This window comes from Anas acuta, chromosome 1, assembly GCF_963932015.1.
Source record: "Anas acuta chromosome 1, bAnaAcu1.1, whole genome shotgun sequence".
Lineage (NCBI taxonomy): Eukaryota > Metazoa > Chordata > Aves > Anseriformes > Anatidae > Anas > Anas acuta.
In genome coordinates, this window is record NC_088979.1 from 171,918,549 (window position 1) to 171,990,637 (window position 72,089).

The 72,089-nt window shown below is 38.0% G+C and overlaps 2 protein-coding genes and 2 long non-coding RNA genes across 5 annotated transcripts; 2 read left to right on the top strand and 2 right to left on the bottom strand.

Annotated features, from left to right (window-relative positions):
- Window positions 1–7,989: 7,989 nt before the first annotated feature.
- On the bottom strand, window positions 7,990–13,640 carry ATP23 (ATP23 metallopeptidase and ATP synthase assembly factor homolog). Its single transcript, XM_068669342.1, has 6 exons — window positions 13,439–13,640; window positions 13,035–13,080; window positions 12,848–12,929; window positions 12,414–12,551; window positions 10,924–11,007; window positions 7,990–8,375 (listed from the first exon to the last, which is right to left on the bottom strand). Exons 1-6 carry the CDS (start codon window positions 13,608–13,610, stop codon window positions 8,172–8,174), a joined length of 726 nt encoding a protein of 241 aa, XP_068525443.1. The 5' UTR covers window positions 13,611–13,640; the 3' UTR covers window positions 7,990–8,171.
- A 12-nt stretch (window positions 13,641–13,652) lies between these two features.
- On the top strand, window positions 13,653–31,678 carry RPAP3 (RNA polymerase II associated protein 3). Its single transcript, XM_068669341.1, has 17 exons — window positions 13,653–13,810; window positions 14,771–14,929; window positions 15,943–16,083; window positions 16,518–16,640; window positions 18,824–18,951; window positions 19,538–19,659; window positions 20,026–20,096; window positions 21,024–21,155; window positions 22,407–22,534; window positions 23,908–24,029; window positions 24,477–24,547; window positions 24,690–24,812; window positions 26,701–26,912; window positions 27,719–27,914; window positions 28,580–28,677; window positions 29,889–29,989; window positions 31,167–31,678. The coding sequence occupies exons 2-17, from the start codon at window positions 14,777–14,779 to the stop codon at window positions 31,256–31,258; spliced, it is 2,013 nt and encodes a 670-aa protein (XP_068525442.1). The 5' UTR covers window positions 13,653–13,810; window positions 14,771–14,776; the 3' UTR covers window positions 31,259–31,678.
- LOC137849587 (uncharacterized) lies at window positions 22,541–23,748 on the top strand. Its single transcript, XR_011091968.1, has 2 exons — window positions 22,541–23,221; window positions 23,264–23,748. It is a non-coding gene; the product is annotated as an uncharacterized lncRNA (long non-coding RNA).
- An 11,526-nt stretch (window positions 31,679–43,204) lies between the features above and the next one.
- LOC137850301 (uncharacterized) lies at window positions 43,205–49,953 on the bottom strand. Of its 2 annotated transcripts, XR_011092450.1 has the most exons (5): window positions 49,757–49,953; window positions 46,943–46,988; window positions 46,432–46,521; window positions 46,128–46,192; window positions 43,205–44,304 (listed from the first exon to the last, which is right to left on the bottom strand). It is a non-coding gene; the product is annotated as an uncharacterized lncRNA (long non-coding RNA). The 2 variants fall into 2 exon arrangements; XR_011092449.1 differs by lacking the exon at window positions 46,128–46,192.
- Window positions 49,954–72,089: the final 22,136 nt, after the last annotated feature.

Genomic DNA, 72,089 nt, shown 5'->3' on the forward strand with positions numbered 1-72,089 from the left:
GCATAAAACCAGAGGTGAGGAGGAAGCTCCTTAAAAGTAACACCAGAAGGAAGTGGATTCACATCCTTCTTCACAGTCTGCTGTTCTGAATTGCCAGTTTAGTCCTACCAGTCCAGGTCTAAGTGATCAGAGATAAATCTGCTGTTGGGATTAGGAGATGGAAACCGACAGAGGTTATTGGGATGAAATATCCCTTATACTGACACATATAACATAGTGGATAGGTTCCCCAAATCTAATTTCCTTTGTATTCTCCTGTGTGAATTAGAGATGCACAGTGGTAGCAGAAGGAGGTAAGACATAGCAGGAAGAAAAGGAAAAACAACATCCACCTTGCACATACTCACACACACACAGAGGAGGAAGTTGAAGAGGAAAGTGGGCTGAGTGTAATGTGTTCATTGGGAAGCAACTTTCTCGAACAAAGAGAAAATAGGAGGACAAAACCAGAGATGAATGAAAACCAGTCAAATATGAAGTATTTTGGGAAGAGATAAAGGTGTCCCTCTTGCTGAGGCAGTTCCATTTTGCTCTGGGAGGGAGAGAGGGAAAACCAAACTTTTGAGTACCAGAGACCCCTGCTCCCCTTGCAGCCATCGCTCTGCCCAGCTTGTCACCTGTCATGGATTTGTTTACAGCCTTTTCCCCAGCAGATGCCTGCGAGTGGGGAACATGGTTATAAATCCAGCAAATGCTTCAATGTTTTTTACTTAACATTCAGTGGAGCAGGAGATGAAACCAAGATCTCTCTTCATTTATTTGTTCCTTAAACACTAGCATGCCCTTTGTGCATGCCCTTCCTTTTCCTTCTTGCCATCTTCTTTTCAAACAAAGTGAGAGTAACGGTTTCACTCTCCCAAACCTTTAATGGATTTCTCATGTCCCGTTTAAGAACTATGATACAGAAAACTATTGAATAAATAAAAAATAATAATAATAAAAAAAAAAAGATGATAGAAAGCTTAGTTTTCTAGTTTTGTTTTTGATCAGGCTTGCAGGCAAGGTAGAAAGGAATGCTTATTAGTGAATTGGGGTCGAGTTCTGCTGGATAATAAACTCAGTGCTGAACTCCTCAGCTCTAGCAAGAGCTTCCTGCTTGTGCCCTGAAAACTTATGAACACTTTAATAACATTTTTTATCGTGGTTGAATTTTCCTTCTTTCTTATAGTTTCTGTTTTCTTCCCTTGTAATTGCTAAAATTTTCCAAAGAAATTTTGCAAAACTATAATCAACACATGTGGGCTACAGTTCTAATTCTGGCAAATGTCCGTGAAACTGAGGAGCAGGTACTAAAAACTTTAAAAATACTTCTGCCCAAGGAAGTATTCAGTGAGATATGTTATGGTTAGCACTTCTTCTCCAGGAAAAAGAAAATAATTAAAACAGTTCTTAAATTACTATCCTTTGTAATTTTATGTCTCTTTACTAGTTGGACAATGTCACTTTTTATTTATTTTTTATTTTTATTCTTTCCCAGTTAGCATTGAAAAGCAGCTTCAGACAGAGACAGGGCATAAGCAGAAAGAACCAGCACTTCTAGAGATATTTATTATAAGACTTGGATGCTCAGCTGGCGTTTGATACTTCCACAAACAGAGGTAGCAGTATGGCACTGGAATTGTGGAATTAATGCAGAACCAGAAAAAAAAGAAAGTACAGTTTTGAGTCAAAACTTCCAAATCTTTCATAAATAAGGAACAAGATTAAATATGGTGGGAATTCAGGCATGAAAAGTAATGAATTGAGACAATGTGACTTGTATGATTCTGATTACTGATGATGGGTCTTCAAAGCTTGAAGCTTAGGTCTGCAACATGCACCACAGCATTTATCTAACTGCCCCTGCAAACATAGCCACAATCCAAAGCATCACAGATAGCAAAATTATTTCCATATGTCTTGAGGTGATCTTCTAAAGGAAGGATATATTCTGTAGAAGCAGAAAATGTGATTGAAATATGTATAATTTTTAATCTACTTTAACATTAGAGTTATGCAAATTTGATTAAAACAGAGATTTCCACAAAAACTGATCTGCACACTGAGCAACGGCTGTGTATAGTCGGCAGGTGGCTTTCTGCACGAACACGTTCTTCCACGCTCCTTTTGCTCCCTCTGCTGGCTAGTTCATCCCCCCATTTTTCATGATTGTTATGAGCTTTTACTCATTTTTTTAAAACCTCTGTTTAGATGAGAAAAAATGATGCAGATTAAAATTGCACCTAAAGCAATGAAATGATTGCTGAATTGATAAACAGCATGCAAAAAGTTTCTTATAATTACTGTCCCTCATTTTCTTGGGGAATGACAAGAAGCCCATCAGACTCTTCTGATTGCTTTCCGGCAACTCGGTGTAACTGTAATCTATCTGCTGCTTAAACTGACATATCCCGGTTATGCAATTTTATATCATACTGATCATTTATTTAAATAATTACGCCTTCATATAGCTAAGTGTACTCTTTATTACCAGTGTATCTTTCAGGCATTTCTGGAATACTTTTTTCCCCAGAATTTTATGGTGTTCATCTATCAAAAATGCTAAAGAAAATAAGCTGCAGTTTGTATTCTTGTATTCCCGTCTTTATTGCTGTTTTTTCATTTCTAGACAGACTTGACAGAGCTTGTGCCAGATAGCTTATATCAGATTTACAGATAACTGTAAATATTCAACAAGCGTGTTGGACAAAAAGCAATATAAATACAAAACACTCAAACACACACACACATTCAGTGAAGTAGACCTTTGCTTAATAAGGTATAATGAAGGGAAGGAATGATCTGGCAGAATATACGTTAGAAGTATTATGAAAAACTCAGTATCATACTGACAAAATGGGAATCTGAAAAACAGTAAAGGTTAGGGGAATATTAACATACAAGATTATGCTGTTCCAAGGCATCTCTGATCTGCAGGGGATTTTAGAAAACCCAGAAGGTCTAGCTCGATTATATCAAAGATGGGAAGCTTAGAATTCAATGTGCAATTTTCTCCATAGGTATGTAGGGTATTATACCCATTTTTTTTTCTGTTTGGATATTCAGCTGTGTGATTATGTCAGTCACTGATGGAATTACCTTGAGAAAATAAGATTATTAAATCTCCATGTGAAATTCTGCAAAACTATTGAAAACACAGGTTTGGGGAATCTTGGGCAAGACTTTACTTTCTCCAGGACAACTAGGATGACTTTCTGAAGGATATGCATTAATGCTTAGCCCTAGAAGCAATGCTACCTGTGGGTGTGTATTATGCTACGCCTGGGAATAGGTGTAATCCACACATAATTCACCACAAACAGAACAACTCAGGCAACTCAGGCTCAATCAAATCTCCCAGGCACTGTTTGGTGTGTTGCTTTGTCCTTTGTGAGGGCAGTGCTTACATATAAATTTTTCCACAGTGTTTTATTGCTGTTCAGGAAATGGTGGCAAATCACTGGCCCTGCTTAGGGGGCAGGGGAAGTGGCTGACTTTGCCATCATTTTCTTCATGCTGCTTGTTCTTGAGTGACAGATGAGGAGAGGGCCCACTAGGCTCGAGACTAATTACATGACCGAATCCTTTTTAGTAAGGAATTACATAATTACATTCAGATCCAAAGGTCTTGTGCCCCACAGCAGCCAGATCTAGCAGTTATGTATGCCTGAAAAAGTTTCATACTCTGACAATAGCCACAGCAGTGAAAGAGAAAACATGCCAATGAGTTTCAGCCCTGCAACAAGAAGCAACATCATTTAACATGGAATTCTCTGGCTGTTCTGTGATTACCGACTGCAGTTCCTTCTAGGTCTGCCTTTCCCACTACCGTGCTCTTCCAGTGGTTACTCCTTGCCCAGGAAACCTAACTCTTAGCTAAAATCCCAGTGTGCAGGGTAGCTCCTACTGCAGAGGCATAATTACCTGCTTCAGGGCCAATACCGGAGCTCATTTATGAGGGACAGACTCACCCAGCCTTGCCAGTCACAGCTCAGTTCAGCACTGGTTATATCACACAGGCATCTCGATTTAGAGCAGCGATAGCAGCCAGGAAACATAAAGCTGTGCGCTGGTGAATGAACAGCATGAAATAGCGTCCAGCTGCTCGTCTGCTTAAATCAAGGCAAGCAACAGCTCTATTATGTGCATTTAATTAGGTCCTTATATATTATATCACACTGTTTATCCTACTGTTTATGGTTGCCTCTCAAGCACTTCTGCTCTGCTCCCACACTAAGCATGCATGCAGATGCCAGCCATTAGCAGCACTGTTTGTTCTGCTTCTGCTACATATTGTTGTATATGAACATCTTCCCCAATTTAGTGTCATGGGTGCCTGGTGAAGACTTTAGCTGGTCTTTTAGTAGATTATAGGCAGTCTTGTTCCTAGTCCGGCATCTACCTATATCCCTTTCCACACTCTGTTCAGCATCTCATTCTCTCAGTAGAACAGCTACTGTAACTACAATACCTCTTTTTTAAAGCCTTTTAAGCCTTTTTAAGCCCTTTTTAAGCCTTCAGCCTCCATACTGTAGATTAAAGAAATAAAGTCATCCATATCAAATAAATCGAGGAAAAATTTCTTTCTGATCCCAGATTTGGTGATTACTTTAACCTTGACCATGTGAGTAAAATATGCTCAAGTGGCAATACAAGGATTTAACATCTCAAACCCATCAGCTTGTCCTAACTCACATACTTGTTAATATGAGTAATGAGTATTACTGCAGCCTCCCTGGTGCTGCAGGGGAGGACAATGAAGAACGGGAAACCAAAGTTATATATTTTGCGGTGTTGAGAGTAAAAAAAAGGTCAAAGGGTTGTTGTTTCCTTTACAAATTCTGGCAATGACAAACAGAAATACTAAAATATAGGATTGGTGCATCAGAAGTAAGATACAAATAAATGTGAAAACACAACAATCCAGTTTTACTTCAGCCTTTTTTGAATATTCAAGGACTTAATGTTTCTTATTCTGGGCTCAACCATTTCCCTAAATTTTCCATCCTTAGTATAAATAATGCATGTTCCTTGTCCTTTATCCTATTTAGAATACCTTTAATCTCCAGCTTCTAATTTCCTAATTAAATTTACACTGTCCATTTTATAATGATTTGACCTTCTACCATGACTTAAATTCCCTGCCCCAGTACATTTATGGAGTCATCACTTCCACTCTCATAGAGTTTTTCTTGCTTTCTTTCCAGATCTTTTTGGGAGAGAGAACTGAAGAAAACAAAATGCACGGGGCCAAGGAAATCATGAGTAGAGCCACAAAATTGTGACTCCCTGGTGGAGACGTTCTCCTGGGACTGGGTGAGTGAGAAACTGGGTTGTGGGACCAGGTCTCCCAGGACTGCTTTTACATCTTACATTAAACAGAAAACAAACAAAATGTCTGTATGTGTGCAGTTATTCTTTCAAGCAATGAAGGCTGAGCTCTGGGCTCAAGTTGCAAATTTGCATGGTGACGTTAATGTTGTCTGAGCACATCTGGAAAGCAGGTGGCATTCTACCACTATTTCCATATAGTTTTATCTCAACAAGCAGTGGGACAAAGAGTTGCTTTTCTTTTGCTTTGTTTTGTTTTGCCTGACTGAATTCAGTGTGAACAAAATATGATTGGTAAATTCTTGTGCTCAGGGCCCAAGTTCCAGGTACTTTATCTATCACTATACATGGAGAGGTAAATTAAACATGCCTTGAATGATTTTCTGACAGTTAAGGCAGTTCACATTGATATTTTACAACTTTTTAAATCTTCAGGGAGCACGCACACAAACTATCTATCAAAAATGTTCCCCAAACTGTGTTGTCTCTTTTACTGGGACTTATATGTAGAAGTGACTGCATTGCCTGTCATCAAAGGAATGCCTTAGTCTCTAAGACCATGGGTTAATTTCACACACTGAATGTCAGTCTAATCTCTACATCTTGGCTGGATTTCATATCTATCCCTTTCTGGTATATTTTGTAGGCTAATGTAGACCCCTCTTTCATGTATAGTTGATAGAACCATAGAATCATAGAATAGTTTGGGTTGGAAGGCACCTTAAGGAGCACCCAGTTCCAAACCCCCTGCCATAGGCAGGGATGCCACCCACCAGAACAGGTTGCCCAAAGCCCTGTCCAGTCTGGCCTTCAACACCTCCAGGGACAGGGCATCCACTGCTTCTCTGGGCAGCCTGTTCCAGTGCCTCACCACCCTCTGAGCAAAGAATATCCTCCTAAAATCTAATCTAAATCTCTCCTCTTTTATTTTACAACTGTTCCCCCTTGTTCTATCACTATCTGCTGTGTGAAACAGTTCTCAACATTTTTTTATAAACCCCATTTAAGTACCGAAAAGATGCAAACAGGTCTCCCTAGAGTCTTTGCTCTAGTCTGAACATCCCCAGCTCCCTCAATCTTTCTTCACAGGAGAGGTCCTTCAGCCTCTGACCATCTTTGTGGCCCTCCTCCAGACCCACTCTAACAGGTCCAATTGTTATGGAATATCCCTATGGTTGATTTAGGTCAGCTGCCCTATCGATGTCCCCTCCCTGCCTCTTGCCCACCCCCAGCCTGCTGGCTCTTGGCAGGGGGTTGGAAGGAGTCTTGATACTGTGCCAGCACAGTTCAGCAATACACAAAGCACTGGTGTGATAGCAGTGCTGTTCTAGCTACAGGTGCAGAGCACAGCACTGTATGGGCTGCTGCAGGGAAAGTTAACTCCATCCCAGGCAGACCCAGCACACAAGGAGAGATTGAGAGCTAGGACTGTTCAGTCTGGAGAAGAGAAAGTTCAGGCAGACTTTATCAACATGCATAAATATCTGATGGGGCAAGGGTGGAAGCAAAGACTGAGCCAGTCTTCTCACAGGTGCCTAAGGAAAGGACAAGAGGAAATGGGCACAAATACCAGAAATTCCATCTATTTCCATATACATAATTCCATATGTATCTGCATGTGTGATCAAATGCTGAACCAGATACTGAGAGGTTGTAGAATCTTCAATCTTGCAGACACCCAAACTCAGCTAGACTTGCTCCTGCAAAACCTGCTCTAGTTGACCCTATTCTGTGCAATGGGGTTGAAAGAAACAGTCTCCAGAGGTCCCTTCCAACCTCAGCAAATTCTGCACAGAACTGACACAACCAGTAACAAAAAGTCCTCTCAGACCTTGAAATCCCATTAAGTTTGTTTGGCAATCAGTACAAAACAATAAAAATCAGAGGACTATTTGCTCCTTTGTGGATCTAGGTTTCCCATTTGAGTCTTAATCCAGTAACTGTTAATAGTTATACCTACAAACCTTTTGACTGTGGAGCCACAAGTCCATTACGTCAGTGAACTGTACCTGTGGTAGAATCATACCTTCAACTTCAAGAAAGAGGAAAATGTGGCTTTCTTGTATACAAGACAATCATTATAATACTTTGTATTTGGGAATAACAGTTTCTCTAAGATTTATTATGAAGTTGGCAACCTTTCCCTTCCCTCAGAGGAAGAGATGAACCAGTCTTTTTCCTATACTGTCAAGCAGGTAAGTTCCATACACTATTCATGCAAAACTCAGTCTGATGGATAGACTCTGACAATGCTTATCCAGCCTGTAGGTTTGATCCTGTAAGCAGGAGAATTGTCAGTCAAATTTCTAATAAGCAAAAGGGCTTTATGTACCTGTACAGTTAACATTAGATGAGGTGGAATTAAGAGGTGCTCAAAAACCGACTTCAGAGACAAATGGGGCAGTTCACTACATTTGGGAAGCGCCAGTTGTTAAATACAGGTCCAGGAGCTTTTTAAATGGACTGAAGAAGATAATCAAATTTATGACTATGTATCAAAGATGGTGGAAATTTAAAGATTTTATGAAAAGATTTGTTCAATAACAACAACATTTTTAGAAACCAATTCCTACTCAAACCAAACAGAATTAAATATGCATTGAAATGTGCAGATCATTATCTACTAAATCATTTGGTGTACTAAACGAGCTTGTTGGAATAACAGGTAAAGAAACACAGTTTTTAGTCAAGTTCATTTACTTCATTTACCTTGATGTAAATTGGCTCCTTGAAAAAGTTTACAAAATTAATTGATGCACTTGAAAGAATTGCCCCTTTCCACCAGCATTGCAGGTGTAGATTGCAACTCCATATACTATAGAACAACCAGCTATTAACATAGTTTTTCACATTTTTTTCCTTTACAAATTAGCATTGTAGCGATCTCTGTTCAGAAAGTCTTTATAAGCACGTTTTGCATCTGTTTTATTGTGCGGGATTCTTCCAAATGGTTCCAGATCATTGAAGCAGGCATCAAACACTTCATCCACAGCTTTTTCCGCAGTCTCTCTGCTAACTTTTCGAACAGCCAGAATGGAACGAATTGCTCTATCTCGTACACAAGTCTAAAGTGGGAATTAGAAAATGTCATTATTACAAAAAATAAAAATAGAACAAACCCATTTTTTTCCCTTTTAAAAAAAAGATTTTGTCAAGTATCAACTCCTACTATATGTGCAATAATTTTGTGTCACAGAAGAGTAAAATAACGTCTGCAATAAGCATTAAAAGATGTTTCTGTTCAAATTTGTTTTAAGTATGTGTTTTAGTTTTCCATACCATTTCCATTTCCATAAACTTCCAGATAAGAAAAGGATATTCCTCTCAACAGGAAAAAAAAATAAAACTTGAGATTTGTTGTGGGTACCAAATATTTGTACAACTCGACTTGCACACAAGAGAAAATATGTAAAAAGAAACATACATAAATCCAAGTTAGTACTTCTAACCCCCTTTATGTTGTAAAACATAAAGGAATGACTCCTCTAATAGTGTTTATTTTGATACCTCTCTTTATGACTACTTTTGCTTACACAGTTTGTCTACTAAAAGATAAAAACAATGTAAGCATCTCCAGCTATAAGCTGACTACTGCTCTAGAATAAACAAAAACAATTATTTGGGATTCAACCTGTATTCTTCTCTACAAGTAGAAAGAAGCAGCTCCTCCAAGACATGCATTGTGTGACTGGTACCCTCTGTTCCTGACACATGGTAATATGGTTAGTATAACCAATGGTAAGGCACGCGTGCACAATATGCAACTGGGCTGGTCACAGATCACTCTTCCCTCCCTTTCTCCCTACCTCTCTGGTGCCAAGGTATGGGGGCATCCACTCACAGGGTTATTAAGGCCATTAGCATTATTAAGGCTCAGGTGCTGGGTCGTCAGGATGTGGTTACACCCATCACATAACTGTACAAGCACATGGAGCTTGGAACTGGGACACACAGAACTGGAAACTGTCTACAAGATCATGCAACAGCAAGCACTAGAAGCTAGACCAGCACTGCTGCTGGACAGCAAAACCCGTGAATCCTCTGGTGCCTCCACTGTCATCTTCCTGGAGGACTGAGTGAGTGGCTCATGTTCTTTTAGGTAAAGTCTGAGTCTGGCTTATGATTAATATACACTACTGACTAATCAGAATTTGACCTGATCTGCAGAAGGTCCAGGTGACTGAAAAGTCCATGGAACTAAGAATTCTAGAAATTCTATGTAACTGTCAGCTACACTAAGTGGCAGAAATTGTAGATAACAACCTATGCTGATTGCTAACATATTATGCAACAATAAAGTGTAAAAATAATATATAATTATAACACAAAAACCCCATGGCCAGTTGTCATTCCTTCAAGGATCTCTAAAACAACCTGCCTGTCCTCTGTAGTGTTGGGTGACAAATGGTTATTTAGACCCCTTGTAATCCAGTTTTCAAACACTTAAGAGTTTTATGGCCTTAGAGTATTGCTGCTACATTTCTTGCAAACCCCATTTTTGTTGGGTTCTTATTGACCATCCATTGTCAGTGGTAATGCTATAGGACATGACTAAGTACTCTGGCATTTCACTTCAACAAAAATAATAAAGGTCTTCAGAAAAAATAATAAAAAAACCACCATGAACCGTTAAAGGTTAATTAAGTAAAGGTTGATTGAGTAGCAGGTCCACAGCTTATTCACAAGCACTGGTCCTGTCACACTACTGCTCTGCAAAAACAGAATTGCTGGGGAGCACGGAAGAGATGAACAGTAACAAACTGACAATAATATCAAAACCTATGAAAAAGGAATGCTATTACAGACACACTTTGCAGATATAACTGATTATGCAAATTATGAAATTAAATTACAGACTACAGTTACAGGAGGGTCCTGTACCCTGAGTCTGTAAAATAGCAGAAGGAGCTAACAGTGTAAAGGAAACAGTAGGAGTAAGGAGGAGGAATAGGAAAAAATAATGCAGAAAACTGAATATTAGAAGGGTTCTACTTTTCATTGAAGTATTCAGTCAGCTGCTACAACTGCAAGACACAACAGGAAACTCAATACAGTTTCCCGGCCAAACCAGACAAGATCAGGCTCCCTATGCATACCCCCTCTTTCCGTCCCCCCACCGCCTGTTAAGAATATACTTCTGTCAGAGCAATGTGAGGAAGATGCAGATTACTCTGCAGCAATCAATGTTTCATGCAGCTACAGTTCTGTTCTTGTTAGTTGAGATTTAAGAAAGAATCCAGCAATGGGAAATACATACAGAAAAACTGAGTGACAGGAGCCAAGAATGAGGCAGTAGGGAAAAAGAAATAACAGCAAAGAAACAAAATGCGCAAACCGGACCTAGTACACATCCAAAGGAAAACATAAGAAAGGAAAGGCCTTGAGGAAGCTAAGACGTAAAACAAACAAGAACTAAGTAGGGCTCAGTAACATGAGAACAAAATAAAGTGGGAGAAATGCAGGGCAGATAAAAGCTGTACAACAGTATTATGGATTCTCAGACATTTACTTCTTTCTGCAATGGAAGTATCGCAGAAAGTGTAAAAGGCAGTGATCGAATATGTAAAGAAGGCTCATAACAAATCAGTAGACGTTAATATCCATGGTCTTTACCTGATGGTGTGCTTTTAATCCAAATTTAAACCTGGCTATTTCATTCATCAGTGTACAGTCTCCACTGAGATTAGCAGCTCGAATCTAATGAGGAAAAAAATACAGTGAAATAGAAGATCAGAGAAAGACGTGGAAATACAAAGTTAAAAAATAAATAAAGATAACTTTTTTTTTGGTATCTTTCTGTTGGCTGCTGATAGAGAATAATATTCCTTTCCCACTTGTACTTATTAATACCTTTTTTAACCACCCTCTCAACCCCAGTGAACGCAAAGTGTTACTGCTCAACATGTAGGCTTCTACAGGGCCAAAAGCTCGCATATTCTCAATGCTTAAATGATTGAGCAGAAAAGATAATACTTACATATACGGACTACTAAAAGAACATAGAAATTAAGATTCTCCTAAAACCATCTAGATTAAAAACTCATACAAGAGTCTGGAAGAAACACAGGAACTTTTCAAAGAGTACCACCTGCGATACCCAGAGGAGCAGGAATCCAGCAATTATACAGAATGGCTTTACTGATACCATAAGAATTTAAAAAGTGAGACAACTTTTTATCTACAAAAAATATAAAGACAATACATGATGATGTGAATCTTTTCCAGAGCAAATATGAATAAAATTAATTTTTATGAAATCTGATCACATCAATTCACATCAATTCTCTTAAATCCTATCTATAGATGAAACCAGGGCATATCTTAAGCCTGGAATCAAATATGTTCTCAAAAAAAAACACACCAACTCTGTAAAATACTGTTACATTATTTTATTTTTAAAAAGTATAGTTAAGCCATCTAATTCACTCAGTGACAGAAATGTAGTTTCACAATATTAATCATAAGGCAAAGCTTTTCGGTGGTCAAACAACAGGAATTACATCAGATATCAGCTACAAGCACATGAATACACAAGTTGTGTATATAAGAGAAATCCTTACTAGCCTGTGTTCACTGTTTAATTTCACCTACTAATGCATCAAATTTCTGAGGCCCTTCAATCTGCATATCCCCACGTCCTCTGAAATGGACATGGAGTCAAAACTAAAAGCATTATTAGCAACATCACAATCAAAAAAAGTGAGAAGACAAGATTACTGTTAACCAGAAAATATAAACCAACAAAAAATATACCCAACAAACAGATTTGAAGGAGAGAAAAGGAACACTATAAATATTCAATTAAGATGTGAATGTATGCTAATCTCCAACTATTCTCATTTAGTAATAACCACTTCTTGTTATGCTTGCACGCACAGGGACAACATTTTACTTAGTATGACACTGACATATTAATATTTGTGAAAACAAGATATTTGTTCTCTGATTGAAGCTGTTTAAGTTGATCAGACAGAAAGGACAAAATGTATTAAGAGAATCAATCAAATGAAGTTTGTATAACAGGATACCTAATTAAACATGAAGCATCCCTAATAACCAGCAGTAATGAATTCAATGGCAATGTTAGAAGCATTTTAACTTACCTCTGAACAGGCTAAGTGTTTGACGTTTTTAAACCAGTCAACATGTGCACGGCAGTGATCAAAAGCGTGTATCAATTCATGCGCAACCACACGGTTCATATGGGATTGCTGGCGAATGTTGTTCTGACACAGAACAATCTGTAGAAGGGATATAGGTAGTCTTTTCACCAAGTTTCTTAGAGACCCATGCAGAACACCTACAGCAATTAGACTCTTTAGATCAATGTTTTTTATCATCAGCAGCCCCACCATTCTTCAGTGTCCCAGTAGTGCCCGGTTCAATACGTCAAAACACCTTTCGCATATCTATTTTCAGGACTTTAACTCAGGTATCAGCATGAATAAATCCAGTTCTCTTTTTTTCATCAGGGAACAGGACACTAAAAAAACTGTGGCCTCTCCTGTAAGATGACAGTGTCTGATTCGGTGCCTACCTGAGATGTGGCAGAATCAAAACCTCCACTGACACAGCCATCACAGTTTTCGCAAGAAAAGTGCCGGTCATTGAAGACAGTGCTGAAAGGTCCAAATGAACAAAGTTTGGGACAAAGTCGAGGAACTCTGCTAAGTCTGTGTAATACGGACGGTACTACGCAAAAGGGGACGAATTAGTTTACGTACCAACCAGATTGCTTCATAGCCGCAAGAAGCAGTTGAGCGTATGGATCTAGAAAAACATTGCTGCAATCAATTTCTCTAGAGGAAAGCTTTGGAAGTCGTCTATAACCAAAATACGGAGACAGGCAAGGAAGGCAGCGCTGTGTATGCAAACTCTCGCTTGCTAGCTCTCAGCCTGGACATGACACAAACGGCCCAGCCACCCCCCCCCACGCCGGTCACCCCCTGAGCCACGTCCCCAAGCACCGCGCCCGCCCTTTCCTTGCACACCCCCGGGGACGGTGACCCCACCGCCCCCCCGGGGAGCCCGTCCCAGTGCCCGCTGCCCCCTCTGAGCAGGAGGAAAATCTCCTCACGCCCACCCCGCACCCCCCCCGCCGCACCCTGCGGCCGCTCCCGGCCCTTACTCGTCTCCAGGCTCATCCGCAGCATCAGCTGGCAGCGGTTGTGGAAGGTGAAGAGGCTGCGCACCAGGAAGCCCTGCGGCTTCTTCTTGCGGTCGGGGAACAGGCGGTACCCGAGGTCATCCTCCTCCTCCTCCCCCCCGCCCGGCGGCGGCGCGCCCGCCCCTGCCGCCATGGCCGCAACCCCCTCCCCCCTTCCCCCTGCCCGGCCTCTCCCGGCCACCGTCCCGGCGGCAGGGCGATGCCGCATGCGCCGCGTTCCCCGCCTCTTCCTCCTCCCCTCCCGCCGCGGGAGGCTGCGTGGTGGGAGGAGGCCGGGCCGGGCCGCGCGGCGGCGGCGACGGCAGCGGCCGCAAGAGGCGGGGTGCGGCGCAGGTGGGACGCGGCCGGGGCCGGGGCCGGGGGGTTGTTGGTGAGGGGCCCTGGGCGCCGGGTGGGGCGCAGGAGGCTCCCGCTGAGCCCCGGGCAGCCCCGCGGGGCCGGGCGGGGGCCGGAGCGTGGCGCAGGCTGCCCGGAGGGGCCGTGGGGTCTCCTCGTGGGCAGCCTCCGGAGCCGCCTGGGTACGGCCCTGGGCAGCCTGCTCCGGGTGTCCCGCCTGGGGCAGGGGCTGGGGCAGGGGCTGGGGGGCTCCTGGGGGCCTGCCAGCCTCAGCCGCTCCGGCCTTGCGTTGTCTGTTACTCGGAGACGCTTCAGAGCCCCCAGAAAATGGCAGGGTTTAACGTGCCTTTAGGCTTTTAGTTGTGGAGGAGTGTTATTTTAAGTATTAGTAACGAAGGAGTTACTAATAACTGAGTTGCCCTTCATCTATATTATGTATTACCGCCTCATGCATTTACTCTTTCCTGTCCTAAAAATGCGTGCATATCTAAACATACGCAGTTTCTAAGGGCAGAAAATGCTTTTGGGGTTGGTTTGTCAGAAGCCTTGTAAGTCTTAATCTGTAGTTAAGACTTAACATGGAGTATTCTTTATTCTGTCTTCTGGGAAATACTACAGAAATTGCTTTGAGCTATCATAGTTTATTATTATCCATTATCACCTTCAGGACTTTCATTGACTTGTTAAGTCTTATAACTTACACTAAATTGGAGCATGACTTATATATATTTATATAATCTAAATTATATCAGAACAAATAATGTCTTCTTTTTGTTCCCTCCCAAAGACATTTAAGTTGTGTTTCTTTATGGTTTCTTCCTATCTAATGTTTTTACTGGGTTATTTGGGAAGCCTGTCTTGTATGCAAGTCAGATTTCTTCATTTTGAAGGAGCTAGCTTCCTTCAATACTTACTTTGAAATTCTCTTTAGGAAGTTTTCTCCTTGAAATTTGGCAGGTTACGATGACTGCACCAAATAAAGCTCTGGAGCTACAGCTGCAGATAAAGCAAAATGCTGAAGAGCTGCAGGATTTTATGAGAGAACTGGAGAGTTGGGAAAAAGATATTAAGGAAGTAGATTCTGAATTAAGGAAACAGAGTGGTGTTCCAGAAGAGGTAAAAATTGATGGACTTACGATTTTTATTAACTCAGCTATTCATTACATGACAGTGTTTTTAGTAACTTCTTGTTCCATTCCTTTTCTTCCCTCCCATGTCTAATGAAGAGTCAAGCTACAGAAAGATAATCCTTTTTGCAGGTTTTTTATTTCAGAGAATCCAGTTAACTTCAGCAAAATTACACATGTTGGCATGTAATATTTGAGTAGATGGTACGAGCTAACCCAGCTGACTTGTTCCTCGTCTGAAGTAGATTGAGGATTCCTCTGTAAACTGTTCCACCAACAGAGCTGTGGGGTTGTAGCTTCTGGAGTTCATGAATGCTTTGTGACAATAAGTGTTTAATCGATTCCAGGTAGACCTAGGAGAATATTTCTATCTGTAGCATCACTGTTATTTATTTATTGTGGTCTTTTAATATATTAATGCTAGTTTTTCAGTGATACTCTGCAGAAAGTTGTTGTAAAACTTAACCTTGTATCACAAATCACAGAACTGTAGGGGTTGGAAGGGACCTCGAAAGATCATTGGGTCCAACCCCCCCCGCCAAAGCAGGTTCCTCAGAGCAGGCTGCCCAGGTAGGCGTCCAGACAGGCCTTGAATGTCTCCAGAGAGGGAGACTCCACAACCTCCCTAGGCAGCCTGTTCCAATGCTCTGTTACCCTCACCATGAAGTTCTTTTGCATGTCAGTGCAGAACTTCCTGTGCTCTAACTTGCAGCCATTGCTTGCATAAAATACTTGTTATTACCGTATACTGAAAGATTTATGCTTGTCTCTAGTGGTTTTGCAGAAATTCCTGAGAACAGCTTGCTTAATGGATTTCTAAAGTCAAACTAGCCAGCAGATACAGATATTATAGAAGTAGAAATATCTCTATATATTTATATTTCTAAATAGAAATAGAAATATTATTAGAAATAGATTTCTATGATATCTATACTGTAGACTATTCAGTACAAGTAAATAATAGTTATTCTGTTTGATAATAAATTACTTATTTCAATCTAGAATTTACCACCAATTCGAAACAAGGCTTTTAAGAAAAAGAAGAAAAGCAAAAGTAAAGTCCCATCAAAGACAACTACTGAGGAAAACAAGAAAAACAAAATCAAGTCTTATGATTATGAAGCATGGGGAAAACTTGATGTGGTGAGTCAGGATATTTTCTTGTTAATTTAGTTTTCTCCCTAGGCACTTCTGTTTTGAAATCAGATTTACTTACTGTGCTGAATACTGTATGACTGTAGAAAGTAGCTTTTTCCCCAAAAGGGGTTAACTTTAACATGTGGAATAATGAGAAATACTGCAGCTTCCTATTGATTGTGTTTTCATGCAGCAGATTTCTCTTCACTTAAAATCAAATGCAATCTTTTATCAATAGGCCTGTTAAAAGGTTATAGTTCTTGTAGAATATAAGACTAAACATGGCTGTCAGTATTAGAAGATAAGTCTTGTGAAATGTAGAATGCAGAATGAAGAGGACTTAAGGAGTAGAGATTTTTAATCAGACGACTCATTTTCTTAGTCTTACTTGATTTATTTTGTATTGATAAGTTATAATAAATTATTTTGTCCCTTTTCAGGATAAAATACTGGAAGAACTTGATAAAGATGACAGTACTCATGATTCTGTGTCTCCAGAATCAGACTCTGAAGAAGACGGAATTCGTATAGATGCAGAAAAGGCTCTTGCAGAGAAGGAAAAGGTAATAGCATTATAAATGTTTATTATCTACAAAATAGGGACTTGGACGTAGGTGCATTTGTAATTTGTTTTTAAAAGATTGTCTGCTGAGATGAGAGTTCTGCTGGAATGTGCCTGCTCTTCAGATTTTTTTTTTTAATGTCTGTGTTCCTGCCCATTATTCCAACGTACAGAATTCTGACTACATTTCTGTTTCTCCTCATCACTGATTGCAGCAAAGGCTGTCACTTTACTTAATGTACGCTTATAATGATCAATGTATTTGTGTATTTTTTTTTTTTTTTTTTCATTAAAAAGTTGGACTGCTCTGTAGAATTGCTGTATAGACCAAACATGCTTACTGGAGCCCAAGGTATAAGTGCCCCAAGTGAAATCCCCAAGAATTTCTCTGTGTCTCTGAATGATGGAGAAACTCATATGTCTCCACTGGCTTGGTAATGGCAAGTTGGTACCAGTTAAGATTTTTACCCTGTTTTGCAAACAAAATACAATGAGACCTATCTTATGCTTCACCTTCTTAATGGGCATAGCAAGGATTTCTTCGGATAAAAAGTACAAAATCTTTGGTTGCTTTCAACAAGATGTTGATCAAACTTTGCCTTTGGGCAAGTATACAAAACAACTCCTGTCATCATGATCGAATCTGGGAAATAATAAATGCTAGTCATCTGAACAACATTTAAGATGTGTGCCAAACAGTTTTCCACCTTGTGGCAAAAAATGCTTTTGCATTTGTGGAAGGAAAACAGAATAAATGCTGGTCTTTAGCTTTTCTCGGTGTACAGGATCCTTATTAGGCATGCCATGCTCATCATCAGGGGCCTGTTGGATCTTGCTACAGACACCTAGTAGATCTTGGACTCAGCAATGTTTCTCTGCAAGAAAAATGAACAAATTCTCTAAGGTTCTCACATCATGGTTTTGTCCTACATGACAGATTCAAGCACCAGAGACATGTAGTCAAGCCAGGATAATAACTTTAGCCCTAATAATTTCCTCTTCAGAGTGAAAGAAGTAATTTATTGCCTTCTGCCTTTTAGGTGCTTTCTTGTACATATCTCTTTATCTAAGACAGGAATACCCCAAAATCAAACAGGAGCACTTTTCAGCAGTACCAACAGTATCAACTGACCAAGTAGCACTCTTTGTTGGCATAGACAATAACAAAAAACATACTTTGCTGTTGTGTGACTAGTGAAAGCTTTACCTGTTTGTTCTGTGTTAATACTTCTTTGGTTTTTAGTGTTATGAAGAGTTTCATTTGTATGAGCGTTCCTTCCTCCCAGTCTTGGGCTGGCTAGAAGCCCAATATAATATTAGAAGTTTCTGTTAATCGAGTTGCATGCTGAATACTTAACATCTGTGACCTGATACCATTGTGAAAGTCTTTTCAGGACTTTCCCCTAATAGTAATTAGGAGAAATCTGAATTTTAATAATACTAGGTGGAATGAATAAAGAGCATCAGATAAAGAGCACCTGAACTACATCAACTTGTGAGGTAGATAGTCTAAGATAGTTATGTAGAAATTTATGAGGTTCTGAGAAAGTGTATTTAAAAACAACCATCTGATACCATCTGTCAGTCCATGCTCTTCAGTAGAATTTCTTAGTGGCTTTGTTTTGTTTTTAAATTGTCTGCATGCATGACATCTGCCTACGTTCCCTACTGCTGTGAAATTCCCAGATGTATAATCTGCATTCTACACAGAGGAGAAATTGAGATATCTGTGACTGTTATCATTCTGGCAGCAGATAAAAGCCATGTCCCAAAAGAGATGTAAATTAGAATACTTACCTAGGAAAGGGAGGATGCCAAATCTAATCTCTTTTTAAAAAAAAAAAAAAACAAAACAAACAAAAAAAAAAACTTCAGTAAACTTATATGGCAGTTCAAACAGCTTTGTATGTGCTGCTTCTATGTTTGTAGGAAAGACCTACAGATACTGAAAGTTAGCATAACAAGAACAATTTACTGTATAAACGATGGTAAATATTTAAGATAGAATATTTAATATTTTAGTTACAAGAAGTGTTTCACAGTAAAGCAGTAATTTGTGAAAGATTTTAAAAAAACGTGAGCATTCTAAAATACAAGCTTTGATTACTGATTTTTGCTTAAAAAAAGAACAAAATGTATCTACACAGTAATTTGTTAAAATTACTATTTTCTTCCTATTTGCAGGGTAACAACTACTTTAAACAAGGAAACTTTGATGAAGCTATAAAATGCTACACTAAAGGGATGCATTATGATCCGTACAATCCAGTATTGCCCACAAACAGAGCATCTGCTTTTTATAGAATGAAAAAGTAAGAACTGTATTGTTAAATCCGTAATACTTTTTTCTATGACATTTTACCTTCAGTTTTTTAATGTGTGTGTGGTTTTAACTTTTGATTATACTACTTATCATGCTGTAATATGTAGGCCTATGTAAGGCTGGTTTCAAACTTGCTTTGCAGTTTCGAAGTGTAATAGGAATCTGGGAATCTGGTAGTTTCTGTCATCTTGTTTTCCTTCTGTCTTTTCGTGCTTTAAGTTTGCCACCTTCTATGTTATAGCACAAGACTTCAAAAAAAGGAAAAACAGAAGTTTAGCATCCAACTTGCCTTTCTGGTTCTATGATCTCTATTTTTAAGGTTTTAATTTCTTTTGGGGGAAGTTAAGGGTATAGGGGAGTTGGTTATTCTTTTTGTTGCAGTAGAGATTGCTGACATCTGTTTTCCTTTGCTTTTCCCATGTATTCTGAATCAAGAGGTGTTTAAACACTTGTTCTCTACCCCTTTTGAAGCCTGAAAATTTATCACTTTAGGAAGGAGTAACTTGCTGAGTAATGCTGAGGTTTTATTTTTTGTTTTCTAGATGTGTTCACTAATTCACTTTTTTTTTAAATAGGTTTTCTGTTGCAGAATCTGATTGTAATTTAGCACTTGCTTTAGATAAAAATTACATAAAGGCTTATGCCAGAAGAGGGGCTGCTCGCTTTGCTTTAAAAAATCTTCAAGGTGCTAAAGAAGGTGGGTCATATTTAATAATTTCTTAAAAAACATGCACATTGTTTACCTGTGGGCTTGCCTAAAGCTTGTGTGATTCATGTATTTGACGTAGGAATTTAATTTTCAAAATCTGTAAACAAAAATAATGAAATACCATATTGCATATTCTTCTGTGAGGGTGAAATTCAAGCAGCAAGTCTAAATGATTACCATAGGTGTCCGTAGTTAAAGAATTATCCAGTATTAAATATCTTAGTGTTGTTTGTAATATCATGATTTTTAGGAAACTACAGAAAAAGGTTATCTCCAGAAGAGTGCTCTTATTTTATGCTGCAGTTACAGGCCTATAATTCATACTTGAAACGTTGTTTTCTGATCTTCTCATAGATTATGAAAAAGTTCTAGAGCTGGATGCAAACAACTTTGAAGCAAAAAATGAACTGAAGAAAATTAATCAGGTAATAAGGTTGATAGGCCCCAATATAAATTAATACATCCTGTTTAGTTTGTATCAATTTATAACAAGAACTGAATTCAACACAATCTCATAGGCTTTTGCTGGCACTTCAAGTTCTCTGAAGTCAAAATCTGTAATTTAATGTCTTCTAGTTCTGGAGAGTATGCATACACCAGTGTAATGGTGGGTTGGCAGATTATGATTGGATGTGTACACCAGCTTCTCTGGCTTTATCTTCTTCCATCAGGTGTTTTTTCAATTTCTTGTGTTAATGATTTTTTTTTAAAGTCATGTTTAGTGTTTTGGTACAAGGTAGCAGTACAGGTATATCAGAAAATCAGAAAAATGATATATTCTCTTGGTAGCAGAGTAAAGCTAAACTGCTAGGCTGCTTGTGGTTCCACTGCTTGCTGTGCTATGCCAGACCAGAAAGTCAGTTTAAGCCTAGCAGAACAGAAACTCTGCTGCAAGTCTAACCTCTTTCGTGACAGGGAAAGAATGCTTTTTATTATGATCTTACTAAAATATAAGAGTATCTAGCATTACCTCTTCAATGGTAGTTCTTAAAGTTCTTTGATAAAGCTTTATTTCAAATGAAGACCCAAAGTCTTTGATAATTGAAGAAATTGAAAGTAACTGAAGAATCTGTGAATCAGGATTATATAGACAGTTTTCATGGATCATTTTACACTGTGCTGCAAAAATTACATATCTTCTATTTCCCATGTAATATTCTGACTCGCAGTTCCTCACAGAAATACGTTTTTGAGCTTAGAATGATGTCTTCAATTTGTTTTCAGCTTACAGTAAGAACATTTCTGTTAAAATGCTTGGCAGATCTTTACTTCTTAAAAGTTTAGAATTTATTGTAACTCCTGTTCTGAAAATGTGTGAGGGAAATGCCTACTGAGAAACAACATCTTTGCAGGCTCTATCATCAAAAGAAAGCTCAGGACAGAAGGAGTGTGAAGATGCAGTAAAACCAGAATTAACAGACAAAGAGAAGAGGTGCATTGAAGACGAGCAGCTCAAGCAGAAGGCTGTTATAGAAAAAGATCTCGTAAGTTGCAACTTCTAAGGGAAGAAGAGAACTAGCAAACTAGAGCATAGTCTTGTGCTGTTAGCTTGTTAGCTCAAATTAAATTTGATTCTGTCCTGAACATCATATATACAGTGTGCTTGATGCACAGCTTAATTGCTGTTTCAGGCTCTGTTGGTGGTGGGAGGAAGGGGAGTCAGGTTCAGTTCTTTTTGGAATCTTCTGGGGGAATAATTGCAAGCTTGCTTTTAGAGCTTCATTTGTACATGATAAATTTCAGATATATAGTAAGATAAAACCAGAACTATATTTTACAAATAGCCCATTTGTCCAGTATTATGTGCATCTTGACTCTTTCCCAACTAGGGTTGTACATCTTTTGTTTTCAAACCACTGATGACATGGTGAAATGTAGTTATAAGAAGAACTTAAAGGAGTACAGGCAACAATGACAACGTTATTTCTGATAATGTTATTTCTGGGTATATTATCTTGACTCATAGTTGGCTTGTTGATTTCTCTCCCTCCCCACCACTGCAATTAAGAAATAACTTTACCTACTAAACTAAAATTGTCTTACTATTCTCTTATCTACTTAACTTCTGACTTTTTATAAGTTTTCATTTTTCTTTTACTGGTTTTAAGAGGTTAGTAGGATTAAGGGTAGGGAAATAATGAAAGGATACATTAGGTAGGTAAACGGAACAAAAAGGGGCCACAGTAACAAAATGCTATTAGCTGTGGCTACAGAATCACTAACTTTGGGTGCAGCCTGGCTTATAGTGCACATCAAGAGTAAAGAAATATTATGCGTGCATCATCTTCTCTGCTGCTACTTTCCTCACTGGCAAAAAAAAAAAAAAGCAGAGGCTGCAATTTGTACTTAATAGGATCAGTGTTGCCAGGAACAGCCCTACAGTCATTCAACTGTGCTATGAACAACATACTGTACTAGACTAAAATTTCTTTACTGTGGAACCTCTCCTGTTGCCTACTTAATGTACCATTTCTTTCTTTTCCAACTAATCACCTTAAACTGTAGAGATAGCATTATTTTTAATCCATGAAGTACTGGAAAAAAATAAGAAATTTTTGTGGTCTGCCTCCAAAGAGTTTAGATATGAAAAAATGTCATAAATACCTGTCTTGAAATTTGTGTTCTTTGTGATTCATCTTCTTGATATTGTGTCCTTGTCTACTAAAAAGAAAAAAATAGCTAATTGCACTAGATCTTTCTCAACGTTACCTTTTCTCTGAACTTAACTATAACAGGGTAATGGTTATTTCAAAGAAGGGAAGTATGAGGCTGCAATAGAATGTTATACACGTGGTATAGCAGCAGATGGCACCAATGCACTTCTGCCAGCTAACAGAGCTATGGCCTATCTGAAGATTCAAAAGTAAGTAGGATTGCATGTACTGTATTGTTTCTTTATTTCTAATATAAGAAATTCTGTATGTAGTTCTGAACTAGAAGGAAGCCTGATCCAGTGGGTTTTCACCCAAGTTTCATGAGTCACTTGTTGCAATTCTTTCTAGAATTTGGTATGGAATAAATCATACTGAAAACAACAAGTGATTTAAAAACAACCGAATATGTGGGATCTCATAATGTATTTCATAGGAAAGAAGTTCTGAGAAAATAAAATAACATAAGTTTGAAATTATAATGAAACCTAAGTGATTTTTTTTTTTTAAGTTTGACTTCTAATTCTTTCACACGTGTAAAATTCTATATATTTACCTTTATCCAAGGACCGGCACCTTTGTCTTTTTTGGCTATAAAAACAGTCAGCTACTGAGTGTTGCCCTGTATGAAAAAGTGGATTGCAATTGCTAACTTGAAAAGGAATGGATAGGAGCTTTTTCTGAGAATAAAGTAATCTTTAAAAATACTTCTCTAACTCTAATAGTGTGTACGTGTAATTTCTCTAATTAAACTTTTAAACTTTTCTCACGTAATCCAGTAACAGTAGGAAATGCATACTTTCTACCAAATGAGCAAAATTCCAAATGACTGTTTTTGAAGTCTTTGAATTTTGCTTTTTTTTTTTTTTTTTTTGCTTTGACTCCCTGTTGGTATAGGAGTTTAAACCTTTTAAATTGATGATAGCATGAGAAGCAGAGAGCTGAATGTTTTATCAGTCATCTCTTCTAATGTGTTGTGGCTGACCATGTACAGACAATGCACTGATCTCAAAGTATGCAATTATAAAGTAGACTGCATGGGTACTATTTCCGTTGAAGCCGTAGAGGATACCATAATGCAAGTAATGTCAGAGAATCAGAGGAAGTGATACTCTACTTGAATGGCCAAGAAGAAAACTGATAGTGCAAGATAAATCGTTGTATTGTTTACACTTCAAAGAGGACTCAAACATGAAATGCAACAAAAGCTCATTGGTATTCTCACCAGCTCTGTAGGTTTTTGAGAGCTGAAAAAAATGTACCGTTTCTGTAAATTTAATGATAGATTGAGAGAAAAGGAATGAACAAAAATACTTTAATATTCACACATTGGAGTCATGATCAAATATAACTGGAATGACTTGATCTTAGAATGAAAGAAAATGACCTTAATACAAGAATATGCTGACTTATAATTTCTGATATTGTTAAAAATATGCTCTTTTATTTTTTGTTCTATGTTTTGGATCAGTAGTATATAGGTAATTAAGGCCTTTGTATTTTAACTTCTGTGTAGCTCTGTCTTTTAAGTTGAAATTGCTTATTTTGAAACTAATCATTAATTTTGTATTATTCTTTTGCTGAGATATGAAGAGGCAGAAAATGATTGTACGCAAGCTTTGCTGTTAGATGCCTCCTATTCTAAAGCTTTTGCCAGAAGAGGGGCTGCAAGAGTTGCTCTTGGAAAGTTAAAAGAAGCTATGCAAGGTATGACTCTGAATTAGGATGTGTGATAGGTAGAAGGACATAAGTAGAAATAGTAGAAGTAGATAAGTAAAAGGAGGTCCTGATTTTTGTTTTTAATCTTAAAATAACAATTAAATAACGTGCTGACTAGCTGAGGTTTCAGTGCAAAAGTTAGGATGAATGGGCTTAGTTGTTTTTCAATTAATATGTATAACTTTTATATTGGTATTCTTATGATAGGAGGACGGGCTTGTGTTAAATTACAACAATTGCTACTTAATAGTAATAGTTTGAAAAATTAATGTAAAACTAGATTAAGATAGATATTAGGATGAGTTACTTTAAGTATTTTATAGCTATGAAAACAAATGGGAGGTATAAAAATTTGCCGTTAGAAAAATTAAAATCACAAATTTCAATTCGTAACTTGAAATGCGTACATTTTTCATATGTTGTCTTTCACTTCAGATTTTGAAGCTGTTCTGAAGCTGGAACCTGGAAATAAACAAGCGATAAATGAACTCACTAAAATAAGAAATGTATGTACACCAATGATTTTTTTTTAATGTAAACCTACAGTAATAGTTTTTTCATTCTTTATTACGTAAATTTTAACAAATAATTATTTCTGAAACTTGCAGTCTTTCTGGGAAAATTACATTGTTAATTTTTTTTTTCCAGGAATTAGCTGAGAAAGAACAGTTAGCTCAAGAATATAAAGAATATCCTGCAGTATTGATAAAAGAAGCAGAAATAAAGAATATAGTGAAACTCATTGATGATCCATCACTCCTGAAATCAACAGTGAGTTGTTGTTTTTTTTTTAAAAAAAAAAACAAACAAAAACTTTGTGAATTGCTATGTATAATGATGGGAAAAAGTAGAGTTTAAGTTACAGTCAGCTTCTTGCATCTTCTGATAGATATATACTGCATGTGGAAATCTCAAAAGTTCAGAGATTTACTTTAGTGATATTTTTTCAAGAATGTAACTTCTGCATTTCTGTGTGTGTTCAACAGTATCCATAGTGTAAACAGTGCTATACAGGAAACATAGTGTGTATATATATCAACAGTATGAAATAGGGAGGCAACTCCACAACCCTCTCCCGAGTCCTAACATAGTTGAGAGTAGATGGGTGGCTAATGGGTAAATGGGTTCAGCCTCTCATGTTTGACTACAGACTTGAGAAAGCTCTGGGTAAATGTCCCTTCTCTTTCATCAGCTGTTTCCAGTTCCTATAGCAACTGCTGTAGTAACAAGACATGTTGCATACCCATCTCATATGTTGGTATCACTCAGGGCTACTGCGATAGCTTTGAGCCTGCAGTTTCATCCATGTATGCTGTGAAATAGCTGAATTATTTTTTTTTCAAGAAGCAACATTTTTAAAGTCTGAATTATCATTCTGACTATAACCACTGATGGGTTACATATGACAAAATATGATGATATGGAGTATGCATTCTTGTGTAAATACAAAGCATGTTCAAAATGTGTGGCTAGTTTTTGTAGGAAATATGTGATTATTTTGATACCTTTCCTTTAAAGTATTATATGCTCTACAACCAGATGGTAAAAGTATATCTATTTAATATACTATCTTTAGAAACCTTAATTTATTGTGAAATAGCTGAAATACGACGCCTGATTATAGTCAGTTTTCAGTTTGGCTGCTAAGTTGAGATACTAGGCGGCATTTTTTCTGTGTAACTCTGTAAATTTTTTCTGTGTAATCTGTAACAAGTACAGATTAAGTATCTGTGTTCTTTGTACTGCCCAAAGAAGAACTGTAACTGTGTCTCATATCGAGTAGGCACTCTTAGCACAATGATGAGGTGTCATATTGTCAAAGTAAACCATATATTGTCTGTTCGTACCAACCATACAGGGCTTTTTGGGCATAATTTAAAGCAGTTTGCAAATTGTTGTGAAGACTTGCAGAGGGTTTATGTTAGAGCTGGGCAGAGAAATCTGCCATCTCTAAAAGTAAAAATTGTTGAATATGTTTAGTTTAACCATGTATATTTGCATCAATATTCGTAGAGCAATTTAGATTCTATTCAAAGAATTCCAAAGTTCCACTAACTGGTGCTTCATAAGACCTAGGAACGTGGTGGTAGGTGATCAGAAATAATGGTGATCATGCAGAGATGAAACGAACAAGCTGAAGCATTTTAATTACTCAGCATGTTCTCCAGTGGAAGGATTATTACCTTGTGTTGTATGTAACTTGGTCAGCCAGGAGGCCTGAGTTACAAATATTTATCTCAAAATATGAAGTTGAGAGATAAGTCATATGTTTATGGGTGCTTCTTTGTTTAGCTAAACTACAAAGCTTGATCAGGTCATTGGTCAAAACCTTTTTTTTTTTTTTTTTGGGGGGGGGAACCCCCAAAACTTTTTTTTCTTTTTTACTGGAAAAACAGAATACAGATTCTGAGATACTGTAGGGGTGTGCTGGTTTATAACAAATTGAGCAAATGATAATATAAGACTTCCTGTAGAAAGTCATGAAGCTTCCTTTTTTTGCCATTTATCTTCACTAAGTGTCTCCTGTGTGTTTCAACATACATGAAACTGGGTATGATGAAGTTGTTTAATTATAAACAGGAGTTTCTCTGGTGCCAATACAGTGTATATTTATACATAAAGGCTTACATGCATGACATCAGGTGTGTGTTCTGTTTAGAAGCCTTTGCGAACAATACCCATTGAAGTAGTTGATGACGACATGCCAAATAGTGACTTCCCCAGCACTACTTCTTTCGTTAATAACTGTACAAATTTGACAAGTATTGAAGCAACAGAGAATCTGGATCAGGATGATCACTTAACTACAATGGACATTCCAAAAGCAAAACAATTAAAAATAGAAGAAATTGCTGATACATCACCATTACAGTAAGTATAAAAATTCTGACCCTCTTTTAGGAAGGTAGATGTAGTTGAAATATAATCTTAATTCTCAAACTTCTACACGTGATGAGATATATAACATAATATTGAGAATTTGAATTAAAAAAAATATGCAAAGAAACATGCAGTTCTTACATGTCTGTTTCTTTGGTGGTAGAAACACATATAGTCTGTTAGTGTCGTATGGAAAGTTAGTAGTTGCTCTTACATTTCGAAGAGGAAGAAACTGGAAATATTTTCCCATATTCCATATTCACTTCCTCGTGCACTGTATCTTTCCTTAGTACCTTTTATGGAATCCTGATTGAAGACTTTGTGAGGACTGTTTCCCCTTGGCTTTTTCAGCTCAGTCAAATGGATTTACCAGGTGTTGAAGAAAAAAGTAAATTCCTCAATCATTTTATAATTTCTGAAAAAATAAATGGACTTAACTGACAAATTATAGGACAAAAAATAGTGCCACTGTAACCAGTATTGAAATTGAAACAGGTTGCTCACTTGTACTGTGGTTTAACCTCAGACGAACCTTCAGGTCAGTCAGATAATGACAGGAAAAGTGGGAATGGTTTTAAAGTAAAAGGGGAGATTTAGATTAGAGGTTTGGAGGAAATTTGTCATTCAGAGAGTGGTGAGGCAAAGGAACAGGTTGCCCAGAGAAGCTGTGGATGCCCCATCCCTGGAGGTGTTCAAGTGTTTTAGATTTTTTAGGATTTGAAAGGTCTCCTGTTAGGTCTCAGTGCAAAACTTCCTTAAATGTTTTCTAGATTACATACTTTGAAATCTCTCTTCAGGCTTCCTGCTAGTGTGAAAGGAATTTCACCAGTGTTGCATCCATCTTTTACTACAAACAAGCAGGCAGAAAAAGAAATCAAAGCATCATATAGATCTGCTTCTGCAGTCCCTGCCATTCCTGCAAATTCTTTCCAGCTTGAATCTGATTTCAGGAAGCTGAAAGACTGCCCAGAAAAACTGTATTTGTATCTCAAGGTATGAAACGTATTGTCTGACAGTACTTTGATAGCATCAACTTAGGCAAAAAGGGTAGCTATGTTAGATTGTCTTAGCAGTGTGAAATAGTCCCTTTCTTTAATTGCCTGCACATAATTATAAGTAGTGTGAGCTGCATCCGAATAGTTCTCCTCTTGGGTCTGACTTTTCACTTACCTCGTGTAGAGTACAGTCTCTGTATAATCTGTCATCTTTTAAGCGTAGGCCCTAAGTCTGTAAACATAATGTCAGCAAAGTGAAATTCTGTTTTCTTCAGATGAATGCTTCTAGGGTAACCAGACATATAGCAAAATTCTTCTCCCTTTATATTGAAAAAATACTTGAAACACATCAAGAAACAAATCAATCTACATCTATCAGCTTCTGCTGATGTGTGTGTGTGTGTATGTGTGTGTATATATATATATATATAATATATATATATATATACAGAAATTGCTTAGAATGCTTTTTTTTAAAGAATGTAGCAAAAATCTTCTCAAGAAAAAATTAAAGCCAGACAAAACACATAAACAGTAATTTGTTAGTTTTCATGCACTTCCAGCATTGCCCAAGATATCCTAAATATTCATTTATAATTCTTATGACTCAAATGTGTTTTTTTTTTTTGCCTAAATAACATACCTTTCTTAATTTTCCCAAAGCAAATAGAGCCTTCGTTTTATCCAAAACTGTTCCAGAAGTCCTTAGATCCAGACTTGTTTAACCAGATACTGAAAATTCTACACGACTTCTACATTACGTAAGTTAAGCTTCTCTTTTGTTGTATATTGCTTGTTATTATTCCCATCCTGCCCCTCACTTTTGGTCTTACAAAATTATTTTGAATATGTAGCATTACATGAGTCCGGGTACAATACTTGGAATGATTTAATTCTTCCTTACTAAGAAATTAGACATATCTTGAAAAGTCAGAAAAGTAAGGAAATAAATAGGTTCTACCTAGACTAACCTGTTAGTAACATTTAGATAGAATGAAATAATTTTTGTTCGTGTTACTATGTATGTCCCATTATCACATATGGTTGCACGATATTAATTTTGCCTATTCCTGAAGCTAAGAAATACATGTGGTTTAATTTTTCTATGCCATGTCTATTGTGATACACTCTGAATTCTTAATTACCTGCTAGAATTTTACAGTAGCTTGTAGTAAATGTATAGGAGCTAGAAGTTCTAATGTGAAAGGAATGACAATTTGCTCTGAAATTTGTCTCTGCTACCATTTGGTTCTTAAATATCATTTACCTGTTGGAGGCAGTTTGTTACTTACATGAATTATGCTGTGAGCATGCATTCAAAATGCTGATCAGTCCTTGTTTTATGGAGAAAAGTAAATGTAAATGAATATCAGGCTTTTTCTCAGTTTCTGTAAATACCCATCATTTGTGTGACGAGGCATGGTCCTATATTTGTGGTATGACTTTGAAAGGCTAGTAAGCTTAAGTTGTTTGCAGTAAGGTAAAAGGCATTTGTTCTGTAGGGTGACAGAACAAGTTACAGAAGAAAAACACTCTTAGTTTTTAGTATTTGTAGCAAAGATGGTGCTTGCTTACTACTGCCTGTTGTCCAGAAGAATATAAAATGAACAAAATCTAGGAATTGCCTATACATATAAAAATGTCAGTAGCTGTAATGAGGTGCTTGTTACGACAAGGTGAAAGCATTAAATCATTTAATAGCTATTCTGTACATTAACAGCAATCATTTTGCATCAGTCCATTTTTTTTTTTTTGTACTTCTCTGCTCTTGGTCTGTATTAAAAGGATGCTTGGATAAATATTTCTGGTTTTGGCTGTCTGCTAAGTCAGTGGAAGAATGCACAGGAAAGATGAGAATGGGAAAGGAATTCCATTGGTCCTTTCATTTCCTGAAGTCTTTAATATTGCTTGCAGCTACTGAATCTTTCTAATCAACAGTAGTTATTTTTATGTTTCTAATAATCTTCTACAGGAAAGAGGAGCCATCACTCATCCTTGAAGTCCTCCAGAGGCTATCTGAATTAAAAAGATTTGATATGGCAGTAATGTTTATGTCAGGCTCAGAGAAAAAAAGTAAGTAGTTCAGTACCATCTTCTAAAAGTCGGTTTGTTGATACTGTATTTTGTAAGAAACGTGCAAAAGAGTGCTACTATTGTTTATTCCATGAAATAATAATTTAAGATTAGTTACTTGCCTAATTCAATGCTTTTTGATTACTTTAGAAGCCAAGATGAAAATATATCATTTTTCTTAAATCTTTTGATCATTTATTAAGACTTGAAAAAATATAGCTAAATCCTTCTGGTTTTGTCAGTAATAGCACCGCACTTTACTCTGCTAAAATAACTTCTCATTACCACTTCAGTTTGTAACTAGCAATGCTACAAATTTATGAATTTGTATGAAATCTTACATCTCAGGTCAAGATGTACCAATTACAGTTTTCACAGGTATGACCACTTCAGCAATTACGATTTTAGTGCTGTCAAAAAAAATCATATTTTTTTAGCAAGCATTTTTTTATTTTTTTATTTTATTTTTATTTTGTTTTTTTAGAAACAAAGCAAGTGTTTCTAAACCTCTGTCCTGTCCTTGAGGCGTCACTTAGATTAGGTTGCAATCCAGGCTGACACTGGCTTGAATTCCAGGTTTATAAAACTGTGGTTTTCATGTCAAACACTTCTTGTTTTACCACCTTGTTTTACTTATTGCCAGACAGACTGAGTAACAGTGAGACACTCACAAGCCAAACTTTTCTTTAGGAACAAGTAATGTTAGATTTACTCTCTATAATTGAGTTTCACTAATAACCATTATAATTTGAAAATTTTGTTATGTGAATCTCCTTAAAATAAAATTACTTGTTTGACTTACTGAAGTGCAAGTCAGTTCCACTCAGGAATTGCCTTCACACCATAACCTGATGTAAGCTTTATCTGCCATCTGGCATTAACTTTTATCTTCTGCATTTAATGGTGTAGTGCCAAGATAGTAAACAAAATAAAATCTGTCTGTTTACGTTGTCAGTATTGTATATCCTTTTAAGGAAATGTTGTTAGGCAATTCACGAGCATCAAAACAGAGGGCTTCTCTTTGCTGCCTTTCTTGATCCTCTGAGTAATTCTAAAAACTTACTCATATTTCAGCTGTATAATGCTGAAAACCCTTACAGAAGAAAGAGTTGAACTAATTTACGTTCTGACTGTTAATTGCAAAAATAATGGTTTGTGTTTTTTTTTTTTTTTACAGTTACACAGGTATTGTTCAGTCATGTGAAACACATGGGGTTGAAAGATACTCAGGTTGAAGAATTGGAGAAGAAATACGGCATTTTCTCTTAGTTTAGTGAGTTCACTGACATTACGCATGTAAATTGCTGTTTCCACATTTTTGTCATGTGGAAATCATCTGAAGAAGCCTATAAAGACTGGAGTTCTGTTGCTTTTGTATAAGTAATGAGATTCTTAAACTTGATTCACCGGAATGGCAGGTAGCTGGAGAAAGTTCTGCCGTCACGTTTGCTGTCCAGCACTTGAAACAATACAGATCTACATTCTTCAGTGGAATCAGTTTGCCTAAAAAACAATTGGATTGATTGGCATTCAGGATTATGACTACAGATGAAGATCTCTATTAGAAAGAAAACATATATTTATACACATCTCTTTTGGTAAGAATCAAATGGTGTATATTACAAACTTGCATGTTGTTTTGTTTGTGTTTTTTTTTTAGAAATTAAATGTTGAGTTGAAAATACAAAATGTCTTTTTTTTTTTTCTTACTCCGGTGCCTAAATTACTCCTCTAAGGACAGACCATGCCTTAACATCCATAACATACAATCTGCAAAGAGAACCTGAGTTACAATAAACAAAAAATTCCAGAATTCCTTTACTTCAGCTTATCCAAAAGTATTAACAGCTGTAAACCTCAACTATAATTGCAGAATAGAAGAAAGTCAAATACTATGAAATTAAAAATTATGGAGAAAACCACTTTTGTCTTTAGAGAGTACTTTTACAATAATCTTATCACATTTATCTTCCGGGTCTTTTTTTTTTCCTATCCACATACAGTTCTTAAGAAGCGTCAGAAAGCTGAGCAGAATATTCTTCCAGTATAAAGAAGACAAAGGCATGAAATTACATCATTTTCTTAGATAAGAAATAGCATCAGGCAGATGCATAATAGACTGTTCACATGGCCAGAAAAAGGAAGTAACAGCACTTCCAAATACTTTAAGACATAATTGTAGTATTCAAGTAATGGCTGCCAAAAATTTGTCTGTATTGTAGACTTGACCAGTGTTTTTCATTCTGTTGATACATTCTGTCAGTTTGTTTTCATTCAAACCTTGTGCTTTCCTAATGCTTCTCTGCCTGTGGAAGCCTTCTGACACTACTGCTTTTGCTTGGTATAGTTGTGGTCTTTTCCAGAGGAATAATTAAACATAGCATGAAAAAAAAAGTTCAAACTTCAGAGGGATCGATGGGAGAAGTTATTAATATTACATGCTGTGTAGTTGGTGTTAGAAAACTAATTTTAAAACATTCACAGCTGTGTAATGTTTCAGATATAATCCAGGGAAGAAACATAACTGAACTACATTCTCAGGCTGTCTCTGAGTAGCTGACATGAATAGAGCAGTAGATTCCTAATGTAGCTCTGAATTAGCCCTGGAACAAAATTAGCACTAGGACAACAGCCAGTGTTGTTAGGGAAATGAATGAGCCTTTATATAATGTTGTTTGCAGCTTACCTACAATGTGAATTGTTATTACTAGGTGTGTCCCAAGTTACTAGATAACTGGCTTTACCCCCCAAACACACACTCCCTGTCGTAAATCACTTCTGATAATGTATCAGAGATCCTTCTGTAGTTGATGTGTTTTAAAAAAAAAAAAAAAAAAAGGAACACAAGTAGTTACCAAAGTAATTTTATACACCTTTGTAGATACAAAATAGGCACTAATGGACTGTTATTTTTGTTGTGTAATTTGTTCAATGACACAAAAACACAGATAACCTGACTAGGTTATACTCAGAGCATTTGGTATGTTCTCAGAAGCTGCTGCTTGAAGGCTGTTGGAGAAAAACAGGTGATTCAATTGCAGATCTTTAATAGTAAAAGCAAGATGATAACTGAAAGATATGAAAACTGTAGGTCAGGAGTTCTGTAACTCTACTTCATCCAGTCTGCTGTGCTTTTAATGAAAACAAACTGCATTTGGTTTGTACGTGAGGAAGAGGAGGGCTAGTTGGAAGGAAGGTGTTCACATGTAGAATTTTTGTGGGTGGACCTGGTTCATGTTGCTGCTGAATTTAGGCCACCAAGATTTACCTTGCATGTTGCACTCTACCCTAGCTTTCAGCTTATATCTCTAAATACATGTACAAAATCTGATGAAAGCATGCAAGATGAACACGTTAAGAGAACTGCAAGCTTCACTTCATCCAGGAGATGGCAGTATTTTTCCCTTCTAAATTGCTATAGGTATTACTAAGTGTCTGAATTGAGGAGTTTAATGAAAAATGGAGGAAATTCAAAAATCTGAAGTAAATCAAGTAAATAATTGTTTTTGGAGGGAGAAAGACTTTATATATATTAATTTATTAATTCTACACCCTCTTAGTGGCTGCATTTCTGTCATAGTGGGGGAAAATGTCTAAGGTCAACAGTTTAGAGAAAATTTATTACTTAGAAATTATTAATTTCTATAATTATTATATTTTTATGGAAAATATAGAAATGTCCCAGTGCAATGCTTGAATGCTGTGGCATTTAAGATGCCAAAAATTTCAGGTCATATTTATTGCCATGGCTTATTCAGACTTATCTTCTGAATCTCATTGTGAGGTGGGTCTATACAGATGATTATTCCTTTTTTTTCCTCAGTATTAAATGTTACAGTTTTCTAGACTACTTGCTATTATCATTTTTTCTTTGAATATTGTCGTCCAGTAAACCTGAAAGATATCCAAATTCATTATTTTCTATTTATCACTTAGGTGATGAGCAAGAATGTCAGTGGAACTGATCCTAGGGCACTTCTGCAAAACATTCTTACAGCTCTGTTTTCACAGTAGACTTTTTTTATTCTTTCTGAAAACTCTAGCTACCTGCATTCATATGGTAGTATTTTCATCTGAGCCACGTTTCTCTGTCTTGTTTACGAGGATGTCCTGTGATAATCAGACATCAAGATACTTCATCTACTTTTTGTCATTAGACGAATGTTGTGAAAAAGAGGGTTTTAACATAACTTATTCTTGGCCAAATTTCTTGGTCATCTTATGTCAGTTTCTGTGGAAAGCATTAATTAATATAGTCTGGATATTCTTTTTTTTTTTTTTTTTTTTAGATAAGAATTAATGGTCTTGACTCTGGTTTAATAAAAAAAGTCCTCACTGCTTCTCTTCTCCCTTGCCTTTCTGTTTAAAAACAGATGATGTCTGTGTGATAGCAATAGCTATATTTGAGAACTATTGCTTTTCATTCTGCCTCAGCTAATTTTTAACATATCTTATAATGAAGTCTTTTGGGGCCTAGACAATCTGCAAAAGTCTAACTTCAGGAAACTTACATATGTTCTTCTATGTTCTTTTCTTTCACTAGACAGATTTTTTTCTTTTTTCTTTTTATTTTTTTGTCAATGATACAAATACAGTGTCTTGTAGTTGCTATCACTAGGGAAGACTGGAATGTCTTCCCAGCCATCAAACAGTTCATTCATTTTCATTCATCTTGCATAACTAACACTTCCCTTGGTGGTGGTTTTGTTTTTATTTTTATGCAAATGCACTTACAGAGCAATCTCGTCTGCTGCTTTTTCTTTTTTCTTTTTTTGTTCTGATACTGTGCCTGTGTTTGTTTGTTGCTCTTAATTCTTAAATAATTTGTCCTCATTTCCATTTCTTGAATGCTTTTTTCTTCCGAGATTGGTGAAGAGCTCTTTGTTGGTTAGGCTAGTCTTGCTATCATTTCTTTCCATTGACATAATCTAAGCTTGTTATCTTGATATTTAGTTGGGAACTGCTGGGTTTCCTGTGAGAGATTTTTCCTCCCATGAAAACTTACTGAGCTAGAAGAAGAGACAGACTAAGTGTATAAAGTTTTCAAAGTTGTGCTCAGGTGCTGTGATGTCTAGGCAGCTTGAGATCACTTTACCATCAATATTAGAATTCAGGATATTAAATATACATTCCCCTCTTGCTCTCCTGCTGTCCTATATGATGACAGCTATAACAAATGTTAGCAAAGAGGGGGACTATGTGAGTCTTCTGCCACTATATTTCTTTTGGTAAATGAGTGCTTTTCTAAGAATAGCAACAAGGGCCTTAATACAGCACTGCATATTTGTTGATTCTCACTTCTCCTCAGGTAAAACTCACCCTGTAGCTTTTCTTTCATAGCAGCTATCAATCACACTATTTTTCCTGCTCTGAAATGGTGTTCTGAGCTGCACTTGAATAACTGCTGCCTTTGCATGATCTTCTGGGAACTTCCTTAACATGTATTTCTTAGGGTTATGTTATTCAGAGTACAGAGTTACCTTGCAAAAGTGATTGATTACTCTTGATGATTATCCCTGAGAGCAGAAAACTAGCCCGACCCCTCAGGACCACATTCTGTGTTTGAACCTAGTCTTCATTTAACATTAGCAGATGCAAGTCTGCTAATGTAGTAGGTTTACATGGCAAGACTTTGGTAGTGGAGGGCTGCAGGGATGGCCTCTGTGAGAAGAATCCAGAAGCTGCCCCATGTTAGATAAGAGCCAGTTTCAGCTGACTCCAAAGGGACCTACCACTGGCCAGAGCCATACCAATAAGCAATGTTGTTTGTGCCTCTGGGAGAGCAGGTTGGAGAAAAGGGAAAAAAAAAAAAAAAAAAAAAAAAGATGCACAACAGCAGCTGGGAGAGAGGAATAAGAAAATGTGAAAGAAGCAGCCCTGCAGACCACAGGGTCAGTGCAGCAGGAGGGCAGGAGGAGCTCCAGGCAGGCAGCAGCAGTTCCCCTGCGGCCTGTGCAGGGAGAGGCCCCTGGTGGAGCAGGCTGTCCCCCTGCAGCCCATGGGTCCCACACGGAGCAGATCTCCACGCTGCAGCCCCCCCATGGGTGGAGGAGCCCCCGGTGGAGCAGGTGGCTGTGGCCTGAGAGGAGGCTGCGGCCCATGGAGAGCCCCTGCAGGAGCAGGCCCCGGGCCGGAGCTGCAGCCCTTGGAGAGGAGCCCACGCAGGAGCAGGAGGCCTGGGGGGAGCTGCCGCCCATGGGGGACCTGTGCTGGAGCAGTTTGCTCCTGGGGCATGGACACCGTTGTATAGAGCCGTGTGGGAGCAGTTCCTGAAGAGCTGCTGCCTGTGGGCAGCCCCCGCAGGCTCAGTTCGGGAAGGACGACATCCCATCCGACGGGGGGAGCAGGGGCAGAGAGGGACTGTGAGGGAGCGGCAGAGATGAAGCCTTAGGGACTGACCATAGCCCCCTTCCCTGTTCCCTTGTGCTGCTAGGGGGGAGGAGGTGGAAGAGGGTGGATGGGGTGAAGGTATTTTTAGTTTATTTGTTTTTCACTTCTCTACCTCATTAGTAATAGGCAGTAAATTTCTCTAATCTCCCTGTGATGGGCCTATTTTGCCCATGAAAATAGTTGTTGAGCAATCTCCTTGTCCTTCTCAAACCCTGAGCCCTTTCACTTTGAGGAGGGGGATGTGAGAGCAGTTGTGGAGCTTAGCTGTCCACCTGAGTAAAACCACCACAGCTAAAGACCACTAGTGCTTAGTCTGGCCTTAACAGCTTTTCTGATTAGGAAAAGGGGAAATAGGAATTCTGGAATAAAAGCTGAAATTGTTTTTCGTTGTTGTAACATCTTTTGAATGTACTGTTCAGCCTGATTGCAGCACTGAAGATGCATGTGTTTTTATACATGTCTATTCCCTTTTCATCCTATTTCACATTAACCCTTTGTATGTAAGATCATTTTAGTTACATGCCACCTTCTGCTGAATCCCTCTCTCCAAATTTCAGTCTGTTTTCAATCAGGTTCAAACATTCTTCTCCACTGCCTTCTCTCTCCTGCAATTAGTTGCAAAGAGCCTCGCCTCTACAAGTATCATGTGGAGTCTCCTTTTAGTTTTCTAAAAATTTTGGTTCGAGGCTTGTTTCTGAAAGCTTTCAATACCTCTGCTTACAGACTCCATTTTGTAGGAATATCTCTCTAGTGTCTGGCTTTATAAAGCAAAGGAGTTACGGCACAGAAACTAAGGAAATTCCTTTTATTTTATTTTTTTTCTTATTTCCTATTCAAGTGGTTGCTGAATTCAGTTATGGTTGCCTACATGGGAATAGTTTACTTTCTGCTACTATTTAGAAAGCAACGTTTGCTTTTCAGGCTTCTTTTTATCTTCAACCTTTTGTTCTCTTCCAGCAGCTGTTAAATTTATAAAGTTTAAGGTGACACGGGAAAAAATAAATTTGATTTCTTGCCCATGTGTACCAAAAAAAAAAACCCAAACACCTCTATCTGGGCAAAGGAAGAAGTGAACCATTAGGCACAAATACTAATTATGATAACAAAAAACTGAGTATAGAATAGTCTTTGTTCTGCATACCTGATGAGAATAGGACAAATTAATATTCTGTATATATACTGTCAAATTAAATTCCTGCCTTGTAGCTACAGTCTTGGACAGGTCTGCCTCGAGGATCTGAGCAGTAAATCAGTCTCTGTATGGAAAATAGCCAAAAAGAAAATGTATATATAGCACATATTGCAAGAATGACTGTACTCCAGCTTGCACAGAAACAGCTTCCTCCCTAAAGAATCAATATTACTAAAGAGCAGGAAAGGAACAACTGGCAATGGCTGGCTTGTCCAACTGTGATTCTGATGGGAGAATTTGTATTTCTTAAGTCAAAAATCCAATGTCTTTGTGACTGCACAGGGTTTAGGACTCAGTTTGATAAGTGATGCTTCAACTTGATTTGTAATGAATTGCTATTACTTTTGGAAAAATCACAAACATTTTCTCTTTAGAAAAGCATGCTGCAGAGTCTTGGTTGGGAGGTGGAAATGCTGTGAGTTTTTTTCTAAAAGAGTCTGAAATTAACATTGCTGAAATGAAAAGGAGATACTGCTGTACAACAAAGCTTGTTTGTTATACCGTGTAGCACATGAGCCTTGATTCCAATTCTGTCCCTGCAGTTAGATTTTCTTTGCATTTTGTGATTGGATTCTGCAAGCATTAATAAAGCTCAAGGAGAATGTTATCTGGATGTGCAATATCACAAGTGAAAAACAGGCCCGTCAAGCCTTGCTTTGAAATACTCTTTTGTTGGTCACTTCACACTCCTCTTTTATGGTGCCTGTATTTTCTGCACCGGAAGCATGACACAATGCTCTCTTTCTCTGGGTCCCAGACTCTGTGTGCCTCATTCAGCTCAGTGGCACACCTGAGGCTGGAGGACAGGACACCTGAGAAGCAGAGCTGGTAAAGCTCCTCTGAAAGAAGGTAAACGGCACGCGGTGTGGCAGCAGCGCTGTGCCCTCAGAAGCACGTTCGTTGCTGGCCTCATGTGCTCTCATTTCCTCCTGACTTGGATCCAGGCTGTATCAAATGATCTTATGTATCTGCAGCACTGGGATTCAGGTAGCTTTTGAAACCTGAATTATTTTTTTCAGCAGTGATGATGGTAGGCCACAATGAATTTGTTTGAACTCTGAAGTTAAAAGCAGCAGCTCAAAGTAGATTGACCCCTTATGCTGTTTTGAAGCTGTTAAATTGGCTCTGTCCTCTGAGGCATCCCATGTCCCACCTCAGCTGCATTTAAAATACTGCTGCAAGTGACTGGATACTGTCTGAAAATGGGTACAAATACAGCAAGAGGGGACTTCCTTGGCTGGAGCCTTTTTGAGGAGCTGAGAGGCAAAACTGTTTTATTTCTGTCTTCAAATCCAATTTCTGGATTAAACAAATGCTTTGCAGCTTGATCAACTGTTTGCGTGCTGTGCTCAAACAAAATGTATCGCATGCTTTGAAATACAGAACCTGCTTTCATGTTGTTTTTGTGGCATTTACAGCCAGGTGAAGCTGATGCCTCTTCCCTGAAGTGGTCTGGGAAGGACTCAGCAGCTCAGCTAGGAGGGAGGAGAGGTGGTACATCTCTGAGCTGCCATGGAGGCAGGGCTGCCAGCTGGCCCAGCATGTCATGTGGGGTGCAGGAGAGATGTGTTGTACACATCTTGCTGAGTGTCAGCTCCTTCCCATGTAATGCAGGAATAGGAGACATGAATTTCCATTTCACAAGACTCAAAATCAGCATTTTTTAATGTTTTTGATATTTCAGTCTCAACTTCAGTATTCAACACATCTATTTCAATAAAATCTAAACTTTCATGAGCATTTTTAACATGAAATCTGGAGAAGGTAGGAACCAAATGAACCCCACTAGCACACTTTGAGCCCTCAGTCTGTCTTACTAACTTCAGCTTGCTTTCCTCTCTGAGAATTACATTTTGTCCTTGTCTTTGTCCTTTTGCGCTTTTGTCTGCTACATACGAGGTTTTTATGAAGCAAGCTGTACTAGAGACAGATTCCTGCAGTCTGTGTTCCCATTATCAGCTTTAGTCAGAACAAGTTTGCTGGTGCAGAAGTGAAGAAGAAATTTGGTTTTATCAGGATACCCACATGCTGCATATAAAACACCCAGAGTAGTTTTCAGCAAACCTTCCTATAGGGTCTGCACTATTAGAAACAGGAAACCACAGTACCATATAGCCAGAGATCCAGTCTCGAGGCATTTAATAAGGTTTCATTCTCATAATGCTGATGCAAAATGGTGTTGTAGGGATCATAGTTAAAGTCTGTTGTGTTCAGTCTAGGGGTCGTGTTTGTTTCTAGTCAGCTACTGAGGATAGCAATGTAGGGCTCTTCATCCCAAGACAGTGAAACCTTAGAACTTGAAAAAAAAAAAGTTTACAATTTCCAGTTGCCTAATGCATGAAATAGAACTTGTTTTAATCCCCATTTCTTTTTCCCCTGCCGATTCCTTCTTGGCTGACACTTAGAATCATAGAATATCCTGAGTTGGAAGGCACCCTTAAGGATCATCAAGTCCAACTCTTGACACCGCACAGGTCTATCCAAAAGTTCAGACCATGTGACTAAGAGCACAGTCCAATCTCTTCTTAAATTCAGACAGGCTCGGTGCAGTGACCACTTCCCTGGGGAGCCTGTTCCAGTGTGCAGCCACCCTCTCTGTGAAGAACCCCCTCCTGATGTCAAGCCTAAATTTCCATCTAAACTTGCCATCCTTCAGCCTGCCTGTGCTTGCTCTCATTGCCAATTCTTGCCTAGGTATAGCCCATGTGTCTGTCAGAACAAGACCTGAAGGACATTTTGTATGGAGCAAATTAAATCTGAACAATAGACTAAAGCAGTGTTTTCAGATGCCTCAATGTCTTCCACCTCCCTGTGTACAGAATGCCCTCAGGTATAGTACTGCACACAAATTTCAAAAGTTAACAAGATGGCTATTCCAAACTGATGAGCATCTTCTGGGAGTTTGCCAAAGACACAAGTGACAACTAGATGCCCAAATGCCTCTGAATCTCATGAAAAAAGAAAACATCAGCATGATGCAGTCTACTGGAGTAGTGCTAGGTCCAACTTTACTGCTGACCACAGGGATGCTTGGACTAATGAGTGCTCAGGAAAAGAAGGGAAAAGGAAACAAGACAACAAAGTGGGGGATGTGGCCAAGCCTCTCTATCGTTATTTTTAATTATTATAATGAATCAGCCCATGCTGAGAATTGTCCTATGCAAAGAGATTTGCATTTGCAAGAGAAAGTAAAACTGTTTTGGGGGAAAGGCAACTCTAGGTTTGCAGGGGAGTCAGGGCAAACTCCCTGGTACAGAAGTGCACTGCACCTTTTGAGACGGCAGGAGGTACTTGAAAAACCTAGGTGAAAACTGCAAATTAGAAGGGAAAAAGAGCTTACAGCAACTCTAGGGCTCATGTGCTGAGTGCTACTCATTGAAGATTGTGTTTGATGAAATTTGCATGAAATATCCTTTTTCCCTTTATAATTACAGAGCTGGCATAATGATTCAAGAATATCCACAGACTATTCATAAAGTGAATTTTGTGAAGGGAAAGCTATGAACTGTATTTGATTTGTTTAATTTATTTGACAAGCTTTGAGTCTGACCCAGCTTGGAGGCAAAGATATGCTGGAAGGAAAAGAGAGCACAAGGCCTTTATCTTCACTGAATTATTTCTGCTGGCAAAGAAATCCTTTAGCTCTTCAATTATTTCAGTCCCAACCCAATGTTTGTTTCCTATTACCCAGACCTGGATCATCTGACCTGTCATGGTTGTTTTTCTCTCTTCAGCCTAATGCTAAAAATGAGAAGCTCGGTTCCCCTCCTTACCCGACAGCCTGCTGATGAGCCGTGTTTTGACAGGAAGTTTTGGAGCTACACAGAATTGCCATAAAATCCAATTTCCGGGGGAAAATGATCACTGCTGACAGCTAGGGCACGAACTGGAAATAGGTCTTCCAGGCTGATGTGTTTTGGGACAGTGCTGTTGCTATTAAAAATAAGAGTAGCATAAGACCACAGCACACAGAGAGGGTGTGAAAACCCAGCATAAACAGACAGATAGAAAGAGACAGTGGTGGCCAGTCCTTGGCCCACGGGCAGCCTCTCTCCCCTGAAATGACTCGCTGGCACTATTTGGAGTCAAAGAAAATAAAAAAGTTTGAGTCACGACCTTCTGCTCCGACAGAAATAGCAGTTTGCTGCAACTCCTTGCTTTTTCTGGGCTTATTTATCCTGGAAGAGTTGAGACGCCATGATAGTTGATGTAAAGATTTCTTCTGCTCACTGATTCGTTCTCTTAGAAAATGTAAAATGTGTGTATTGCCTAGTGAATAAATAGGATTCACCAGCTGTGCTAAGCCTACTGGACCACGTTTGAATACAATCACAGAAACAGCTGTCCATCTTAAAAGAGTTAGAGTAGAATCACACAGTCAAGCAACCAAAAGCCTTGGAACATTAATTATGCCCGAAGTGATACTTAACCTTTGTTCAGTCAATATGTGTGTTTTCTATACCAGGGTATAATCTTTAGTTACATGCTACACCAAATTACTTCTAACAGCAAGGCTCTCAATATCTTTATTCTCCCTCAGTCAATGGATTTTTTGAGACTATAGCTTTTTTTTCCAGGAAGAATTTTGGTGCCTGTAGTTAGCTGTTGAGAGAGTAAAGTGTCACTTCTGCAGCACAGTTCATGCTTTTAAGCTTTTTATAATGTACTTGTGAAAAAATAAATAAATAACTAAATAAAAAATCTTAACAATGAGTTGCAGCCATAGCAAGGCAAGTAAAGTAAGCCTGGTAGCTCTGGTTCAGCTGGTTGTTAAAAAATTCATGATGGCATTGATGACAACCATGCGCACGGTTACTCTGTTCTTGTTGAAGTAGTCTTCTGTTTCCTGGCTGTTTGGCACCACAGAGGTGCCTGTATGACTGAAATGCACATGTGTGTGTGTGCCGGTTTGGCTGGACTACATGCCATTTGCTTTATGTTGGAGAAAGTGGGAATGAAAAATCATTATAAAACCTACAGCATCAATATACAGTTTATTAATATTTGGGGTGATTTGCTCTTATGGATTTACATTACTTTTCTTCCAGTTCATTTTTGTTGTTCCTACTCCCCTAATTTTCCTTCTTACTTTTCTTTTATTCATAAGTACTAATTAAGTGTGCCTATGAGCTGTAACGCTTTCCTAATGAACAAGCCATGGGCTTTGTGAAAGCACCTCAAAAGACACGAGAAGAACTGCTGCCAGCTGAGCCGAACCCAGCACATCTGGTGTCAGTCAGATGGGGAGAAGAGGAGCTCTGTTTAATAGCCTTTTTTAAGAATCGTCAGTGCTGGGGGTTAAAAGAAAGCCTGCAAGCAGTGAGAGCATCAGTGCTTGGCTGCAGCAGCAGCGTGGGGTGAGTCTCTTGCTGTGAGCTGCATAGGTGAAACCACTGAGGCTCTGCAGACTTTGGGTCTTGCCTGAAAATACACCACTTCCAAGAAAAGAGAGTAATGTCTGAGGGCAGAGCGAAAGGAAAACGTTGCAAGGAACAGCCAGCACAGCAGGAACATGTGGAGTTAGTGTAATTGGAGGTGTGTGTGAGTGCCTTCAGATGAAGGAGCATTTAAATGGAGAGGAAAGATTAGTCCTTTTCTAGGAAAAAGCACAACAGGAGAAATGGGTTGGCTCACTGCCTCCGCAATGACAGCAAATAAGATGGCTCTGTATTTCCATCCCTTCTTTTATAAGCAGAGTCAAAAACAAAATTACATCATGCTCTTCAGAGTTTTCACATTCTGCAACATAATAGCTAGAAAATGGCACTGGTAAGAAATCATTTCGTTCACAGTTTCCTTATTTTTCACACATTTTAAATGAAAGACCCCATGTCAAACTGCCCTTACAATATTAACATAAATATAAGTAATGGGAAAGAGAGAATAGAAATCGACTTCCATCTGGAGGAATTAAAATCTTTTAATAGAATGCCAAATGAAATCGTTGTTATGAATAATTCTGTAACAGGGAGTAAAAGAAAGGCTGTTTGATTTACAGAACTTCTTGCTTATCATTAATGGCAAATGAAGCAAATACAGTTTTATTGCATGAAGGAACAATCTTCAACTGGCTTGAACTATTACGCACTCCACTTAGCCCAGAGGCTAAATCAGACATGCCGCAAGAATGAATGTTATGTAAAATAGGCACAGGTTGAGAGAAAGCTGCAAGAAGGAAGCTGCACAGGGGCTGAAAAATGCCTTTCATAAATTTCCCTATTCCACCTTGCCCAAAGAAGAGGGCCTGGAGGAAACCCAGCAGCATTACTTCACAGGTAGAGCCTTGTGTCTGGCAAGCAGCAGCTGTGGCAAGCTGCAGCAAAGAGGGAAGGGGATACTGGTGGGGTACAAGGGAGCACCAGGAGCCCACCATCCTCTCTGGCTGCCAGACTGGTGTCTGACTTGGTCCACCTCCACACTTGTTGAAATCACAGTAATTCTTCCTGTGGAAAGGCAAGTTTGCTAAACACAAAGAATGAATGAAAAACACTGCTTTCAAGCACAGAGCAGCATGTCACACATTCCTCTCACCATCTGAGTGTATCCGATAGCATATGCAACACACGTTTCCCTTCTGTGGTTTCAGAATGGCTTTTCCTCAGTTAAATCCACCTTGTGAAAACATGACAAGTATGAATCTTTCATGATTCTTCCATGCTTCTTTGGACTTCACACAACAGTCTTCTTCTTCAGGACATGAAGCAAAAGCAGTACTGCTGTTCCTCAAAATGTTCTTTTATTTGTTAGTATAAATAGACAAAAAGCAAAGCAATAAATTTATTTTTAGAATAGCTTCCACCAAAGGGGTCTTCATGCCAAAGAAAAAAGGTTGATAGTTAAAAGATGTGGTTAATAGAATGTGTGTTCACACCAAAAAGTACATGGTGACTTTCTGCTTGATTTCTAGGCTGAGCTGCAAAAGCCAGCATTAAAACTGGTATAGAAAAGAAAACACACAGTGAGGAATTTCTAGTCAGGAGAACCTGACTGCCAGCCTCATGATTACATTTGTAGCCTGTAGGGTTTTGTTTGTTTGTTTTGTTTTCTTTCTAAACCATCTTTAAGAATAAGAAATATACAAACACTTTTATAAAAAATAAAATAAGGGGAAAAATGACCACAGGAATAAAAACCTAGCACCACAAAAATAGCAACAACAATAATAAAAGTAAATTAGGCTGAGCACAGTGAAGTGTGCACAAAAGCCCAGGCTTTGAAAGTAAACTTAGTTAAAAACAAAACCTGTATCTTTACTTTTCAAACTGTTCTACCCTTGGCTTTCTTGACTTGTACAACTTGCACTTGTGAGACATGATGTACTCAACAGCTATTGCTGTTATATGTTCTTATTTAAGAGGACTTGATATTCTAAGGTATAAAAATTCTAATGTTCCTGCTGGAGTCTCAAATAATTTAATAATTTTGCAGTTTAATTATTGAAATAATTTTGTTGCACATTCAGCAGTGTGTAGGTGATGTGAAGGTTGTGATATGTGTATTCTCAGTGGTAGAGGAAGCATAAACAGTCATAAGACATGTTGGCTCCTCCACACATAGCAATTATGGGGAGAGAGGTTTTTTGGAAGGCTAAAAGCCCAAAGAGAGTTTTAGTTCCTTGCAGTGGGTATGTACACAGCTACCAAAACCTGGACAGTGTAGATCTGTGCAAACCAACTGAACTGAAACCAGTTGGGGATATTTGTCTTCCCTTTGAATAGGGCCTGATTGTTTAGTCTAACCATACATTTCAAGGGAAAAACCTGGTGCCCCTGTGATTGTGATCTAAGATCCCAATGGACAAGAATCCAAATGGGAAGTCCTGACTCAAGTTCCTTTCTCCATCCTTATAGCTCAAGCCTTAGAACATCCTAGGACTGAGGCTTCTAAATCCCTCTGAAAAATCCTCTTTTTATAATCTAATTAAAGGTCTTTTTTTTTTTTTTTTTTTTTTTTTTTTTAAACAAAATTCCTGTTTTATATTAAGATAGGAACTGAGATGCCCCAAATTTCCTCTCTGCAGTAGGATAATAGGAATTTATTTCACTCATATTTTTGCATGCAAAGGGCAGCACCTTCAAAGCATACTGTTAGAGCCACCCTTCTCATGCCACCAGAAGATTACTCTATAGTCTGTTGGGTATAGCAGGAGTAAACTTTGACAGGTGGAAAAATTGTATTCAGATTTATACTATCCCAAGTATGTTTGCCCTGACTGTTGTCTTATTTACCACATCAAAAGGAAATGTCTTACTCTAATAGCCTTCTTTTTAGAAAGAGAAAAACCTATAATGGGTTTTTAAAGGCCCTGAGTTTTAGCAGGGAACTGATTGCAAATCCCAGGCAGAGACAGGAAGTTCAGCCAAGCAGAATGCTGGGTGGTGCTTTCTTCAAGGGCGTGCCACTTAACATGTGCCTCATTCTATGCTTTTTATTTATCATTTTAGTTTTTGTCTTCATGCTTCCCAGACATGCCACACACCAGTGTATACTCAACTAATAAACAGCACAGAAAACACTGTCTGTATGGGGAAATTGTGCACTACAATGAACACTTACAAGAAGATGGAAATACTAGTCACCTCAAGCACTTGCTGGCATAGGTGTTTGTTTACTATGAAAAGCTGTGGAAGAAAGTGACAGAATACAAAGATTCAAAACTTGATCTCTCACCATTTGCTGAGAGCAAGTTTCATGACTGCTTCATAGTTAACTGCATAAATTCTGGATAGATTGCTACAGCTGCAGTCTCCAGCACGAAGGCCAGGTATATGTGAAGTCCTGTACTAATACTGAGACTGCAGATGGAAAACAATCTGCAGTGTTATCTGCAGAACATCGCTTTGCCCAATATTAAGTGTACCTGTAGCAGTCTGTCTTGGTGTACATGCTGCCTTCCTGGCTTGTGCTTGTATCACACCCTCTTCTCTTCCCATCTCAATTCTTATTCTTTCTGTGGAAAAGAAACTCAGGTCAGATTCACGGGCAAAAGGAACATACAGTAGTTCCAGACAGTTCTCCAGTCTAGATGGTCAATCAAGGGTAGATTCCCCCATCTATCTCTGACAGAAGAAAAGGAAGAGCTGTGATGGAAAACAGACAGTGTGCTGGGAACAGGAATATGTGATGTCCAATCTGTTTTTAGGCAGTAGGAATCCATGCACAGACATAAATTATCAGAGAGAGAAAAAACCTCAACATCAATGCCATGTTCAATGCGTGGGAGAGCCTCAATGCCAGCTCAAATATAGCACAGCAAGCAGATGTCTTTACTACACCAAGCATACTTAGACTTCCCTGAATTTGCAACGACAGCCTAGAATTACAGTCTTTTTCATTCAAAAATCATAACAAAAATCTATGTTGCCACTCACCTTTTATGTAAGCAAAGGAGGCTATAACACACCCACAATGAGAGATCTGCAGAAAACACAAAAGAACAGGACAAATAAAGGAGGAAGGGGGAAATTTCCATTCCTCCTCTTGAAGCGGGGCTTCTTTATGTGAACGGATGCAAAATTCATTGTAGCCAAACCTAGGAGGTGTACACCAGAAGAGTAAGCTATAAGACACGTGACTAACTGCATAGACCTTCAGATTTCAAGGGTAATGGTCAATCATTTGAAGTCTGCCTGATAGTTGGCCATGACTGGTTAATACTGGGGCTAATACTGTTTAGTGTCTTTGCCTGGACAATGTGGCAGAATCCACCATCAAAAAGACAGTGGACTACATGAAATGAGAATAGCAGTTGACATGCTTAAGGGCAGAGCTGCTATTCAAAGAGATTTCAACAAGCTGGAAGAATGGACTGGCAGGAACCTCTTGAACTTTAACAGCAACCTATCTAGAGTCCTGCCTCTGGAATGAGATAACCCTATGCAACAACACAGACTATGCACCAGTTGGCTAGAAAGCACCTTTGCAAAAAAAGACCTCTGAGTTTTCTTGATGGACAAGAGTGGACAGCATGTCCTCATGGTGAAGAAGGTCAGCCTCAAAAGGGCAGAAAGTGCAGCCAGTAGGTCAAGGGAATGACTTTTCCTCTCTGTTTACTAGCTGTAGGGTTCCACCTGTCCTGATGGATTCAGTTTGGGGCTGCGAAGCACATGGAAGGCATTAACAAACAGGAACAAGTTCCCTAGAGGTCCCCAAGCTGTTTGGGCTGGAGCACTTGCCCCGTGAGAGGCTGAATGACCTGGGCTGGTTCAGCACGGAGGAGAAGCATCATGGGGGGCACTAATCGCTGCCTTCATCTGCCTCAAAGAAAAAGGTAGAGCCATACTCTTCTCATGATTATATATAAAAAGTGTCCTTTCCTAATAGGGTAAGAGGCAATAGACACAAGTTGTAATAACAACAACAAAAAATAAATGAATAAATAAATAATTGCATATATTGAAAAAAATATTCACAGTGAAGGCAGTTACACACCAGAGCTAGTTGCCCAGAGAGGCTGTAAAAGCTCCATCCTAAGAGATATTCAAAAGCAAACCAGAGGAGGCCCTGAGCAACTTGATCTAACTTCAAAGCTGGCCCTACTTTGAGACCTTCAGAGCTCTCTTACAACCTCATTTTTTTTTTTTCCTATGATTTTATGATTCAAAGGACCCAGGAGAGAAAGGAGTCAACATAAAACATGAATCCTTAATATAATGTTCAAAATTTTCCTCAGGAGAAGCAGTTTCTGGGAGGCAGACAGCTCCAGTGTCTATCTCCATGCCTGATGGCAGAAGGGTCCACACCTGTACCTCATGAGTTTAATACCAGCCCTACATATTCAGAGATAATTTCTGTTCCCAGCCTTCAAGTGCTAGTCTCCTGCCCATAAAAATCTCACAGTTGTAGATGTTGTTCCTGCAAATAGTTATTAGGAAAAGCTTTGGGTCTATATTAAGGTGACTGACTGTTATCCCCACATTAGCAGATATATAAGGATATCTTAAAACACGTGCTCAGTTTTACTGGAGAGATTTTCCCAGCCCATTTCACAATATTTGTATCTTTCAGCTGCAAGCTGTAAGCATCATGTCAAGTTTCTGGAAGATATTGCTCCATACCTATCCTTCTGGCTTTGAAACAATTCCCCAGAGTCACAGAAAATTGGTAGACAAAGAAATTAATATATGCATAGCAACAATTACTATGAATACAAAACAAGGCAGCAGGAGAAATAACTATCATATTTACTCCCTCTTAGCCCTCTGCATCTAACAGACATTGCAAGAGAGGTTGTTTAAACTGATGGTTTGGCATCAAGTTCTGTTGAAAATATATTGAACCTCACTGGATATGGCTACTGCAGACTTTTTTTTTCCCACTTTGCCTCATTTCATTACAATACAGATGGACTACCTGAATTGAAAACTTGATTTCATATAAAACCCTTTGATGATTTAACGTGAGAAGCTACCACTGAAGAACTCTTAGGAGCAAGACACTAACATAAATTCTTTATCGGGATGTTGTCATTAAAAACAACTCTCCTTCCTATTTTAAAGATGTATTGCTGGAAAACAACATTGAGGTATGACATGTTCCTGTTTTACAATGATCCTGAAGGTATAGAATTAGATTTTTCTGACAGATTTACTGTTTTTAATTAGAATCAAAACTGCAGACTAAAGTCACAGTTATAACAAAATCTTGAATGTGTATTAATATTTTAATAGTCATTTGAAGCAGTCTTTTTTGCCCAACAGAACAGGTCAGCACTGAATATTTGATTTCAAAATACAAATAAAACTAAAAATATTGACTTAAATATAAAATATAATGTGTATCAGCCAGGCACAGAGAGATGGGGGACAGCAGCAATTCTTATCTTTTTATTAGACTGTTAGCAACAAATATAAAGAATGCTGAGTGCCTGATGTGAGGCCTCTCGGATAATTTCTTTTTGTAATGTAAAAGAAAATCAATGATTAAGGTAGCATTTCCTGAATGGATTCTAAAACTACTTCATCTTTTTGATTAATCTCTCTGGCATAGACTGCAGTTTGCATTAAAAGGAAAATCAGATCTGAACTTACTAAGCCAAGAATACAGCCCTCTCCTAGTTACAACGTATGCTCTGTGTGCATCTACGGCCTGCATCACATGCTAGAGAGAGGAGAATAGTTCTGAGCTGCACTAGGAGCAATAGCCTACAGTTTCTTTCTCTTCTTGCCCACCATCACTTGACCCACCTCTTAAAGTGCACACACAGCTCTTGGTGAAATTCTTTTTGCCTGCTCCATTACATAGCCGTGCTCATTATCACACCTGACTGGAGCTGTGTTGACACAGTTGCCTCCCAGGGTTGCACCTTACTCCAGAGACCTGAAGCCACCAAAGCCGCAGCCGTGTGGCTCAGGACCACTGTGTTTTCCATCACCTTACAAGATACCCCATACACAACAGGAAAGCAGACTTCTCTTTCCTGTCCCTGTATTGAGACCAATAATTGTATTCAGGTGGAGCAGATTGCAGGAAGGCATCTGCATGTGATCTGGAGTTGGCAGGAGACGAATCATCACTGTTTGATTGTGGTTCATAAATTCCATTGCATCACTGAAAGGGGCTGCACCTAAGTTTTAGCTGGACTTGGGTTTAATTCAAAGTTAGTTCCAAAAAAAAAAAATAAAAAAGACATAATTTTTTATTCTGGTAGGTTAGTGAGCCCTCCAATACCTAAGGTTTTCTTCCTCTCAAAATGTTCACTGGTAATGTTTAAACTGTCCTGGCAAATTTGATAAACTTGACAGATCTCTATAGTGTCTCCAAGCACAGCATCTTTGCCACCACAATTATCTTTTGATATTTAACATAGAGATTAATTTATCAGGGAACATAGATGAAAATTAAAGGTATAAAGTTTAGAGCATCTAGAGCATCTTTTATGCATTCAGTTTTAAAAGCCTCAGGATAAGTGTTTATTTTGTCTTTTCAATACCTCCCTCTGCTCAGATGACATGCACATCAGTGTGATGCTTGGGTTTATAGATCCTGGGAACAGTGTGCCCTTCATCTAAGCTTTCTGTTGAGCTTGTCTGCCAGATCATGAACCAACACAGTCTTTCTTAGCTGGGATTAGCTCCCAGCACCCCTGTTTGACTGAGGTGCAGCAGCGCAGGGCAGCGAGTCTTGTGTTAGCAGAGACCAGGCAAACACCAGAACTGCATAGTGCTGGCTTTGCATCCCAGCTCATCATCTGCTGGCAAGAACAGCCAGCTGACATGGGCACAGCTTTCAGACTGAAAGCTGTCTGGCTGCACAGTGCCACATGGATGTGGATGTGTTGAGCTGGGCTGGTGCTAGCTGGGGTGCTTTTGAATAGACACTCCTGAGTTTAGGAGATCATCCAAGAAGGAGCAGCTGTGCTCAGTCAGGAGCTCAGTTTGGGCCACTCTTGACAAGTGGCAGTGTAAGTTGCTGTAAGTAATCCATTACCATCCTCGTTTGTCTTCTTCCCGTGTCTTCCTTGGGAGCACTGAAAAAGCCAAAGTTTACATAGCTCTGTTCCTCCTTGGCAATCTTCTTGTCCTTTTGGAAACTAATACTAAGTGAAGCACAAAAACTGCATGCTGCAGACACATTTCTTTATCTTTAAACTTTAACCTTTAAACTTTAAACTTTAAACTTTAACTTTGTCTGTTCATAAAATAAAGAATAGAGCAAATGGCAGTTTTACCTTCAGCCTCTCCCTCTGAAAATTGTACTACAAAGGCACACATATTTGTGTCAATTAAAGAACATACGGATGGTATGAAACAATACAGAAAATGACAGCACTTTACTGGGGTCTGTGCTAGCTTCAGAAGAACTTGCAGCCTGTTTCTAATAAGGACGTATTGTGCAGTGCCTGTAAAAGGATAGATGGGACAGACAGGGTTGGTCGGGAGCCTCATGAAAAAACAAAAAAAAAACTCACAGAGAGGAGACCAAGAAGCTTTCAATTCTGAACCCCTCTCTTCCATCAAAGGGCTTGGGCTTCATCGCCCTGAACCTATTTCAGATCCAGATGCCTGTGACAGTTTTTGCACAAGACATGCCAAAGACAAATATGCAATCATTTAAAGGCTGGAGCAGCTTCACAAGTAGAGAAATTCAAGTATTTCCTTTGGCCTAAGAGACAGTAACTGAAAGTCATATCTTCTACTTCCTGGTCCAATGTCCTTACTGTTGTCTTTCTTCTTCTTGTTTAATTAAACTTTAATTAGTCTGTTGAGAAAAGGATGCAGTTAACAAAAGAGATTACGAGCCTTTTTCTCTGCTCCCTTTGTAAGGGTGTCTCATAGTTTAGTGATCAGGTGGGATACGGAGATTCAATTTCCTCAGAGAAAGGAGGGGGTAGTCTAGAGGTTTAATGTGCTGGGTAACTCATCGCATTACAGATCTACTGAATATAAAATAGATAAGGTGCTATTTTGTACTGTTCCCAATCTGACTGGAGCATGACCTGAAGACAGATTGGGCAGAGTTTTGTAAATTTAAGCAGGGCTAAAAGCAGAGAGGTGTTGAAGTACTCAGGACTGTTAAGACTGAGGCATCTCTGAGAATGTCGAGAATCAATCAGCAGGCCCAAAGAAGTGAGAAATACAGGGCTGTTAAGCAGGAGCTGAATAAAATGTTAGTTCTCACAGTTGTATGTCCCTTGGTTCCACCCAAGCCTGATTTTCAGTGCTCAGGTTTATGACTGGACATAATTCATAGTCATTAACCACAGCTCCTTGAATAGAGTGAAATCTGAAGGCAATTTATGCCAGAGATGTGGCATACTGTGGAAAAGAAACTGAGCTGGAGTGATTTCTCCAGAGTCAGATGTTCTGTTATACCCTGGCCAGGTATGAACATTTGATAGGTTTGTTCAAGTCTACTGTGCAGGATCAGATTTCTCACTAAGACATCATATGGTAAGTGCTATAATATAATAAAGACAAACAAAAATGTCAACAATGGAAAATCATGCATAAGAGTATCTTTAAAAAAAGCACTCTGCTGTCTGCATGTTATCCTCACTTATTTTAGGGGTGAGGTTTGTGAGGAAGGCTGAGGACCCTCTGCGTTCTGGCAGAACAACTTTGCTTAATTAAAACAATATAATTCGGACCAACAGTCACAAATCAAAAAATAAATTGTATAAAAATAAACCAGATCACAAAACAAGAAGACAGGTTCATATTTTTCACCAAATCAGATTTTTATATCTTTATCTTCACCAGTGGCCTCTAATTTACCCATTTTATTTTTTTTTCTGCATTGCTGCTATGTGTGGTGACATCTAGATCACTTCATGAGCAATTTTCACATTGCACAGAGGAATAAACAGCTCCCAGAACATATCAGAGAGACACCTCCTCTGTATAATATTTTCATGGCAAAATTAATTCTTGCAAAAATAAATTGGGAAGGGAACCTCACAGAAAATATTGTGAAAACTGAACTGTTGTTATGTAATTTCTTAAACTATCTGCAAGGTTTTAAAATGTAAGTGTGTTTTCTAGATGAAGAATCTGCCATATTGGCCTAAAACAACTGACCAATGTCTTAGCCATTGCTTTGACTTTGTAGAAGTTATTTTCTTCTTTTATTGGAATTTCTTAATCAGTTATTGAAGGAATAAAAGCTATTTCTAAGTTACTCACCACATCTCAGGATTTTGGGTGGTCTTAGAGGGAATAAGTTTGTTCTCAAGTAATGTATAGTCATACCAACACAAAATATATTTGGATATCACTTCCATAAAGTGGGATAAATGGGATCAGAAAACTTTATAAGCAAAATCAAACATTTTCCAGTCTGATCACCAGATTGTCAAACTCCTAAACAACTTTGGTACAAAGAAATGCAGATAACATTTGTGATCCTTTTGTGACTACCAAGAATGATAGGGTGGAAATCATATTTCTAAGGCCCTTAGATAATTATGGAAGGTTTGAATCTGTCCAGAAGCTGTAAGACTAAGTTCTCTTACAACAGAAGCATGTAATCATATATGAAGCAGCTCCTGAACCTCTTCAGCTTATAACATAGCATTCTCATAGATCCCAGAAGAAGCTTTGATTCAGCTGTGTAGGCTGAGACTAAAGAGCTACACACATGGTTCACTTATTGTCACAGAGTAGGTGGTGTGACCAAGAGAGGTGGTGGTAGGCAGGCAGGCATAGTAACCAACCATTTCAATTTAATCTGCCTTTGTGTGTGCAAATCTACACCCACAGCTATATAGTCAAGTGGAAAAGAAGACAATTTGCACTTTAGAGTGCAATCCTTACAGTTTCTTCCCATATGGTAGGATGTGCTTTAGCACCATGCAAGACCTGATGGCAACAGAGGAGGAGAAAGCCCTCCATCACTCCTGTGTAACTGGCTGGTTGCTCTTACAGTGAGTTAAATCAGCATGCAGGCCGGGTTGCATCTACTCTGGTACATCATGACATAAACTCACTAATTAAAAAAAAATCAAGGGGCATTATTTATAGAACTGATCTAATGGAAAACTTTTTTCCTAAACTTGTGGTTAATCACTCTTGTACTCCCACTATGTGTACCAGCTCTGCAAGATGAATTTTTGTTAAAAATCACATCCCTGTCCAGCCAGAGATACGTTCATCTCTTCTGCTGTGATTTATTTTTACTGTTTAGTGTCAGTATTAAAGAAGCTTCTTAACACTTCTGGAGCAAGTGAAGATGTGATAAAGAGAATGGCATCTTTTCCCTAATAAGCTGTCATTACGTAAATAACTGCAAATGTTGTGCAACTATTGCTTTCATACAATTTAAGATACTGCAATATAGACATTATTTCAGCGTGTGATTTTTAAATCTTCCTCCAGCTTTTATAATGGTATCTGTCAGATTAAAATTTATAAATTCTATTTACTGTGAAGAAAACCATTCATTACACTCAATTGAAATGTTTAAATAATGTAGCCACTTTTCTGAAACTTTTCTAATTTACAAGTTATTTGTCTTTATTCATGAAGCCTGTAGATATGCAGGTAATTTTAATTTTTAAACCTTCAAACTCCATGAAAATGAGTCATTCCATACTCCCTTTTCTGTTTCCTCCAACAACTATTAGCTTCTTAAGAGAATCATCCTGATAAGAATATCTGATTATAGCACACAGAATATATTTCCAACATTTGTTTATGCCAATGTAGGGGAATTAAATTTTTAACTTATTAATATATGTCTAGTCCAAACATGACTAAGAAATGACACACATTTACACAGCCACAAGATATGTAAGGCATTTCCACTTTGACACAAGAAATATGCTCGAGAAAAGAATGCCATGAAAATACTAAATAAAAACGTGTGGATCCAGAAATTAGATGGTTACAGTCCTGTTGTGAAAGAGTGAGTTAGCCAGCGATGAAAACTTACCTTTGTGCTGACAGCTGCAAGTCAATACAAAACTAATATCCTTTTCTATTTTTTTGTTTTGTTTTGGAACTAAAGAGGCAAGGTTAAAATCTGTCTTTTGCTCTCTGGACCTTTAGAAATAACAGTTGTTACATGAGCTGGTTTCACCATAATCCTTGTGTTGTTAGAGCTCCTGGTAGGGGACTCTAGCACTCAAAGGGAAAGTAACCTACCTTCAGTCTACCTTCTGACATGTCCAGGGAGGGAAATCAAGTACAGCATTGCCAAAGTTGGGGACTTTTCCTTTACAGACTGCTTTGTCCTTTGAGAACTGAATACCTCTTCACATAAAAATAAAACAAAGTTCACTTTGCACTGCCTGAGGGGTGGTGAAGTATAGCAAAAATCTGTTTATATTGAATAAAATCAGAAGTCTGAATGTCAGCCTACTGGTTTAAAACACTATGCACATGGCAGAGGTGAAAATAATGTAGGCTGGAGGCTGATCTCTGCGAGGCAGCCAGATAATACTGGAACCTCACAGCTAAATTCCCTTCCCCTCCCCGCAGCCTGGCTACATGCAGACCACCAGGAGGGAGTGCCATAGCTGACTATATTCACTGTTGTCTTGAGACAAAGATACCATGTTTGCACCAAAAGTGCATCAGGTTCAATGCTGGCTGCCTAACATTGCCTGCTCCTTGCTGTTATTTTACTAAAGCAGATTTTTAGAGGAGCTACAGGACAAGCCCAAAACTCTTCTCACAGTGATGTAAATCCTATTGCCATTACTGGAGTATATTAAGGGGACATAACATATTTCCAGGAAATTTCCCAAGTGATAGCAGGGCTAAATGTTAAATAATCAGAATAGTTGTCAGACCCTTTTTGTTGTTGTTTTTGTTTTGTTTTGTTTTTAATTTCTGTTTCAGCTAAAATTCTTGTTCTATGATAAAAATTCACTTATCCTGCTTAACATGCTTAAGAATCACTCAGCAAAAGAAGGAAGGGGTGTGTCTGGTAAAGTTATTTTGCCATTTCAGCATTTGAACCTTTAGGATTTGAAGAGGGTTGGCTGAGAGAGAAGGTTAGTTTTTTTCCTCTTTTCACCTCAGTCCATAATTACAGTTGCTGCCAAAGACTGCATCAAAGACATTGCATCAAGAAGAGGAGATTGACTTTAAATTTCTATTTCCTCCAAGGTTTATAAACAAGATGTTTAAAAGAAGGAACTTTATTTTCACTTGATTTTCTTAAAATACACAAATTGTTTTCCTTTCAAAGAAACCACAGCGCTATTTATCATGAATGCTGTTTGTTTGTGTGAAGATCTACACAAACCCAAAGGTTATACTTTGGGGTGTCCAGATTACAACCATTGTTGGGAGTCTGCTGTAAGCAATTTGAGTAAGTGCAGAAGATGCTTGCTGGAGAGGTGAAGCTGTGTGGTGTTCTGGAGGGGTACTGATGGAAGTGAGAATCTGTTATGTGTTCTAGAAAAAGGTTGCAGATTATGAACTGGCAACATGTAAACAAGACAGCTTACTACAATACTATTGACTATAAGTCCAAATTTCTAGTAATAGCTTGGATTTTTTAATTTATTTATTTTTTAATATTAAAATAATATATTATTTATTTTTGATGTTTTTGATGCTGCGTTAAAAAAAAAAATCTAATTGAATCTAATTAAATAAAATGATGAAATATTTTAAAGAGATTTCAGTTATTCCACACCCTGGACAATCTTTTTTTTAACCTCATCATTATTTTCCAGTGGGCAGGGAAAGGAGAAAAGCTGTTTACATAAGGAAAAAACAACAACAACAACAACAAAAATGCAAACAAGTGATCAAAAAAACAAACAAACAAACAAAAAAAAACCAAACAACAACAACAGAGAGAGAGAGAAAAGCTCTTCATGTTAAAGGGCTTTTCTATTTTGTGTCTGGCTATTGATTAAAAAAAATAATTTTCACAATACTAACACTGAGAATAAGACTTGGGCGGCAATCCACAGTCTTGCTGTTTCCCAGATTAATGAGAGGGAGCAATATTTGGTCCTTAATCTAGACATACTTTGTATCATTCTTGTAAACCTGTGTTGAGTTTTGCGCTAATCTGTGATCTCCTCACTGCACCCCATCCCCCTAAAAAAGAAAAACACTTTTTGGATATGTGTAAAATATATCTGGATATATACACTTATATATAAAGTAAGTGAAAACATACCTTCAATTTTTATTTATATAAGTATTTAGTATATCCATGTACTTGCTCATACAGTCATTATTACAGTCTCTTGATAATGAAAGAATTAGGATCTTCTGATCATGAATGGAAGTTGCCAAATGAACCAAGAGGGTATCAGGAAATAAATTAGTATCTGGATAAACTTCGTGATTAAATGAATCTTACTAAAACACCAGATGTGAAAAAGACAAAAGGCTAATTGTCAGCACCAGTGATGCTAAGTGAATGTTTGACTTACTGATTATAATGAAACACTGCTGTTAGTGGGAGTTTTGTGAAAATTGTTTGTTCTTGAATTATTGTTCCACAGTAAAAATGCTGTTTAGGTGGCATATTTTATATGCAATTATTTTCTCTACTTATTGATATACAGATAATTTGGCCCTGGAAAATGTCTCTCATCACAAGCTGAGGTTTTGCACTATGCAAGTCGTTTTTCTATAAACAATATTGATTATACTAATAGTAGTTTTTAATTTTAAATATTAAAAAGCTCTACACAATGTCTAATTTGTGTCCATTAGTCATCATCTTGGATGCATGAACTTTCTTCTAATTGCCACTGAATGTCATTTCCAAGCTTAAAGGGTTTTATGAGCAGTAGGTCTGAAAAATCAGTGGCTCTTCACCTAGTGAACCTCACGAAATGCTCAAGACATAGCAGATTCACCAAATGGTATGACTTAATGTTCATAACAATAACAACAACAAGACATCAACCAACAACAACAAAAATAAATAAATAAATAAATAAAACCCACAATACGAATCTATAAAAAGGCCCAGCTGAACTGTGTGAATACAGCCAACAGGAAGTATAAGGTCTTCTCCTGCTGCTGACAATATTAAGTTCAAAAGACCTTCCAAATATATATATTTGACATGTCACACGTTTTAATTCATGTAACTGAATCAGAAGAAAAACTATAAAGGACTATAAAAAGTGGTAATGATAATGGTCTTGTTGGTCATGGCTATTGTTTTCTTAATGGTGTAAAATAAAAATTAAATTAACAGCCTTGATATTTTCAATATATAGAAAACAGCATAACTTTGGTTGCAGACTTTTTGTTAACCGTGTTAATGCTGTGCAAATATGTGGAAGTACTGAAGAGAAAGTGAAGGGCAGACTGTTCTTTCAATGGTTCTGTGCTCCTGAAATCATCACATCTTGGTATACAAGGATTTTTGTTTTCCATCAACCTCATGCTGCCATGTGTCTCATGGGTAAGATCTATCCTCATGACCAGCTGCATTTAGTATACTCTGGAGGGTAAATTCTCTCCTGGCACTTTGTCCTGGGGTATTTTTAATCCTATACCACATTCATAAGAGATTCCAGTTCTCCTATCTAAATTACCTTCTGTTACTATCTGTCATAGCTTAAGTCCTCCTTACAGAGATCTGAGGAAAGGTTTGATCTCCATTAGCTCAGACTCCATTAGCTGTGTGCACAGAAATTCTGCAAGATATACAAAAATTTACAGTTCAAAGCAATTGTTGGCTATCACACCTGAATGCTATGAGGGTAGGCTCCTGTGTGCTCACTACTCTGAAGAGACCCACCAGAAGAGCTTTTCTGGTCTGAAGTTCCAGTCAGGAATGAGAGAGCTAACCTCTCCTCTTGGCTCAGAACCTTCATGCCGATGAGTTACCATCTTCTGACTCTGTCTTTCTTTCTTTAAGGTTTTATTCCTTTCTGCATTGCTGCTTTTCCCCTTGAATTATTCAGCTGCTATCAATCCCTAAATCACCTATCTCTCTCTGCAATTTTATCCTTATCTTGTATGATTCCCCTTACAGACATTCCTATGGCATTTCTTAGAGCTTAATTAATTGCTTTAGAAGTCTTGGACAGGTTTATACAATGGGGACATGTCAGAAATAGGCCCAGGCCATAGGAACACAGACAGCTGAACCCATGCTGGGGATGGTCACAGAGCATGCAGGTTATATTTCTTTTTCAGTGTGTCAAGCTCATAGAGAATTCAGAAGCTATTCTTCTACTGAACGAGATATTTTATTAGTAAGTGTCTTGCAAGAAGTGTCTTTGCAAAGCATCCTCTTGGAGAAACTGGCTGCTCATGGCTTGGACAGGTATACAGTCCTAAGGGTGAAGAACTGGCTGGATGTCTAGGCTCAGAGAGTCATAGCGAATCAGCGGTGTGCCCAGGCGGCTAAGAAGGCCAAGAGCATCCTGACCTGCATCAGAAATAGCATGGCCAGCAGTATAAGGGAAGAGCTTGTCCCCTTGTACATGGCACTGGAGAAATTGTACCTTGAATATGTTCAGTTTTGGGGACGGCTCTAGAAGAAGGATATTGAGTTGCATGAGTGTGTGCAAAGAGCAGCAAAGCTGGTGAAGGTACCAGAAGACAGGACTTATGAGGAGTGTTTGAGGGAACTGCAGTTGTTTGGAGAAGAAGCAGCTCAGGGGAGACCTCACTGATGTCTACAACTACCTGAAAGAAGGTTGCAGTGAGGAGGGTGTCAGTCTCTTTTATCAACACAAAGAATAGTACATGAGGAAACAGTCAAACTGCACCAAGGAGGTTTAGATTAGATATTAGGATTTTCTTTATGGCGAGGGTGGTCAAGCACTTGAACAAGCTGCCCAGGGAAGTTGTGGAATTCCAATCCCTGGAAGTATTTAAGAGACATGTGAACATGGCACTAAGGGTTTAGTGATGTGCCTTGGTAGCTCAGGTTGACGGATGGACTTGAGGTCTTGGAGGTCTTTTCAAATCTAGATGGTACTATGATTCTGAGAAGATTACATGTATGTGCTGGTTTTCTTTCTGTGTGTAACTATCTATAAAATTTGTGATGTAGTTTGCCCTTGACTGTACAGCAGATATCTAAAAAGATATGCTTCTGCCATCACCTTGACTCTAGGATTTGGGAAAATATCTCACAGTCATACTGTGCTGTTGGCTGATTCTCCATTTTCTATTTCCTGATATATTTCAGGACAGTGCCCCAATCTTTTTGTTCCAAACTAACACCATGATCCTCTTGTGTGGTGACAGAGGCTTCTCTGAAAAAAATTAAAACACACATTGTTAAAATCTGTAGGGGAAAAAATGACCCCAGAGAAGTAATGGCTCTTTGGTTTACAACCATAAAAGTGCTTCGGGTGGCATATGCATTTTCTCATTCAAAGTCTAATCATAGCAATTTGTGTCAGTCACAGAAGACTGCTTGGGTTGGATTCAAAATGCCACCTGCCCACCTACTTGGCATTTAAGTTTGCTGTACACTGTGCATAAAAGTACAAAATAAATAGGTATTAAGTCAGCATTTTGATGACTCTGGGATCTTTAACAGGCACAGAAAACAACAGAATCCCTTGGTGCCTTTACATGTGGTGTCATGTATATGTTGAAGAGAAACACTCTGGAGGGTGTGTGAAGGGTTTTACTAAAATGTTCTTTCCTTTCAGTGCAACTGAATGAGATAAGGCAATTTTCTCAAATGTATATTTTAGGAGTTTTTCATTGTTAAGCAGAAATGTAAGAAGTCACAAAATTAGGGGAGAATGTCGATTTCATATCTACACTATTAATCACTCACAAACGGTGATGAAGATTTTACTGGCCTGAACAGAAAGATTTCCATTGTCTGCAAAGTGTTACGCATCTATATTACTATGCTAATGACTACATTGAGGCAATGGCTACCTATGTTCAAGTATTTCTGAAGCTGACACCAGTTCTTGGCAGAAACCTATTATTTGTATATCAATTATGGTAAATAAAAAATACAGAGTTTAGCAAATAGAAATGTTGTTAGCCTGAAGTGTCCCACAGAACTAGAACATTTGATTCAAAGGAGTAACACACAACAAAGAAATTACCCTCTGTGAATCTATTGCTATGACGTGTACAGTTTCTACACTGCTAAGAGATGAAATGAAAAACATTCTTTCTTACAATGTGACACCTTCATCAATATTCAAGTAGAGACCTTCTAGAAATAATAAGTTATTTCTACATGGGTCTGAATCAAAGTCTAACTCTGAATATTACTAAAGTTTGGCTGAAGACATTGTGAATATTATCTTTTCTCCTCTGGGAACAATCAAGTCTGTCTTTGCATTTTGGAGCTGTCTTCTCTTTCTTCAAATTAGTTTAATTAGCTCCTGCAAACTGAAGATAAAATGGGTTGCAGAGCTGTCTCATCAAGAAGCAACTTTGGTCAATTTAGGTCATTAAGATCTTATCAAACTCTCACACTACTGCTGTTCTCAGAGGAAAAGATTTTGTTAGGTTATTTTATTTTAACTCAGCAAAATCTTACAGAGAATAAACAGTCCAGATATTAGCAAGCAAGAGAAAGTGTTCTATATTCAATTTAGATACAAAATGCAGGAATAAAGTTGGCCCTATCTCTAGCCAGACTGTTATTTCTCAGAGCTCAGACATAGAGAAAAAAGAGCCATGCAAATGTAGAGTAATTTAGATCTAGAAGTAGCACATCTGTAGAACTTGGTAGAGTTCTATAGGTGAGGAGTTAAACTGCATAACATAGCATGTGCCATGTTCCTTTGCATGACAAACTAGGATTAATAAATGTGAGTCTTAAGAAGTGTTAGACCAGATAGAAAATATTTAGATAGCTAAAGTTGAGGAAGGATTCTTCTCAACTTGGATATCAACTCCAATTGCAACCCCAGTTTAGATACTAAATTCAAAATTAAAGTCCTAAAATCTCAATGTCAGCACATACCTAAAGGCACTATCCACTTCCCCATATATACAGAAGCTTCCTCAGCATCTCAGGGCTATGACTGCTCTGACAAAGCAAACAAGACTGCTAGTTTCCATCCAGCTCTATACACCTGAAACTGATCCCCCTGAAAGGTTTGGGGCAGTTCACAGGAATAAATCACAGGCACCATACCTCATATTACAGGGTGTCTGCTTCAGAAATACTCAAGTTCCACCAAAAATCACAACAAGCATCATGGCACTTTGAAAGAAAAACAGCTAACTGTGTTATGGTTTCCCAGGCCTCTTACAGCTTTGTGAAAATGTTTTTTATAGGAAATAAATGTCAGTTTTGCCCTTGCCAATAAAAGGTTGAAAGCACTTGTCAGTGACAGAATATATTCTATACTATTTTATATTCTCAGTATAATCAAAAAGTGGAAAGGGAAGTTAACTCAGAGAATGATCTACCTATGTGTTCATGGGAGAGAAGATGCTGGTAGGGCCTCTTTCTAGAAGTCATCTACCTGGTACTGCTAGTACATCAGTGAAGCATGAGAAGGCGTTAAAATCTGAAACGCCCATACTGGAAAATTCTTGGACTTTACACCAGGGTTTCAGATCATGGCCTACATTCTGTTTCACAAGCAATTACAGCTGCCACATCACTGCAGTTTCCCTCCCTTTGTCCACAGTCTGGCTGCATCCAGCTTGTGCTTCAAAGGGATTTAGCCATCAGCCAATTCCTTTGATCTTTGAAAGGGATGGATGAATGATCTTTGCACTGGTTTGGACTTGATTTCTGAGCACAGAAGATCCCTTGAACAGTTTGTGCCACTAAGTCAGCAAGTCAACATATATAAATCAACTGAGGGGGATTTGCTCTGAGCTCATCAAAGCACGGGATTAGCCTTGTATGTTGTGGGACTCAACTTTATTTGAATTCTGGTTGTGTTTCATGTTCAGATGAAATATTTGAACAAAGGCATCTGAAAGGGCTGAGGCTCAGCTGCTTGTGTTGATCTAAGATTACTCCACTGGGATCACTTGTTTTTCCCTTGCAACAAAAAAGAGCCAAGTACCACTCAGTTACAACCCTTGTTCAGGTTAAGAGTTGTGGGCCTTAACAGATCTGTCGTTAGACCTGTTCTGTATTTTGATTTATATTCTATCCAAAAGTATTTGGTACTTTTGGCAGTCTTATCTTCTTAATGTCCTTTTCTTTCATCTTGGTGAAAAGTGTTTGTTCCTTCCCTCTCTCTCTCTCCCCTCCCCACCCCCCTCTCCCCCAGTGCATGGGGTAATCCACTCATCTCATTCATCACTGCAGAGACCTCCTCTGTGTCCCCTTTTCCTGGGGCCTATGCTGGAAGACAGCCCCTGGCCCCCCAGCCCCAGGTCTCCAGTCTTCCTCCTCAACACACCACCCTTTTCTTCCCCCTGATCTGCTCCCCTGTGACCCCCTCCCCAAACTGACCATGTCATCTAGAGGCCATTCATCTCAAAACTGGGCCCTGCAGTCACCTCTAAATGTCTGTGCTCCAGTTACTCCATTTCCTCACTCCCTTGTCCTACCAGGCACCAAAAGATATGGTATCTTGTCACACAGAGGAGCCTTTAATCACCTCATAGTGAGCCTTCACCTGTGCTTCAACTCATAGGTGGCATATGCAGGAATATCCTTCATAGGTGAGCATGGGCACACCATGGGTATTTCCACCCTGACTTTTCTGTGGTAAAAGGGAGATTCTGACACACGGGTACCCCAAGTACTTCAGGTCACTCACTGTACCACTTCAAGGAGAGGTGTGTGCTCTCAGAATTGCTCTGCTCAGTGTTACACTACAGTTACTCTGCCATATATGTATAAGCCACCAACCCTCATGCTCCTCCTTCATCGTCCACCACCACTAGCTATTTGTCCTCCTTATCTTTGATTTTCATTAATCCCTCTCCCCTTCCAAAGGACTGGCATTTTGGTTAGAAATGGTTAGTTCACCACCCTAAAAGGAGACTGACAAGAGGTCTCTCTCATCTTCCCATGCACAGGGAAAAGTATTGACTGAAGATGCTTACACAGCTCTTTGTCCACCATTGTTCCTCATGTTCCAAAAGCCTCTTTACTTTTCCTGCTAGTACAAATGCCCCTTATTTTTGGTATTTCTGCTTTCCTTTCAAAAGAAAAAGCTATAACAATCCATTCAGGAAAAAATGTGAGAAACAATTTCATCCCACCATGAAATTCTGCAACTGCAAGTACTGCCTCCCCAAACCCTTCACAAACAATTATTTGGGAAAACCTTCCATCCATTCATGCTTTTGTTTTGACCAACAACATGTACCTCTGTATTTTGGATGAATATTTATTATGTTGCAACCATTTAGTTTCATAAAGAAATGTGACAGCTTTTAATGTAACACAACATTTACATAAATAATGTTAAATACTCTGAATATATTAAGATGACTTTAATCCATAATTCTTTAATAAGTACAAAAAAGCTCTAAATTATTATTATTTGAAATGGAGGCTTCACACAGTTCAGATAAAAAATTATCATTCCCAGTTATCCTTTACTTTCTTCATTTTTCTTTTACTTTGATAGCCAAACATTTCAATTGCTCAAAAGGCAGAATTAATAAAATTCATACTATGATTTAGGAATCTATTATAAAATAATCAAAAAATTAAATTAAATTAAATTAAAAGATAACATGAAATAAAAAGAATTACAGCTATTTTTACTTTGTCTTTTAAAAAAATGTTATCCCATATTTCATAACTAGTGTGTTCTTTAGTCTACAGTTCCTTATAAGCACCTCGAAGTTAAGAATAAGGTATTGCTTTGTGCTTTAATGATACCTTATGTCTGATAACATAGGAACTTTTCTAAAGTGTTACAATTAAACAGCTGAGAAAGTAAGAAATTAAAACACAAGAATTTCTGTCCTTTTGCCTATTCATTTTGTGTTGTAGTTTTCATTTTAATGTACTATAATTGTATTTGAATTGTGTCTTGTTCTTCACGTAGAGCTTCTCTGTTCTGAATTCCCACATTCATATATGTCTGCCACCTCCCATCACATTTTTGTACTTCCCATCATATTATTTTACACAACCAAACTGTGTCACAAATAGGAGCCACAGAAATTTGATTCAAAGCTTTAGTTTGAAGGTTGTTTTCTTTAAGGAATTTTGAAAGTAAAGTTGCAAAAAGACAAGTGTGGCTCAAATTCTAACACTGACTTAATTTCTACTTTTCAATTTCATATTACATGTATTAAACACAAGTTAAGAATTTGACACAGAGAGTAGAGACTAGTTTGGCATAGACCTGGAAACTTGTAGTTTCTATCCTACTTTAAAACTCTCTTGTATTCCTGGAAGGCACTCCAATAAAAATGACAGTCCATGTAGATAAGAAGAAGGTGCCAAGAATAGACAGCAGATCCCTGTGGTAAAAAGAATATGAAATGAAGTATGAAAACAGAAAATAATTGACTATATGATGGAGTATCTAGACGTGTGTCTGAGAAGAGAAGAGTTTGGAGAGAGCAGGGAGGAAAGTGGAAGTGCCATAATGAGGTAGGGTCATCCATGAGGCAGACCCAAGCAGATCTCTGGTAATGAGGACCACAGGTAGAACCACCACAGACAGAGGACAATTCTTGTCAGGAAAAAGTCAAAGCTGATCACAGGTTCAATTCTCACAGCAGCAGTGATGAGTGCAGATGCACTGGGTGCTTTTTCACAAAAAGAGAGACTAAAACCCACAATCCCTTAGTGGATGAGCCAGACACTCTGGAAGGAGAGGAAAGCAGACCTCAGGCAGGAACAATTGCTAACATTTCCATTGTTTTATTATAAAAGGAAGTTCATGTGATGAAATTAAATTGACAAGAATAGTTTAACCATGGTTAAATTGCATTCCTACATCTTAACTTTCCTGTTCTGAAAACCTTTTACTAAAATCAAACATCAAGAAGGTAATTTTTATGTGATTCATGCAGATCTTTTCTTCTTTGCCTCTATTTTTTATTCTACCCCACATAGACAAAATATTTCTCTTATTGATATAATTGGAAACACTGCCATTGATTTCAGTAGAAGGAGGATCCAGCATAGCATAGGTGGGTAACTGAGTTTCCATGGGATATCCATTGTCATAATTCATTTCCAGTATCATGCAGGCCTATTACAAGAACACAAAGTACCATATGACAATTACAGTGTTAAAGATCAGTACATTGCAATCACATCCAAATTGTCAGCATTAGTGTAGAGCTGTGCTTAAAGAGAAAACTGCTCTGTTGCAGAAAAATGCATAAAGAATAGAAGTAGCTGGATGATTTTATTGTTCAATAATTTATGCAATGCCTGATTTTCTATAGGAGACCATCAGAAATTATCTAAACCATCATATTCACTCTAGTAAGTGTTTCATGTAGTTCAAATTCATATAATTCTTTATTGAAGCTACCATGTGAGCTCCATAAACCCTCATGGCAACAATGCTAAGCTTTCAAAGCACTTTCATAAAACAGCTGTACAGAGTCCATTTCAAGCCTTGGAAATGAATAGCTATTTTGACAGCCAAGGCAGTGATGCTGAGATACTAAGAACAACTTTCCACATCATTAAACACAGCCTTTCCCCCTTGCTAGAGTAGCTGATAATAAAGGGCAGGCTACTTTTTGCCATGACAGCTTCTCAACAGTTCATTTTGTAGTTCTCAACAGCTCATTTTGTAGGGTATTAATCAAAAAAGTCTTTTAACCTTTCAATAAAATGATTTTTGTTGTTGTTGTTTGTTTGCATAATGGGCCAGGTATAACGCTCACCAAATTGACACATCATGATAGACAACTGTATTACTGCAGTTTATTGAATTTGGGATTAGGTACATTGATCTTCCAAAAACTTCAACCAGTTCAAAACCTAACTACCTTCCCAAACGCAGCCTAAGTGTGTTTAATGACACAACACAGTCAGTGTGGTATCCCCAGCATACCTCTTCTTTATAGGAAAACTTAGTTTAACATCCTTGTGTGTTCTTTACCTTCAGTGAGATCACTGAAATTATCATGAGATCTCCTAAGTGCTTTCTGAACAGATGAATCAAAACTGAAGAATGACAATCAATCTCTGAATCTTATGGACTGAAGAATGTAATTCCCTTCTTTGGCCCTGTACCAATAGGTGAATCTGAATGAGCTTTTTATTCAGACATGGTTTAAAACACTGCCTGCACTCACAAATAAGCCTTGTTCACCCCAAATGAGAAAGAGTCATGAGAATGGACTTCTATGTTCCAGTGATTTTCCATCTGTATCGTTACTTGTTTGCTTGAATTGATTTTCAGCTCAAAAGAGGCATAAAAGTTTAGCAAAACCCCAGGTCAGGATAGCTGCACCAAGATAAATCTGTGCATGCTTGGCCACGTTTGTACGTGACCTGATCAGAACAACCTGCTCCATGAACAAGTACTTGGACCTACACTAGGAACTCCAGAGCTAAGGCTGAATCTGCACCTTGTACATATATGATAAGGATGGAGCATAAAGAAGAGCTATTTGGACATCAGGCTTTGACCTACCATTCAAATTCTTTGAGTTCTTTTTCTCTGGAGAAAGGGGAATACTTGTCTATGGAGCTCAGCAATAGATAACAACAAAAACAGACAAGGAATAAAATAAGAATAAAAGGCCATACATGCAAGCAGCACAATATACACAGCAAAACAATTGTGTTATGAAAGAACAAGCATGAAACAAGTGACCTATTTTTTTCTTTATTTATCATTTTAAGAACTTGCCAGAAAGAGATTGTGGGAGATGATAAATAGGTTGTCTCCTTATTTTTATTGAGCATTGTAAAGTCAGTACTGTAGGCTAAGAAGATAAAAGTAGGAGATCTGAATTCCAATAATTTCCTGGGTATTGTAATGGTGCAAACAAACTGAATTTTCTACAGCAGGGAACACACTTGACAGGGTTGAGTCCACTGGGATATGAGCATACTGATTAGGAAGATATTGCATACACTGTTTATCTACATCCGGGCTGAAAAATAAATGAATAGAAAAGAACATTTAGTACCTTTTGAAACATTAACTTTTAAGGGTCCCATAAAGTGCTGCTGTTCTTAAGGAGTGTGAAACAAAGACTTACCATTATAAGCATCCTGAGATTTATTTCAATGAAACATTTTCCATGTGCAGAAATTCACAGTTTTATCATGGGAATGATTTGTTTTCTTTCAGAAAAGATTTGGAAACTGATGAAATTTAAACATGCAATTGCACAGTTCAGAATTTTTATTAAGGAACTTCTATTTACATTTACAAGACATAAAACTATAAGAGCATAACTATAAGTTAATTATGTTAAGATATTTTTAAGATATAGAAAAAAATACGAGTTCCCAAAGTGCCTGAGAAGAAATATATTTTAACTTAAATTCTATGTCCCTGGGATTTTGAGTTATAAAAAATAAAATCAAAATTAATCTACATACATTTTGGAGAGGTCAAAAGGGCACAAATGTATAAAATAGAAAATAATCTTCCACACAGATACACTCCTAATAGTATTTCCCAGCTTCTACACATTAGAGTTTAACTCCAACTTTCATTTCTATTTAAAAACAAATTACTTATTTATAGTATTTATAATGAAGATAAGCAGAAGCTAGCAGAAAAAAAATAAAAATAAATTGAAGTGCAATATCACTACTTGGATATCCAGGACAGAAACTCTTCCAGCCACATGCTGATCCTCTTTTTTTTTTTTTTTTTTTTTTTTTCTGAAGCAGAAGCTACTAATCTTCTGGTACAACTACTATGGCCAAATCTGGGTTTAAAGCTTCATCACTCCACAAAAGCATTTGATGTTGACGAATGAAAAATGAATTTCATGTCAGTGCAACTGAAACAATTCAGTTCTGGCCAGGAAAATGTCCTTGATGTGAAGAATAGCAAAGCAGATGTTTTGCAGGGTTGATAGGCTAACAGTGTACTTTCAACTTTATGTTTAAAAAGGGGAAAGAATAAAGGAACACTTCATTGACCTGTATCCATGTCTTATCTTCTTATTATATATTTTTTTTCTGCTTCAGTCCTCTTTTTGACATCTTAATACATCATTTGCAATCACCCAAGTTCTCCTAGGAAAACCTTGCACCTACATGTACTTCATTCCATGTCACCATTCAGAGTTGCCTAATATCCAGTTTTTCTGCAATCAGTACTTTCCAGTAATATTCATAAAACTTTGTAGACAGCAGACACACAGCAGACACTAAAACAAATTGCTTTCAGATTTTCCTTGATTTTCTTTAACTTGTAAGTTGAATATTCTTGACTAGAGATATTTCTAGTCCATCTCTTTTCTCTCCATATTTTGATTTTATTATTATGTCCAGCAAATATCAACTTCAATTCATCCTCTATATCTTTTAGGTTTATTTTCTTAAAAAAGTATACTGTATTTAGTTTGGAAATAGTGAACTATAAAAGATGATAGCAGGTTCCTCTTGAAGCATTCTCTAAAGTGATTATAAATCCTGCATAGAGAAAATGTTATTTCCACAAGCTCTTGTGTTTTAGAATATCTATCTATCTATCTATCCATCTGTCTATCTATCTATCTATCTATCTATCTATCTATCTATCTATCTATCTATCTATCTATTTAATAGAACTGTGTTTCATTTCCACAGAGGCTGAGAAGCCTTTTCTAGTGAATGCTTCTAGGCTTGTCTACCTCTGGTGCTCTCTAAACTAGCAGTAATATTGACTGCATTCTTCATATGAAAAGCTTGACTATAGTTCCTTTATGGCAATTAGAAAAACCACATGGCCAGAAAACATTGAATGGATGAGTTGTCTGGATGAGTTTGAACAGAAGTTACAGGGGGAAGGAGAAAGATACGTGTTAAAATAACCCCAGTGCTGCCCACCAGAGACTCCCCTTCTCCATACATCTCCCTGCCCTGAAGGATTCTAAAAGCACAGGGCACCTTAGCTGGCCAGATGCACTCCTTCCAATTCCTACACTGACACCCATTCTCCTGGCTTATGCTCCTGCATGAGCAGCCCTGCTTTTGCTGGTGTCTAACACATCAACCTACTGTAAGCACCTGCCTCAAAAGTACTGTTTTGACTATTAATGGATTATGAGGTGCACAGTTCAGACGTAGACATAAAAAGGAATCCCACTTAAGGTGATAAATAGTTACCCAACACTTCCTAGGAATTACTGTATTTGATTTAAATAACACTAATTCTCTAGAAATATTTTTTATTTTTCAGTAATTTGCTTCAAATACCCTTCATGGCCTTATATGTTTATTTGGACAGCTATGAGTTTCTCATCTTTTTTTTTTTTTTTTTTTTTTAATTAATGGTCTTCAAAATGATACACTGATTAGCTCTCCCCTTTTCTTGCATTATTCTGTAATTCTAGAATTCTATCCAAATCACCTTTAAAGATATTGTGAGATCCCTGGTGTGTTTTCCCACAAAACCACTCCTCAGTGTTCTCTCCATCCTAACCCAAGATTCATTAGTGCTACACCAGAAAAATTTTGTATTGCTTACCTTTCCTTAAACAGAGACTTCTCTTTTCTATACCACATTTTGTAGGAATAAAACTCCAAGATTGTCCCCCCATTCCACACCCCCCATTCTCCCCTCCCCTGTCTTTGGCTGATATCTCTAAGCCTGTAATAAAGCTCTCAACCTTTTCATAGTTGGCCATATATCAGGTGGGAGTAAAACTTTCTTCCTGCTAGAATTTTAATAGGAATTTTGTCAGAATATCTTTAAATGTTTCCAACAAATAATTTTAAATGTTGAAACTTCAAAAATTTATGGTTTTACTGGCAAATTCCACTGACTTAAGCACAATCTCAACACTGGCAAAAGGAGGAAGAGGAAATATGGAAGACATGCACAAGATTATATGTTATTTTTCTTTTTTTGCAACAAGCAACAATGTCCATAAACACTGAGGCTAGGGGGAGTAGGGAATGTCCCATAAACAATTGTGAAATTTGTTCTTCCTGATGAGTTTTTCCATTCATTTATCAGGAATAATGCTTCTTACAAAGGTTATGCATACTCACTGACCATTCAATGTACAGTTTAATCAGTCTTAATATATCACATTGTGTAAGAATCTCAGATATTGAATAGTCTCACACTTTAAATCACATACATTGACATGGCTGATTTTTTATTTTTTTTTTTTGTGCTTAAAATGTGATGTTTGTTTTATACTATACTAGTAAAAAATAAACATATCTGTAAGATCTGGATAATTAAGAATGTCTCAAGGCTATTGTTGTTGTCATTGGTATAGCTCCTACTTAAGGGTTTACAGGATTTTATTAAGGATGAGAGAGGTATCCTTTCAGTATTTTGAATTGTACATTGGACTGTACAAATGAAAGTATTATCTATTTCAATTTATTGATATAGAATGTAAGACAAGGTCAAGTAATTGGATGGTATATAAGTCAGCATCACAGCAACTGAACATTTGCTTGAAGGTCTTAAACACATATGTTGTGTTTAAAACAGGTTGTGATGTTACTGTCTGTAATCGCTAACGACTATTTGCCAATAGTAAATCAAGTTCTGTTACCATTTCACATAATGAACCTTCACTCTTTATATGTAGGTGTCTTGCACTGACTCATGGATCCTTCTACCTCTAACATGCCTACAGACACCAAAATCTTCCCAGAAGGAGTTTAAGCTTTAATGCACATCAGAATAACTCACACAGCAAGAAACAGTGGGAGTAAAGATAATTTTATATAGTCAGATTTAGTTGTAAATTGTAATGAGAGTTTAAGATGTGACAAAAGGCTTGGTATAATATGAATGAGTTGTGTAAAAGAAGATCTGATGATTTTCTTACTAATGAAAACATTTGCAAACATGGGAATCATGAAGCATAGTGAAGAATGAAGATAATCAAGATTCTGTGATAACCCCAAATCAAAATTATTTGATAACCCCAAAGGTGCTTCCTTTCAATTATTTCTACAGAACATCACACTTCCAAATATATCATTTCTGTTTACAGCAAGTCACTGCCAAGTTGAAAATCTGAGGAAGCAGAAAACATTTATTTCATATCATGTAAGTGGTATTTTGCAGATATGACTTTATGGGATGATAAGGATATAGGTAGCCAT

What these genes read in the sequence shown, in the direction of transcription:
- ATP23 (XM_068669342.1), bottom strand. Translation starts at nt 13,610, where the DNA reads ATGGCGGCAGGGGCGGGCGCGCCGCCGCCGGGCGGGGGGGAGGAGGAG. An exon ending in GCGGATGAGCCTGGAGACGA is followed by an intron (nt 13,081 to 13,438) that starts GTAAGGGCCGGG and finishes ATGTTTTTCTAG; the next exon opens with ATCCATACGCTCAACTGCTT. An exon ending in GATTAAAAGCACACCATCAG is followed by an intron (nt 8,376 to 10,923) that starts GTAAAGACCATG and finishes TTCCCACTTTAG; the next exon opens with ACTTGTGTACGAGATAGAGC.
- RPAP3 (XM_068669341.1), top strand. Translation starts at nt 14,777, where the DNA reads ATGACTGCACCAAATAAAGCTCTGGAGCTACAGCTGCAGATAAAGCAA. An exon ending in CTACACGACTTCTACATTAC is followed by an intron (nt 28,678 to 29,888) that starts GTAAGTTAAGCT and finishes AATCTTCTACAG; the next exon opens with GAAAGAGGAGCCATCACTCA. An exon ending in GTCAGGCTCAGAGAAAAAAA is followed by an intron (nt 29,990 to 31,166) that starts GTAAGTAGTTCA and finishes TTTTTTTTACAG; the next exon opens with TTACACAGGTATTGTTCAGT.